At 43.5% G+C, this 59,642-nt stretch overlaps 2 protein-coding genes across 2 annotated transcripts; one reads left to right on the top strand and one right to left on the bottom strand.

The window, feature by feature from the left end:
- Positions 1–21,012: 21,012 nt before the first annotated feature.
- Positions 21,013–22,089, top strand: LOC308073362 (kelch domain-containing protein 3-like; the record flags this gene model as incomplete). Its single annotated transcript, XM_080412232.1, has 1 exon — positions 21,013–22,089. One exon carries the CDS (start codon positions 21,013–21,015, stop codon positions 22,087–22,089), a length of 1,077 nt encoding a protein of 358 aa, XP_080268358.1.
- Positions 22,090–30,774: 8,685 nt separating this feature from the next.
- Positions 30,775–58,543, bottom strand: asmt (acetylserotonin O-methyltransferase; the record flags this gene model as incomplete). The annotated part of the gene is made up of 8 exons (XM_080412231.1): positions 30,775–30,998; positions 32,390–32,512; positions 43,105–43,245; positions 50,769–50,887; positions 55,247–55,315; positions 56,196–56,325; positions 57,432–57,609; positions 58,439–58,543. 8 exons carry the CDS (start codon positions 58,541–58,543, stop codon positions 30,775–30,777), a joined length of 1,089 nt encoding a protein of 362 aa, XP_080268357.1.
- Between the last annotated feature and the right edge of the window lie 1,099 nt (positions 58,544–59,642).

Genomic DNA, 59,642 nt, shown 5'->3' with positions numbered 1-59,642 from the left:
CGCCGGTGTGTAATGACCTTCACACATTCGAAATAGTGTCAAATATACATGACCAATAAGATGTAAGGAAGGACAGGTTCAAAACATATGAGAAAGGTTAGCTGGAGCTGGTGGCATCTATTGGGTCATCCTGGCTAACCTGAACTTGGCCCAGTACACCCGGTGAAAACATTTACATTGCAACACCCCATATTGATGAAGTATGAACACGACCCATAATGGTTTGCTTCAGAAATATCCTCCTCCAGATCCTGGGCCCAAAGAGTTTTATAGGCAGTTGTTGATGGTAAATGAAGATCAAATAGTGCGGTATAAAGCAAGGATATCTTTCCCTTAAGGGTAACAGGAGCTGATGCTGAAGTGTGTCTACGGGTGAATTAGGTGGAATAGTCGGGAAGCTAGTAAATGTTCTATACGAACAAAATCACAGGCTTGCAAATAACGGAAAAAACAGACTCTGGGCAGATTATATTGTGACACTAGATTAACTGGAACCCCCTGGTATCCCCCCCCCAAGGACGTCCCTGGACCCCACGAGAACCAATGTGCTATATATATAGCTAAAATCGTAAATGACACAGATGCATTCCTGGATTGAATGCGTTAAAGGTCAGTAGTTGTGAGTAGGTATGTGTGTGCCATAGTGCAAATGGTGTGTTTTGTCCAGTGTGTGTTGTGCGTTTGCATATGCATGTGCCTGTCTTCTTTGCACGCCAGTTAGCGTTTTCATTTGTGTAGTCATGTCACGTGGGCCTGTGTGTGCACGTGCACGCACGTGTGTGTGTGTGTGTCAGCACCCCCACAGCGCAGTAATGAGGCATATAGTGGCTAGACGTTACTTGGGGAAGGGCATGCTAAATTGAGTAGTCCGGGGACAGGGGAAGGAGTGTTCCCTGCGACCGCAGGCTGCTAACGACGCATTGAAATACCTCTGCCGACTCACATCATCTTCTTAATGAGCAAATGCGATGAGACATGAGACATGAGAGAGAGAGATGGAGAGATGGACCCTATAGGGGGAAGGGGAGGAGAGTTGGTGAGGATAGCGTTAAAGTGTAACTAGACACAGCAAAAGATAGCGCAATTAAAACTGTCATCCGGCGGCCCGTCATAAAGGCCTGGGAGGTCTGCTGTTTGGGGGAGCCGCCAGCTGCGAAGACCAACAATATTGTCTAAGGATTTAATCAGAAGACACTCATCTCATCCGACACATAGGGCTATGGCTATTGGCTAATAGCTGGCTAGAATTTTCCTTTTCTTTTTGTCCTAATATCTAACAGAAGTCCTTATTTTGCAATTAACAAAGCTAAAAACATTGGGCCATAACAGGAGTTATTAAATAGACCCACGTCAGCATTAAAAACATACATTATAAAGCATGTACGAGCTCGGCCAATCAGAGGCAGTAACTTAGGACGCACAGCTAGCCAATCACAACGCGGGGAGGCGGGACATGGCAAGTGGGGAAGAGAGACGCTAAAGTTTTTTAAAATGATTAAAAACGTTTAACGGCAACGCCGATCAGCGCCGATTAACGCATGTTTCTGCGGGAGCCTACTGCATTTGGGGGTATCTTTGAAAAATATCTGCAACACTTAAGCAACGTTATATTTGTCCGGGACCAGACAGTGGTACCAGCGGGTACATGGGAGAGTGGATTGACTGTCAAGGGACCCTGGATACCACCTTCCCAAATACCAAAAAGGTAAACAGGGTCCCGAAAGGGGCTAATATATCACCATTACCTTAGTAAGACTCATGGTCACCACCAAACATTTTAAATGCTACAACGTGTGTATTCAGGGAGAAGGTTTCACATCTTGACCCAATTAGCATAGTACATATTAAATTTCATATTCATTTAATTTCCTTCAGGTTACAAATGACACATAGGCAATAGTAATGACTCCAGTGCTCCTTCTATAGGGAGGGAAGGTAATTGGAATGTACCACTTGGCAGGGGAGTTTGCATGGTGAATGAAACTGGATATTGTCCATACAAGGAGTTGTGTTGCTAAAAACAGGAAGAATACTTACCTTGTGTATGAAGATAAATGTAGGCTACTCTGTGGTTTTGAAACGTTTTTCTTAGTTTATTGTCACTTGAAGTGTAAAAAAAATCTAAAATGACACATATGCTTTCCCGGTTTTAAAGGGCGAATGGTAGGCGAGTTTCTGAAGTGTCCACAGCCCTCCTCTGAGAGTCAGAGACACAGACGGAGTAGAAAAAAATGGTACCATATTATCATGAGCATTAGTGAATTAGAATTATATGAAGATAGGTTGGAAATGGGTGACGTCGTCCTTTAACCACTTGAGCTAGTACAGGGCTTTTTACAGCAAGTTATAGAGGACTTTGATTTAAATGCATAGCAAGCAGCACACCCAGCAAGGCGAGAGAATGTTGCGTCACGCTTTAATCTCGCCGCAAAGCGGGATGTTGCCGAGCTCCTGTAGTTCCAAACATTGAAACATTCAGATAGAAATAGAACTTCTGCATTCCATTCTTACAATGGGAGTCAATGCTAGTGACGTCAATCTCTCTCTCTATGGATCTGGCGCAGTGGTGTAAAGTACATTTACTCAAGTAATGTACTTAAGTAATTTTTTTTGGTATTTTTACTTTCTTTAGTATTTCCAATGTTCAATACTTTTACTTCTACTCCACTACATCTCAGAGACAAATATTGTACTTTTACTCCACTACAATTATTTGACAACTTTAGTTACTAATTACTTTGTAGATTTGTATTATTATTACAAAACATACATTACCCACTTCAGCCCTATACATTTCAGCCATTTGAAAATAGCCGATCTACAAGCTCACAATGCGTCGCATCGCGACGCATTGTGAGCTTGCTATGTGAGCTTGCTATGTGGGTGTGTGTGGGTATTAATTACACAAAGAAGCTTAATTACAAAATGGCTGTTATCATGCAATTTCTTCTCAGTAGGCCTTAAGTTAAGTGGTCAGATCAGTGGGCCCTGGTCCAGTGGGCTGTTCCATGAAAAGGCCAGCCTTCTGGTATATTTATCTGAAATAGATTTAAGTGGATTTTTTTACCTTCCACAAATTGCATTTAAGTTTAGTTTGTTAGTATTCACGGGCTATGGTAGCTGTAGCCTTAGTTGCAGTCCCAAGTCTCAAGCCTGCACATAGTTTGGGTGTGTGCATCCCTGGGTACGGACTATATACGTAGAATAAAATACATCCCTGGGTATGGACTATGGACTACATACAGTACGTAGAATAAAGGCCAGACCACACCAACCAGTTTTACAGTCCTCATCAATGCAACTCCCTGCCATTGGGGATAATGGTTGCAAGTAGTTGCATGTTTCAAAGAGTTGCAAGGAGTTGCATTGGCGTGGACAGGCCTTTAAATACAAAGTGGGGTAGACTACCTGCTCAATATGTAGAAGAACATCTCCTTCTTCTGGGAACGAAAGTGTGAGTATTTCGATCAAGCTCACCACATACCAAACAGTATGAGCTGCCTATACTTGTTCCCAAGACTTCAACCACTCGCCTTACTTCTGCAGAATTTAAAACGATCACAGACTTGATTTCTAGTCGTATAGCCGTTTATAGTGAGTGTATTTATGGCTCGTAAAAAGCACAGAAGTGGTGTTTGTCACATCATGGCCTTGGGTTTGACGCTGTCCAGCAACAAACAAGTCCATCTGGCTGACAGGCTCAACTCGATCCATCGTTTAGTTGATCCATCTGATACATTGATCTTATATCATCTTTAGTCGGAGAATGACGCGAGGCTTACGAGCCGTGGACATTTCTCATCTTCCCTGCTGTTTGCACGCTCCCCCCCCCCGCCGGGCAGTTGGAGAGCTTGTGTGGGTTTTAATGAAAATACTGGGCGAGATTTCATTAATGGTTTATGATGAGTTTATCCTGGTATTCTGATGAAATGATTGGCAACTGGCACAGCAAAGCATTAGCATTCTCCCCTCGGCAGCAGATAGCATGGCTTCTATCCATAATAGAGCCGCCTGCCGGTTCAATAATCCCCCATGAAGCATCTGGGCGAACAGCCACAATGCGCCCCAAGTCACACCCTGAAATCTGTGTGATGGAAACAAATGACTCCGCTTGGTTCCGATGACATCTGTCCAGCATGGCACCTTTCACTGGAAGGTATAGGCATCCATACTAATGGTACGAAGGAATCAGGGGCCAACATCATGGTTTATGATAGATTTTTGGGCCCCTCCAGTTTCTTAACCCCCCAGATGACCTAGAAAGACGTCACACACACACACACACACACACACACACACACACACACACACGCACGCATGCACACACCCACACACACGCGCGCGCGAACATACACACACACACGCGCGTACACACTTTTAAAATGGAATGCCACGGAGACAGAGTTGTGTGTAAGTGTGTGTAGAAACTGTTGCCATGCACGTGAAGGAACAATGGCGGTGACATGACCCTGTCCAGACCTCTATCAGGCTTTTCTTTTCTTCTTTTAATGACATTTCATCCAAACCGAAGATGTCACGCCCCTGTCTCTGCTGAAAGTTGACTGTAAATGGAAACAAAATTAACTGTGAACAAGAGAGAGAGTGGGGGAGAGGGGGGGGGGGAGAGAAAGAGAGAGAGAGAGAGGAAGCACTTTAAATCGTCGCTGTCGGGCAGAAACCTTGTATGTCCAAACCCATTACTTTTCAGGAAATGGAAAAAGAACCTGTGTTCCAATGTATCCAATGTAGTTATTTTGGTCAGAAGCTCTTGTTAATACTTTCATTGGTTAAATATGTATGAAATCCACAGACAGACTTTAACCACTTTCAATCTGGCCTCCCTATTTTGGGCATGTCATTACAGGTAAAACTTTTCAAAATCTTAGCAGTGAAAATAGCCGATCAGCTTGTAGATCGTATATTTTTGATTCTTTCGTACAACGCTGTCATAACGGTGAAGCATAAATAAAGCATTTGCACCTTTTTGCTACGTGTCAATGCATATTTTCCTTGATGTTTCTCTTTTGTTTTGATGCTTTGAACTGCTTTTGTTGAATTGTTTTGATGTTTTTCTTTTGCTTTGATACTTTGAATTGCTTTTGTTTTAACCATATACAGCACTTTGGTCAGCTCGGCTGGAATGAATGAATATCCATATAATCCATATGGCCAGAAGAAGTGCTAGGCTAGGAGAAATGAAAATGAAAGAGGTGAAATGATAGAGGCAGAGAGATTCACCTGTCAGTCTGCTTGCAGATCTAAGACACATAGAAACTACAACTATCCATTATTGTTTTATCGATTATACTTTTTAGCAATTACTTTTCCGATTACTCAATCAATCAACGTGAAACTTTTTTTTAAAGAATGACTAAATCAATTTGCCTGACTATAATACTTTATCGTACAAGTGTCGCACAAAAAAATCAACAATAGCCGATCTGGGTTTGAATCTACTGTGGTGCATCTGGCTTTGTCGAGCGTCTACTCTATACGAACACAATTGGCCCATGTTCGGGGGAGGGAAGCCAGGGAGTGTTGGGTGGGAGGAGTAGGACGAAGACTCTACGTCCTCCCGGCATAATGACCAAATTGGGGAGGAAAAGGGTTTAAAAGCAAAACAAAAAAACATCCTTCTTTCTCTCTCTCTCTCTCTCTGTCGGTGGAGAGACTTCATGGTTTGCCAGAGTGCATTCCTCTGTTCAAACTTCAAACTCTCTGCCGCAGTCATGAAAATAGAACCACATGTAAAGGCATGTAAAGAGAGTAGCCCGACAGCATGCCAGAGGATAAACAACAGAAACAAAAGAGCACGACATATTATGTATGTGTGCAACAAGATGCAGCAAAAATGTACAGTTCTCAGCATACACTTGTGTACACACACACTGTCCATCTATCTCTCTCGCTCTCTCGCTCTCTCTCTCTCTCGCTCTCTCTGTGTAGTTAGTATGCCAGCCATGGCAGGCTCTTCCTCTGTGCGGTGGAGTGTCAATTATTATGGTAATGACTGAAACAGATATCAGATGGGCTTCCCTGGAAGAAGCTTTTCACATTCCACTCGTATTATTCACCGTGTCTGTTTACGGTATTTCAGTCAGACACTTTCTTCAAGATGAAAGCCATTTATTGCAATGATATTGCATTGTATGTTTTGGTGTGACTCTGCTCCCATGATGCTAAAGAACTGTCTGACCAAGCGTGACAGCATAAGCAAACCCAGCAGAGCCTATAGATACACACACACACACACACACACACACACACACACACACGCGCACGCGCACGCGCACGCGCACGCGCACGCACACGCACACGCACACGCACACGCACACACACACATATATATTTTATGTATGTATCGAGACCCAAAAGAGACATTTGATGTCTCCCTGGGACCCAAACAAGTGAAAATAGCCGATCTACAAGCTCACAAAAATTCACTTTTGTGAGGTCCACAAAGTAGCGTTACAACAAGCAAAAGCAGATCAGATCCCACAGACGAAATTCAGTTGTCATGGCATTACAGCAGTTATGAAACACAGACAGCTACAATAAAAAAAGAGTAAGCAGGTAGCAACGCTGTACCTTCTTAACCATAGGGGCGCCCAGAAGAACCGGTTACACAGTGGCAGCAGCAACAAACTCGCTTTATTCATCTGAATCTGATTCAGAATGAGCTTTTTTGGTCACATCACAGGTTTACACGTGTACAGACGTGGGAGAGGATGGAGGTAGAGTGAGAGCAGAGATAGAAACAGGTTAACACAAACAAATAGATCAAAATAAAACAATAAGATAAATAAAACAAAAGATGTTCTACAGCAAAAGTTATAGCAGGTATACATTAGCCTACAGTACGTGATGTTTAGACCATTAGCATCATATGCTGTACATGTTCTTTAGACACATTAGCATCACATGCAGGTGTGTACAGTACATGGTGTCATCTTGACAATAAATCATTACATTAATCATACAGTACTTAGTTGTCTTGATGTCCCATGAAAGGGCCAGCATTCCTGTTGCAAACTAGCAGTTCAGTTCTGAAAATGAGATTTTCGGTGGTGAAAATTCGTTTTTGGTGGTGTTGAGAGTTGACGACGTTATCAAGTTCCCACCTGTCTCTCTTCACTTTCCACGAAGCCCGCTGTGATCCTGAGTCTCTCGTAAGTTAGACTAAAGAGTGCAAGTGCCCAGGCAGTACGTGGGCCACTTCTGGTAAGCATGGAACTGGGCGCTGCGGGATGAAAAGTGACAGGTGTGATTCATTCTGCCACTCACACCCAGTATAAAGAGGTGCATGACAGTATCTAGTGTTATGTATTCATCACCATGCTGCCCTTCACACAGCCGACAGTATTTTCCACTTAGCTATTTAGACACCAGACACACGTGCTTTGTGTCTATTCAGATAGGGTGGGTAGCTGGAAATTTTATGTGCATGTATGCCTATTACACTTTTAGGGGGGTTTTAAGTCCTCCTTATATATTGATATACTCTATATACTGTATACTGTAACTGTATATGTCATTGTGAATTCTGAAAAATTGGGATGTTGCAAATTCAATGGTGGGTTTGAAAATTCCCCATTTTCCCTAACACACCGTAACATAATTGTGACTGTTGGATAGAAACCTCATACAGTAAGTCCAAAACTGTTACTTTTCAGGAATCAAAAAAATATATAGCAACAATAGCAGATCTACAAGCTCACAACGCACTGTGGGCTTGTAGATCGGCTATTCTTGCTACTTTTGTGTGACACTGTTACGCATGACGAAGTAGGGCATTCGTTTACAAAAACATTTTAAAAAAGCAAAAAAACAGCAACAGTATGCAGTACAGTAACAGACATCATATTTTCATTTCATTTGTGAGAGAGAGAGAGAGACAGAAAGAGACAGAGAGAGAGAGAGAGACACTCATCCTTCCCAAGGTCATCAGAGAGCCATCATAGTCGTCATCCCTCCATACTTGCTCTCTTCCAGGAGACCTATGCTATACAGTACTCCCTGGCTGCATGACTCGCTCATCTTGCTCGGTGCGTTCAAGTGTTGTCCTCCTGCCATCGGTTCTGCATAATGTAGTGTGTATTGGGGGCATTCCGGGTCAGTTACCATGGCTCTGCCTGGCATTTTGTTGTGTTCCTCTGAGGGCCATATATATATGGACAAATATATACAACAGCCTGGACAGCAAGTTCAGCAACAAGGTACATTACACTTTATTCTACCTCAGCGATTCCCAACCTGTGAGCTGTTTTATTGATAATATGACATTTAAAATCTGACATTAAGAAAAGTCTGTAAAAACATGTCATGTTATGTTTTCCTTAAAGGCAGGGTAAGTGATATTCTTTTTTTTCCTGCCTTTAAACTTTTTTGAAAACGGCAAAACAAAGGGTATTTATTAAATATAGTATATCATATAATTAAATATAAAATTTAAAAAAATGTTTAATGGTCATGATTCACCAGGACCCTGGATGGCTTGATTCTAGGCTTAAATTAATTGATATAAATATTTTTGGAAATGTCAATGGGAAAAATGCATTGACTATTTTGAAGTGGAACCAGAAAATGGCCGCCACTGCTATGCCCTATAGGTGCCCGGGCCAATAGCTCTATATTCTGACACATTGCTATAGTGTTTGTTCAGTAACAGGAGTCTCACCGCCTCTCATGCTCTTATATGATAAACAGAACATTCATTTTGAGGTTCGGGATACCTACAGTATATTATTCAATCAGGAGAGTGAACTTGCACAGAATACAGATTAAAGATTTAAATTGGAAGTGATGGCACTAAGAAATGAGCAAACAAAATGTGAACCTTATCTCCTTTGATCAGGAAAACTGAAGTTCCTCAACACCACCAGAACTCTAAATTATTTAGTTCCACTTATTCAAGAAAATCAGAGACATTGGACAAACTTCACTCTCCTTCTCTTCTTCCACACTTTTATGTTTCCATCTCTCAACTATCTTATCTGTGTACCATTTGTACCATTTGTTACATACTCTTTTATTTATTTACAGGGTGCAGGCAAACAGAGTGACAACGTTTCGATGTCAATACATCAGCAGGTCAGGTCATAGCATGAAGAGGCAACAAATGGCTTAAATACAAGTGAGGAACAGAGGTAGTCAAATAAATAGCAAATAATAAATTTATGTAAGTACTTTTAAAATATATATATATAAAAAGAACATGTATATTATATATTTTATAAAAAAATATGTATACAAAATATTTTAAAAGTAATTTTTTTTAAATGAATTGTTATTTTTTGGCTCCAGTGCCCTCCTTCTACATACTGTATACCAGTCCCGCTCCTGCGAGATGCGCCGGACAAGCCTAAATTTGGCTTGTGGCGTGGTGGATACTCTTTGTGCTATACCAATTGTCTATTTGTCTGTCTGTCTGTCTGTGAACAGAACACAATGGAGCATGACTGTAGCATGGGGTGTCTGATGTATTGGAACATGTAATCTGCCACTCGAGGCCACTCCAGTTCAGTGTTGGTCTGGGCTCTGAGTGCCGCTTGACAAGCGCTGTACCATGTCAAGAACCCACATTCAGAGGCCAAGTTCATTTACCCCCAGAACCTTCAACCCACGCTCGACAGTGCCTTTGGGAGCTGGCAGTGGTGGAAAAAGTGCAATTCTTTTTTTGTGGAGTAAAAGTACAATATTTGCCTTTGAGATGTAGTGGAGTAGAATATATTGAAAATTGGAAATGCTCAAGCAAAGTAAAAGTACCGCAAAATTGTAGTACAGTACTTGAGTAAATTGAGCAAATTAGTTACTTTCCACCACTGGGACCTGGCCCGTTCTGGCATGTTCGAAGACCAAATACTTTGGTCCATGTCCGTCTTGTTCCACTGCATGGGGTAAGCTGTAAGAGCAACGCTCCTCAAATGAGTGTCTGTGTGTACCCTAGGGGTACATTGCTGTGCTACTGGGGTATGTGAGAGAAAGTTTAAAATGGAAGAGTTTATTTTACTGAAATAATTTGTGTGAACCTGCTGATCTGTAAAGAAACCAAATAAAAAATAAAAACATGGCTAGCACAACTGCCATTGAATAGAAAGCAATATTTATCATTTGCACATTCTTTGAATGTATTGACATAAAAATTGGACTTGTTGTACTGAAATCTAATGACCAGAGTCTAAAATAAATCTGCTCAGAGTCAGGAGGCAGTAGCACTAATTACTACGCTTTCACATTATTCATATTATTTGTAATGTTATATTCTTCACATTCAGTCATGTAGTAGAATCACATGTCAGCTATGGTTTTCTCTTGCAGTTTTCTAAGTAAAATTGTTAGTTGGGTAAAGGTAGTACTTGGATTCAGAAATCAGGGGTAGAGTGGCTGGGTAGAGTGAACTGGAAAACCGCAAGGTTCCCAGTTCGATCCCGGGCTGGGGCGCTCCCCTAGAGTTAGTGTCGAAGTGTCCTTGAGCAAGACGCTGAACCCCTAATTGCTCCCGATGAGCAGGTTGGTGCCTTGCATGGTTTCCTCCGCCATCGGTGTATGAATGTGTGTGTGAATGGGTTAATGGCACAATCAATGTAAAGCGCTTCGGATAGAAGCGCTATATAAATGCACCATTTACCATTTTACCATTTACTGAAGCCCAAAAAAAGGAGTTAAAAAAAAAGAGTACGATAAGCCTGTTCAAGATTGGCCAACAGGCAAGCACATCACAACTTTTTGTGACGCTCGTGACGCCATGAATTTCCACATTTCACGAAAGCCTCAGACTGAGTTACTGGAGAGATTAAACACAAACAGCAAAACCTCAACTGAGGAAAAAGTCAAAAAAAGACATGATAGCAAAATGTTTCTGTACACCCCTGATAAAGAAGAAAAGACCACACTGAACAGCGTGGAGTTAGGTAAAGTGAGATGACAATGACAGACACAGCGGGTAAGCTCCTTGGGAAAACGGTAACATGATTAGAATATCTGTTGGAGCTGATTTGCCTCGGGCTTAATGCAATGTTTTCATTCTGAAAGGCCTAGAGCAGTGATTCAACAACCCACGTGTACAAATAAATGTCATGGCATTTCTTCGGTAAACAAAAAGTTTTGCCTGATGAAGACCTACTTGGTCGAAATTAATACAATTGTTTGGGAGCTTTAACCCAGTGTGCAGATATTTTTACCTTTTTGTTTGATTCCTGCCTTGTTATCTAGCACAGTGGTTCTCAACCTTTTCAGGCCGTGACCCCCCCCCAAATAATCAAATTTGAACCGGGGACCCCCTCACCCTGACAAGCACTTGGAATTGTAGGAGATGAGGCATTACATTGTGTTTGACTCGGTTCCACAGATGACAGATAAATATTGTGAAAATAGCTGATCTACAAGCTCACAACGCCTCGCGTTGCGAGGCGTTGTGAGCTTGTAGATCAGCTATTTTTTTGCCTCTTTCTTAATGTTTCTTAATGTTCAATGTTTGACCAGTTTTAATGGTAGTTTGCTGATTATGTTTATACAGTAATGGTCTTTTTTCACTTCATTTCTTTTAGGTATTAAAAAGGTCTTAAAAGTACTTAAATTGTCATTTCACTGTCATCGGGACCCCCCCAAAATCATGTGGGGACCCCCCTCTGGGTCCCGACCCACAGGTTGAGAACCACTGATCTAGCACCTGCATGGCCTAAATACATGTACTCAATGTGCACACAATCTCCTCATTGAAGATTTCTTCTGTAAAACCCTTGAAAATTTACATTTCATTGTGACACCGGAAATAGGAACTTAACTATCTATGCGAGATGATTCCTTGATCCCTGTAGTGAGAATATTAGAAGTTGTTTTGCATATTTTAAGGGCTGTGTTCAATTCCCAATTGAGCAATATATTGACTAACGCCTACAGTATGTGTTAATTAAAGCCGTTGGCACTGTGCTACGCCCTCACTGCAACTTAACAAATTACTGAGTTTAGCCTAATTAAAATTTGGAGCAGTTGCACTCCGCTCAATTGTTCCTCCATCTGCAATCTAATGTCCCTGTGTGTCCTGCTGTTCACCTTCTTCTCAAGGTGACTTTGTGTTTTAAAAAGAACCAGAAAGGCATGTTGTTCAGCAGAGCTCAAATGTCCACCCGGAGGCATGCCCTATAATACCTCTCCCCCCCATCTTTCAGGTGGACTTGCCGATTTGCAACCTAAATCCAAATTTTCTGATGTGAAGAGATCATTAATGTAGTGAAGCAAAATATGAATATGAATGGCATTTTTAACGTGCGTGGACATTAACTCTTTGACTGCCAGATAATAAAACATTGTTTGCCAAGCCACTGCCAGCGTTTTCCTTAACTTTTCAACTAGTCACAGAATATTTATCTCCAGTATGATCGATCCCCCGCTTCTGCGAAAAAGAAAAAAAAACATTGCGACCCCCCCCCCCCGTTCGCTTGTTATAGGCCGTTGAATATAGCATGTCTCGTCAAAAATGCAGGGAAACTTTGATATGTAGGGGTGGAAACCTGTTTCCATGGAGAGATAGATCTCTTTCACACACACGCACACACGCACGCACACAAACACACACAAACACACACAGAGAGGGATGAACACATGACCTGGCAGAGATAACGATGTGTTTCGGTGACACATACCTTACCGCCTCTCCGCTCCACACGCGTCTCTTTTTGAAGTTTCGAGGAAGAAGACATTTACAGGGACTGATGTGGGAGAATAATGACTTAACACTTGTCATTGGATAAGAGACACTTCGTGTTTCCCTATGTGTGTGTGTGTGTGTGTGTGTGTGTGTGTGTGTGTGTGTGTGAGTGTGTGTGTGTGTGTGTGTGTGTGTGTGTGTGTGTGTGTGTGTGTGTGTGTGTGTGTGTGTGTGTGTGTGTGTGTGTGTGTGTGTGTGTGTGTGTGTGTGTGTGTGTGTGTGTGTGTGTGCGCGTGTGCGCGTGTGCGCGTGAGTGTGTGTCTGCGTGTGAGTGTGTGTCTGCGTGTGATAGAGAGACAGAGAGAGAGAGACATAGAGAACTCTGTGGCATGCTTTTTATACAACAGTGTGTCTTTCCTCGGGAAGTAATATGAACTATTAGTGCTGGGTGTGCGTGCGTGCGTGCGTGCGTGCGTGCGTGTGTGCGTGCGCGCTTTGTTCTCTGGGAGCGCAAATGCATATTCCACGGGGAGTTTCATTTCCTGATTGTTGCCGATTAATCAGATCATTAATGCTGGTCGAGCTGTTCCCTTTAGAACACTTTAACCTTGAAACCGGAGTTTGTGTGTGCGAGACAGAGAGAGAGAAAGAGAGGGATGGAGAGATGGAGAGTGTGTGAGTGTGTATACAGGTGTGTGCTGAGCTTTGTCTATACTTTGTTGCACACGTACATATCATCTCTGTCGGGTGGAGACCTCATATGTCCAAAACTGTTACTTTTCAGATTTCAAATCCAAAAATAGCAAAGATAGCACATCGAACAACTACAGCGTCACACAGTTTGATTAAGTAGGGCGTTCATTTACGAAAAAACAAAAAAACACAAAAAGATAAAATATGGAGATAAGAGGTTTCTGTCCAACAGCGACTCTTTTGTTTATCCTCTACAGCAGGGGCTCACAACTGCTATTTTCGGCTAATGTTCCCCTCAAAATAGGGATGCTAGGGTTGAAGTGGTTAATGTAAAAAAAAAAATAAGTTCCTATCACACAAAGATTTGTCGACCCCCTTGTAGTTACTCTGAGGACCCCCTAGGCGTCCTGGACCCCCTGTTGAAGACCCCTGCTGGACAGCATGCTGTTGGGCTACTCTCTTTACATGTGGTCCTATTTTCATTCGTTTTGTTTAGCTCTCTCTCTGAACGGAGGAATGCACTCTGTTGGCAAAACCACCACGTCTCTCCTGCGCTATGGCAGCACATCGGGTCTCTCTGCTTTCATAAGCACCATGCGACGTATGACTCATATGATGTGAGGGGGAAAAAAAGCAATTTACAGTAGATGATTATACATGTGCACGGGAGAACGAGAAATTGTGTGTGTGTGTGTGTGTGCGTGCGTGCGTGCGCGCGTGTGTGTGTGTGTGTGTGTGTGTGTGTGTGTGTGTGTGTGTGTGTGTGTGTGTGTGTGTGTGTGTGTGTGTGTGTGAGAGAGAGAGAGAGAGAGAGAGAGAGAGAGAGAGAGAGGGAGTGAGGGAGTGAGAGAGTAAGTGAACAAAGACAGAGAGGGGAGAAAGATATGGAGAAGCAAATGTACAGTACCGGAGAGAGACAGAGAGAGAGAGAGAGAGAGAGAGAGAGAGAGAGAGAGAGAGAGAGAAAGAGAGAGAGAGACAGATGGAGAGAGACCCTCTCCATCTCGCTGGGAGTTTTCTTTGCCAGAACTGACACATCCACGCTCTCGTACTGAACGTACTGTAGGGTATAGTTTTACATAATCTGTCTTATAACTGTTTTAGTACTCAGTGACTGTGTAGGGATGAGTCAGAGAAGAGACCAGGGTTTAGACGTCAATGCCGGGGGCGTTGGGCTTAAGGGAGCGTTCCTTGCTTTCTCTCCCTGATGCGCTCTCTTCCTCACGGTTCACGGGACACGCAGATAGGGCTAAAGAAGGTTAAAGTGAAGGTCACGGACCCGCTTCCCGTGGAAAAAATCTGTCTTCCCATGATAGCACAGCTCCGGTTTACAGACTATATAGTATGTTCATCACGATAATGCTGATAACCAATCTTGATCTGTACAGCATATTTTTATGAATACAGTGCAACCACTTACAGCCTCTAGAGATAGTAAACTGGACCTGAGTTGGCTCTGCACTTGGACAGCTTTCTTCTAGGGATGGGACAATAATCGTTATTATCGTTTATTGTGATAAAAAAAAAACGCTTACAATAATTGTATCGCAGAGATTTTTATTTATCCTGAAATTTTCCTCTGTCATACACGATGAATTCACTTTTGTTGAGCAGCAAATTCAGTACCACTTAAACCCTCTATACTTGATAAAACCGACCTGGAAAGAGCGCACAAAGCGATTTGATTCGACACAAATCGATTCTCCAAAAATAGCCGATCTACAAGCTCACAATGCGTTGCAATGCAACATCCCTATACCCCTGGGAATAGGGATGTTGGGGGCTCGAGTGGTTAACAAAAGCGCCATTTTAAGTTGTAAGCATACGATTATCGCGATTATATCGTTAATCGCAATAATTTTTGCCACATTAACCGTGACATGTAATTTTCTTATCGCGTACATCAAATCTCTTAATCTCGCCAAAAATAAGTTGATATACAAGCTCACTATTTTTGGCCAATGAATATTCCCAGTTCCCACCGGAATATGGATGCATGGGGTTCAAGTGGTTAAAAGCAATGCAAGGAAAAGATCTAAAGAAAACAGTAAGAGGAGAAGAAAGGAGAAACAATATTGAGAAAAGGTATTGTCAAGAGAGACTATGAAATGACTAAAGAGGAGAAATGAAGTACTGTAGCAAAACCTGAAAAAGCTCAACAGCAACTTCATTATCAGCAATTAACAGACCACAAGGGCAAATATGTCATGACATGACATGTGTGGGTACAGTTCATAAATTCTTTATAACTCTGCTAATGAGAATATGTGTGTCGAATTTCTTCGTATATCACTGTGTGTGCACACCATAATATACATTGTACTTGTAATTCATGGAAGCACTGTGGCTGTCATACAACCACGCATGCACACACGCACGCATGCACGCACGCACGCACGCACGCACGCACGCACGCACGCACGCGCACACACACACACACACACACACACACACACACACACACACACACACACACACACACACTCACACACACATTGAAATCTTCTTTTTCTTAATGATTACATTCATGCTAGAGGCTCAAATGGGGATAATGCTATCTGATTGAAGCTAACCAATAGGGGCTGTCTAAACTACAGTAGCTAGCTCTGCACAAACGTGGACCAGCAGAATGAAGATTTATTTCACTAAGTGCGTTATCACTGCAAGCAATATCTGAAGTCATCTCCCTGTCTTTCTACCATTTCTCTTTCCTCCCCAGCCCCGAGTCCCCCATCCCTCATCTCCTTTCCCTTATTTGTCTTGCCTTCGCTCCTCTCTCTCTCTTGCTCTCTCTCTCTTTTTTCTCATCTGTTTTCCATGATTCCCTCGTCTTCTCTGATCTGGTTCCACCCACGCGTTATATATCCTCCTTCACTCTCATACCTTCGTTTCTCTCTCCTCTCCTGTGCACGCCATGTGTTTTCCCCCTATCTTCTCTTTCCCATCCCTCCCCTCGCCCCCTCGCCGCCTCCCCCCGTTTTCCCCCTTTTACTCTACACCCCCTCCCTCCACCCTATCTCCTTCCTCCTTCCTCCCTTCCCCTCCTCTCTTCCGCCTTCCCTCCCTCATTCCGACATACTGAGCTGGTGAAGGTCACTTGTGGGAGAGGGGGTGGGGCTTAATGCCGCCACCGCCTTTGCTGCTATCTCCCGCTGCTCAAGAGTACAGACGGGTGGACGGGGAGAGAGAGAGAGAGAGAGAGAGAGAGGACGTGGGTGGTGGGCGTATTAAGGGGGAAATGGTGAGAGGGAGAGGAGGCAGGGGTAGAGCGGGGACGAAAGAAGTGGTCAAAGGCAGGAAGAGAGTTTGACAGAGAGACAACTGCGACCTTTTCTATAGCCTGATGAGATCATTCTATGTGTGTGTGTGCGTGTGCGTGGGTTTAGATATTATCTTTTGACCTGTGCATGTGTGCACGCATGCCAGCGCACGCCACCGTAATTTGTCGTCATTAGCGATCCATCACGTTTCCTCCCCCCCTTTCAATTTACCATAGCAGCAGCATCAATGACACTAGAGGTGGATGTAACTAGACTGCGGAGCTCTCGGCTCCATGCATCCGCACTGTACAGCAGGAGTACGCTGCTCACACTGGAGGGCTGAGACCAATGACCTCCACGCAACCTTGCCTTTCCTGACATTATGAATCAAACATGATGCACATACTGTACCAGGGCAGCTTTTTGGGGGTAAAGAATACACTCAAATGTACTGGAAACATGGATTTTCCTGAAGGTATGTAAGAGCAAAAGCACCACTACAACAAACAAGGAACAATGGATTTCCCCAGTGTTTACCACTCAAGTTAACAACTACTGTACAACAACAACAACCACAAATATGAAAGTTACAGGTAAGAAACCACGTAAGCCAAATATCGGTCAAACATGGGTAATTGGTGGTGTAGGACTCTCCAAAATTGGGATCTGCTTCGGACGCAAAAATCTGACCAGGCTCTAATAGATCAAGCTGATCTACAACTATTTGTGGGGAAGGGGTGAAAAAAACACAAAGTCTAAAAAAGATAATAAAATATGCCAAATGATGTCCTACAAAATAGATCTTCACACCACCAGTAATGATATGGTAAACAGCATGGACTTATGTAAAGTGAGATGAAAATTACAAAGCAGCAGGTAAACTCTCATTTGCGCCTTGGGAATACAGTACATGATGAGAATATCTGCTGGAGCATATTTGCCTCAGGCTAAAGTGAATCTTAATGCACGGTTTTCATTTTGAACACGATAGGCCTATCTTTTACCATTTCTGACAGGCCAAGGGGTTTGCCGTTTCCATCAATAATTCCTACATAATTGCTGGGATTTTTTTGACGCGGTCAAACTAATTATTCTAGGTCAAAGCACTGTGATTGATACATTGACGCTGTCAACGTTCCCAGGTTCTGAAGGTGACACTTGGTCTTGCATGGCTATCACCGCATAAACAACTCTATGAATACATTATCTTTATCAGTGCTCAGCGGGAAACATTTGCAGGATCGTATGTGAGAGAGAGAGAGAGAAAATAAATTTCCCCAGCGGTTGTTTGTATTTCGGTCGACAAATCAATTTTGCGTCCGTCTCAGACATTTCCACGTTTAGCCAGCTATATCTCCTTTGCCACGGCCTGTTAGGGCTCGGCTGAACGGACCCCCAATTTCGCCTGGATCAAAGCATGCCTCCAGAGAGCGGTGCACAAGAGCTGGTTGGAGTTAACAAGAGGGCTACAACAGTGACGCACAGCCCGGTGTCTGTTGCTCTCTCAGCCTGTGTCGATGTGCAGATTCGACATGGAGTAGAGTTAGCTGATAATCAGTGTTTTTAAATGAATGGGAGATGTTTCCTTTCCCCCAATATATTTGCACGGCATAATAGTGACTCTTAACCCATTCCTTAGGCCAATTCTACAACTGTCAGTGGTTCTCAAACTTTTTCATGTCAACTACCCTCAAAATGATATGTATTCGGCCGTGGACCCCCCCATCTCAAAATATTTTGTTCCAGGGACCCCCAGAAGCAAAGATTTGAGTTAAAAATGTTCACTTAAAAAAAATATATATTCAAAGATTTGCACAAATGTCAACATTTTAAAAAAAAATAGCAGATCTACAAGCTCATAGCGCGGCACGAAGTGACTCGCTATGAGCTTGTAGATCTGCTATTTTTTTAATAGCCAAAGTATAAAATAATTCAAGTTAAAGTGGCTCTCTCTGTACAGGAAAGTTCAGTTCAGTTCTGTTTATTTTCAGCACTTTTTGAATAAATAAATAAATGTCTGTGTAATGTACAACAGGGCAATCTAGAACAAGGCACAATCTCAGAAGTCCATGGTACAATGCCCATCTGGCATAATAAAGTGTCCAAGATGCCGAAAAGGGGGCCAGGGAGAAGCACAAGGCTTATTAGGCTTTACCCCTGGCTCAGTTAAGATTTATCTTCTTGCTGCTCCTTTTCATTTGTGGAATATGTAAAAAGTAAAAAGAGGGGGGGAAAAGTAAAAGAATGTAATCAAGTAAACCATGAATGAAATAAATTAAGATAATATAAAGACAAAGTTTGCATAAATAAAATTAAATCATCACAGTGTTTACAGCACACTTCAATAATACATGAATTCACATGGTGTTTTGCACATTCATACAGCACCCTCCCACACATGTGACCCTCGCCCTCTCTCACACACACACACACTCACACAACTCTCTCTCTCATGTGAGAGTCAAGATGGCAAAGAGCTATACGGAGCACGAGTGTCACTCGAAAGCATACGGAGGAAGAGGTTGGCAAAGAGGAAATAGCCAGAGATGAATAAAGTAGGCAGGTGGGGGCGGACCTCATAGCTCCGCCCGTGATTAGAGTGACAAGGAGGGACAAGATCAGAAATGACTGTCTACATTAGAAGGTCATCCCCTGTTAGAAGGTTTGGGCATACAGCAAGAGAGGCAAGGTTGAGATGGTTTGGACATGTGTGGGTGTGGGATGAGGGGTACATTGGGACAAGGATGGTGAAGATGGAGCTGCCAGGCAAGAGGAGAAGAAGAAGGCCAAAGAGGAGGTTTATAGATGCGGTGAGAGATGACATGCAGGTGGCTGGAGTGACAGAGGAAGATGCAGAAAACAGAAACATATGAAAACAAAACATAACCGCTATGGCGACCCCTGATGGGAATTAGCTAAAAGAAGAAGGGGTCTTGCTCTCTCTGTCCATCCCTCCCAAGGTCTCTCTCTCTCTCTCTCTCTCTCTCTCTCTCTCTCTCTCTCTCTCTCTCTCTCTCTCTCTCTCTCTCTCTCTCTCTCTCTCTCTCTCTCTCTGCCACTATAGGCAGCCAGGCAGCAACACAGCATTTATGTTTTGATTCCCTCAGAGACAGGGACTCTGGTGACCCTGGCATTTACAAGCTAATGAAAACAATCATGAGGAATATGCTAATGCCCTCATCTGCGGTTTTGCAGAAACAAACCGTGCTCTTTCAAAAAGGCCAGCCCCTCCTGCGTGTAATCACCTGCGGCAAGTGAATCCACTTAACCTTACACATTATTGCTCGCTGTTTGGTCCTTGCATTTGAAGGCTATCTCAGGCTGAAGATAGATTAATTGTGGCCTTTTGTTTTCCGTGAGTCCTTCAGTCAATCTGGCAGCATCTCACAGTGTGAGACAGTACAATTAAAGTGTAGGCTACATTAGCCACTTAAACCCTATATAATTAATTGCCCGGGTTTGCCCAGGGCTCTATACTAAGTTCTCTCCTTTTTCCCAATACAACATGTCTCTTAACTCAATGAGTGCCAGAATTAATTAGTTAATTAAGTCAGCCAGTGCCAGCGCTCTAACCTTTCAAGAGCCACAGAATATTGCGTTCCAGGACGATCGACACAGCGTCGCAAAAGACGTAAGATTGTCTCTGCTTCCATTGGGGGGGAAAAGCGTGTCACCACGACCCTCCGTTCTTTAGTTGTTGGCTGTTGAATATAGCTTGTTCTTGCCAAAAATGAAAAAGAAACAAGAAAGCAGAGAAAAATGTATTTTTCTAAATCCTTTAACATTAGATCGAACGGGCTGGGATTGTTGTGATCACATTAATTCCGGATCTACTCTTCTCCAGAAGTCGTATTATCACGAACAGCGCCATCTAGCGTAAACACTGAAAACACGGTTTTGACGCGTTACACGTCATTGGCACTCTGGGCTTTGGGAAAAAAATACGTTTGACACATTGGCACTGAATTAGTTAATTGAAAATAGATATAAAAATAGATATTCATATATTTAGTAAATACTTTACCCAACAAATGAATAATGGTAGATTAGATACATATATACAGTACAGACCATATTCCAATACAATAACAAATAATACTGACTGATGCTATTCAGTAGGACTAAGAATGCCTTTCTTACACAGTGGCCATTTGAACACACTGCTGTGTGGCACAGCTTTCCAGAGCCTGTCTGGGCTGGGGTTGGTACGGCATTCGATTTTCCATATGGAGATCAACAGGCATCAGATTCCCTGGTTGGCCAACCCAACCCAACGGCTTAGCAGATTGGCCAAGCTTGGCGTGACATTTGTGCCGCTATACCAATATAAGTGATAGGGGCAGGCAACAGAACTCCATTTACAGAGCAACACTCGACAAATGAACTACAGCAAAGTCGTTGCTTTTGTGAGGAATGTTGCACTGGACACTGCACCTGGAACGAGGACCACCTAGAGATGGCCATGCTGCTGTGGCAGTGGGTCACAGGCTGTACTCCTTTGGCGGGTACGGTAACATCACTTACTTGACTCAGATTGACGTGTACATCTTCAACACAGTGTCTCTGCGCTGGATGAAGTTGCCGCCAGTGACAACAGGAAGAGGGGACTGGAAGCCCCCTGAGGTTCCCTCCATGCGCTACGGCCACACTGCTGTGCTGATGGAAAATATCATCTACATCTGGGGAGGGGTTGCAAAGAACTCAAACTTGCTTTACATATTTGATGTCAACACCCACAGATGGTTCAAGCCCAGGCCCAAGATTTCCGGGACTGTTCCAAGGACGAGGTACAACCACTCCGCCTGTGTCTTGGGGAAGGCTATGTATATCTATGGAGGATACGCCAATCAGCATGGACGCACTAATGACATCCACAAGTTGGACACCACTACAATGGTTTGGACTTTGATTAACACCAAAGGCACTTCGGCACTTGCTTCAGAATGTCACTCTGCCACCATCTTTGGGAAAAGGATGTTTGTAGTTGGGGGCCGAATGGACTGGACCGAGAAAGAGTATGACTGCATCAGAGTGTTTGATACAGAGACCAACTGCTGGCTGAGCGCGCCTTCTGCAAAGCTCCTTCCAGAAGTACGCGTGGGTCATTCAGCCTTTGTCTACAATGGAGAGTTGTACATATTTGGTGGCCACCACTTCAACCAGTTCTTCAATACTCTGTGGAAATTAAATCCAGAGACCTTCTCCTGGAAGAAGATTGAGCCCAAGGGGGAAGGTCCATGTTCATGGAAGTCTAAGATGTGCTGTTGCATGGTGGGAGATCGTATCATCCTCTTTGGAGGAGGAGGATACACAGCCAATGATCTGTACATCTTAGACTTAGATCCTAGTCTGAAGACGTTATGCAAGCTAGTCGTTATTCAGCACGGTCTGGAGCAGTCTGGACTCCCGTACGACATCAGGTGGGAACTGGGAGCCATGACTGACAGAAGAAAAAAGCGTAGCCCACCCTCAAAGAGACCTTGGCGCTGATCGGTTCAGCAGATGACAACGGTTGAGAAACAAGTTCCAGGAATTGGAACAAAGGAAGAAGGCTCCCTTCATTCAGAAGCAGAGCACAGGAATGTGCTCAGTGATACCCACCAGAACCTAAGCTGCATCATACAGGAGAATAGAGAAATGTACCAACTGAACTACACCAGGGAAGACATGATCAGTGATCCCCACCAGGAACTAAGCTGCATCATTTAGGAGAATATAGAACTATGCTACCAACTGAACAGCATCAGGGAAGACACGGCTGCAAAAGGAGATCTAAGAATAGAACCTTCCGCGCCCATTGATCTCCATCAGGAATGAATGTAGAAATAGAGATGCTTTGGGCAAAGAACGGACAGTTACGGAAGTGGGAAGAGGACTTACAGAAGCAGATGGCTGTAAAGAGGAGAACAGGGAGTGGGAGAGGAAAATGATTTTTTTTTTTTTAATTAACATGGTGTGTATATAATGTATCCACCCAATGCATTCTCAACGGATCATGAGTTGGGACAGGATTTGACCATGTGGCACAGCTTTGATTGTTGTGGGTGATCGTGGACAACAAGTAACTTGTTCTGGGAGTGCACCTGAACAAGTTACTGGACAGGCTGTTCTTTCTAAGGATGCTCGGGTTCTTCGGTGTGTAACAGATGTTGCAGATGTTCTATCAGCCTGCCTGTAATGGCTAATGCCTTCTTTGCGATTGCCTGCTGGGGGGGTCACATCAGTGCCAGGGACACAATCAATCTGGACAGGCTGGTTAGGAAGGCTGGCTCCGTTGTAGGGGTCACACTGGATGGAGTGGAGGAGGTGGTGAAAGTGAGTACAGCGAGGAAACTGGATGCTATCATGGCCAATCACTCCCACCCCCTACACATGGAGATGTGGGGCAATTGAGCAGGAGGGGGAATGATAGATTCATCCACTCCAAGAGGAATCACAATAGAGTCTGTCCTTTGTGCCGGGCCGGTAGCCATGACTCTGTCATCATCAGAATCAGAATCAGCTTTATTGTCACATCACAGATTTACAAAAGTAAAAAGTGGGTGAAGTTTGTTTTTGTGCAAGTTCTAGCGTTGTTATTTCCATAGAAAAAAAGAAAGGGAAGAAGAAGAGGGGGGTCGGCAAGGGGCAAGAGAGATCAATCAAAGAAAACAAACAAATTACCTACATATTTACACATAGTACCTGAGATAAGATATAAAGGTGCGTGAGCATAGCAGCAGATGTATACTGTGCATGATATATGGACGTTATTTAAGGAGCGATAAAAACACAAATAAAGACAAAAGTCAGTGCGTTGTACATGGGATTAAGGTGCAAAATGTCAGCGTGTGTCGACCGCATAATCCACATAAAGTAAACTGACACAGGTATAATCCGCAAGTAGGTCCATGAGGAAGAGCACTCCATATACTCTGGTTGCACAGTAATGATGTAATGATATTCCCCTTCCCCAATTGCCCCATGCGTTTTCATATCTGCGCACAACCCAAAAACATTGTTATCACATGCCCCCCAGACACACAGAAAGATGGAGGACATGCCTTCGTTGTTCCCTTTGGTCAACTTTGTTTTGTGTGACTATATGCTTTGGAAGAATGGTCTGCAGTATTGTGTAGCAGTCAATAGACTAAACATGCCAGACCACACCAGCATGGGCCTTTAAGGTTAGCAGTTAAGGAGGTGTTGTCAGTAGAAATCAGTCGAACGTCCTCGGAATTAAGTAGCAACACAGACCCGCGCGTGGCTTGTTTTGTGTCTGTGTCCGAGACTAACTGCCTTTAGTCACGCTGAGGGGCAGGATGAACATCCTGAAACAGAAAGACAACTGCAAGTGACAAGGGGACAGGAGGGGAGGCAAGGAGAGGATTAGTCACTATCAAGTGGAGATACATAATATGCCCGCACACACACCAGCGCTGCATAGTGCATAGCAAATGTGCCCACCCACAAGTGCTCACACACACACACACACACACACACACACGCACACGCACACGCACACGCACACGCACACGCACACGCACACGCACACACACACACACACACACACACACACACACATTCTCTACCCAATTTAGTTGCCAATTGTTGTAGTCCCAGTCGCTGCCGGCCACCATTGTTGGGCAGGGTGTAGACAACCACATACTTCCTCCAATACAAATGGATTCACCAGCCACTTCCTCCGACCCGACAGTGTGCAGGTTCACCAGGGGAGTGTGTACACAGGTTGATGCTATCTCCTCCAGATCCCCTCCACCCTGCTGAACAAGCACCCCGACCACCCAGGAGGAGCTGCTATAGTGCCATGCATCGCATCGCGACACATTGTGAGCTTGTAGATCGGCTATTTTCAAATGGCCGAAATGTGTTGTAGTGTTTATGTATATTTTGTAATAACAATCAAAATATGTAAAGTTACTAGTAACTAAAGTTTTAAATAATTGTAGCAGAGTAAAAGTATAATATTTGCTTCTGAGATATAGTGGAATAGAAGTAAAAGTACTGAAAATTGGAAATACTCCAGTAAAGTAAAAGAAATACCTCAACATTGTACTTAAGTACAGTACTTGAGTAAATGGACTTACTTTACACCACTTCTCTCCACAGCTAGCTCATGGCCCAAGGTCTCAGCTAGCATATATTGACTCTCCCTGTATGTATATATAACTCATGAAAATCTACTACAACAATATGTTTGTGTGTACGTGCGTGTGTGTGTGTGTGTGTGTGTGTGTGTGTGTGTGTGTGTGTGTGTGTGTGTGTGTGTGTGTGTGTGTGTGTGTGTGTGTGTGTGTGTGTGTGTGTGTGTGTGTGTGTGTGTGTGTGTGTGTGTAGCCTACAGGGCAGACAGTCTTTGTCCTCAGCTCAATACTGCTGTCACAAGCCCATGAATTATGGAACTGTTTCTCGCAGTGACAAAGCACAGCTTACAGCCGAGACATTTTTATTGAATTGTGAGAAAAGGTGTGTGTGTGCGTGCGTGCGTGTGCGCGTGAGTGTGCGTGCGTGCGTGCGTGCGTGCGTGCGTGCGTGCGTGCGTGCGTGCGTGCGTGTGCATTTATTTGTGAGTGTTAGATCTCTGACATGGTTTTGATAAATGGACACATCAGTTTTCGCCCTCTCTCTTTCTCTCCTTCCATATTCTCAGACCTCCTTAGTCCCTCTCCATTTCTTTCCCTCCTTGTATCTTTTCATCTCTGCTCCCTCCCTTCCTGTTGCGGCAATATTGCTACCATCACCAATGCTCGTCTATCGGTGTTGCCAGATTTTGCAAGAGAAACAAGCGGCCAGTTCTAAGGCAAAACAAGCCCAAAAGAAGTGACTTATGTCACATGATCACACACACAGGAGGTCCCCAGCAAAATGACTTAATATATAGTATCAAAATCTGTTTCACCACCTGAACCCTATATATATTGACTATTTTTGCAAAACTTTCAATAGTTTTTGAAAACAGATCTAAAGGCTCACAGCATGTCACGATGTGACGCATTTTGAGCTATTTTTGTGGGACACTGTCATACAGCAAATATAACTAAAAAAGTATAGCAAAGAATTAATTTATTAATAGAGTCTCTTCCGAAACTTCAAGAAATGTACTGAGACAAGTTGGGGAATAGTAGAAGAACTTCACACAGAAAGCCTAGGGCATTAGAGAGTGGAACACACACACACACACACACACGCGCGCGCACACACACACACACACACACACACACACACACACACACACACACACACACACACACACACACACACACACACATTTAAGCCTGGACCTGTGTGTGCTCCCTGAAACAGCCTGCGGTTGTTATGTTGAAGTGGCATCACCCATCCTGTGGGCACACAACAGTGACATCACCAGTGATGTGACTTGTGTTGCAGATTTGTGAGTGTTCCCAATTAATGTACGTTGCTCACATACGGATGTATGAACAGCAGCACACATGTCCACACACAATCCAAACCCAAAACACCCACCTGTAGACAAACGCACAAATATAACATCCCCTACTATTTTTACGGGGTGGCTCGTGTGCAAGAGGTTGGCCGTCTATGAGAGGGTGCATGTGCGTGAGTGCGTGCATGCGTGTGCCCGGAGCTAATCTCACAAAACACTGGACCAAGCTTTGTATACACGCTGCCAGTAGGCCACAGAAGTATCTCCACTAAACCCAAACTCATATACAGTATGTGATTGTTCTAGAGCTCGATGGAGCTGACTGATCTGTTTGCGCTTGATGCCATGAAGACATATTGAGGTTAGACTCCATATTTGGGCGTAGCTGGGAACTCCTTATAATATAAGGAGTTATATGGCTTATATGGTTATGACTGGACCTCCCTTAAGCCAATTTTAATATAGGATAGGATCAAAGGGGCTCTGATGGGGTTGAAACCTTGCCCACATTTGGAGTCATATATCATAGATTATGTCATAGGTGATCGACGTTATTGATGACTGATGTCACAGACTGGTCACAATAAAGTCTGAGATCTTGTTTTTTGGTTGTTTTCCCATAAAGGCCCAGGCAGTTTTACACATAATGCCAATAGACAGAAAGATGACTACTGTACCTAAAGCCACAATCCTTGTGTTTTATGTCCTCTCCCGGTGGAGAGAAGTAACTGTAACACCCAGGATTTGAACCCAGGTGTCCCTCATGGCAAACCAAACATCTGCTCAGACAAAAGGGAATTCAGCCTTGGACAGGGGAATTATTGGGCTTATTTAGCTTCAGGCAGGGAGTGGTGAAAAGTAACTAAGTACAGTAAATTGTGTATACTTTTGCTTCTACTCCACTACATCTCAGATGCAAATATTGTACTTTTACTCCACTACAATTATTTGAAAACTTCAGTTACTAGTTACTTGGTACATTTAGATTATTATTTAAAAAAAACATACATTAACCACTTCAGCCCTATATATACTTTGGCTATTTGAAAATAGCCGACCTACAAGCTCACAAAGTGTCACAAAGCGACTCCTAAGTCAATAATTTGATGATAATGATAAAGACCCTAATGTATCCGGTAGGAGACGCAAAGAGTCTCTCTCCTTTGTGTCTCCTACCGGATACATTAGCATCTTTATTATTATCATCAAATTATTGGCTCAAAAATTAATTAATGAAAATTCAAAAATGAAGGAATTAAATGCTTCATGGGGTGTGTAATTGATAGAAAATAAGTAATTTTTGGGGTGAAATACTCCTTTAACTCACCTATCTATCCTCTCCATCACAGCTCCCTCTTTTTTATTATAGTTCTAACTTTCTACATTCATCCATAAAACCCACTCAGGTTGAACCTCAGGCTTCATGAGGTGTGTGTGTGTGTGTGTGTGTGTGTGTGTGTGTGTGTGTGTGTGTGTGTGTGTGTGTGTGTGTGTGTGTGTGTGTGTGTGTGTGTGTGTGTGGGGGGGGGGGGGGGGGGGGGGGGGGGGACATGAAGGGAGAGAAATGCATGTGACGACCTCCTCCCTCCGCTGGAGTGGAAAGCATTAGAGTCTGCAGTAAATCACTGATGACTCAGTCATCATGACTGTCTGTCGGAGACAACAAGAAAAGTACTTTTAAAGAGATAAAAATGTGGTGAGATGTCCTTGCGGAATTGCGATAGGATATCACCGAGTTGACCCCCAAATCATTGGACTTTGTTTTTAGAATGAGGGCTGCAATGAGTTCTCCTGCCGGTCAGATAGGGGAGATTGCATTTTGACAGTACATTTTGGAACAACCGTCTACTATAGCAGTGGTTCTCAACCTTTTCAGGCTGTGACCCCAAAAATTTGAACTTGGAATTGTAGGAGTTTAGGCATTCAATTATTGTCAAAATTCTATTTAAAACATTTTTTGCCTTAAATTGTCACTTTACTGTCATTTGGGGACCCCCCAAAAATCATGTGGGGACCCCCCTGGGGGTCCCGGCCCACAGGTTGAGAACCACTGTACTATAGTACTGTGAATTGATTAGAATTAACACAGTCAGCGTTTGTAAGCATTGTTTCTTTTTGCATGTAATGCATTTTTCACAGCTAATGCATTTTAGGGATGCCAGAAACTGATACAAATCTAAATCGAATATTCTACTGCCGACTGCTCGAAACACATTTTGAACTTGTGAAATGGGACATCCTGCACAATGAGTACTTTTACTTTTGGTACTTTAACTCATTCACTGCTAAATCATCCACTGCCAGCAAGTTTTTGATTTTCTTACCTTTTCAAGTAGGCCTAGTCACAGAATATTTATCTCCAGTATGATCGATCCCCTGATCGTTGCGAATCACGGGGGGTTTCACTGTGCTTCCGCGGGAAAAACATTATTGGGATTGGACTGTGACATCAAAGTCCATGGGCCAATCACAGCACTTTTCTGAGCCTAATTATTCAGAAAAGCAGACCACAGAAAATCCACTGAATGTTCAACGTTCAGTTTTTTGGGGTGTAATTGAGGTCAGAAAACCAAACAAAATAAATAAGAAATAAATAAATTGAAATTTGATGTCATGAAAGTGAAACCTTTAAGTAAGTAAGTATGTCGGAGAGGCTTATTGTCGGTAGCAGCCGAGAACGCAGGAGGCCGTCTCCGCTACAATGTGCTAGACCCCTGGGAGATGGGTTGCTGAGGTGGAAGGCCACACCTACCATCAGCTCACAGTACTTACCGCACGACTTGCCGTGCTACTCATACACTGAGTTGGGAGGTGCCCGGGATCGAACCCATGACCTTTGTGGTCCATAGGCGAGAACTCTACCGACTGAGCTACAACATTCCCCTTCATTACGCCCACCGCTATCTGTAAAGCCGCCCACGAGGATTTGACATCAATCCTAACTCTGTGCCCTTTGAAGTCTGCTTCATTCAAAATGACTGAGAGAGGGGGAGATGGAAGAGGAGACCAGGGAATAGAGAAATGCAGGGAGAGAGACAAGAGGGGAAGAGAAATGGGAAGAAGAGAGACAGACAGACAGAAATAATTAAGTGTATGGTGTCTGAATGCCAAAGATTTGGTGTGTGTGATTTTGTGCATTTATAAAAGGATAATATCGTATTGTGATGATATATCAATTGTCTTTTCTCACACCTAAGTTGCACCGCTGATCCGACCAAAGCATTCTCCTTTTGTGCCAATGTATGGAGCTGACTGATTTGTTTGTGCCTGATGCCATGACGACACATTGAGGTCAAAACAATATTGATAAATCCACAAATTTGGCCTGGACTCCATATTTGGGCATGAATCACGGAAAGCTATATATGGGCATAAAAGGGACCAAGACAGACAGACGGATAACGGGGGTATCGCCTAACCGGATGGGGATGCATACTCAACTTGCATCGTTAAGACCTAGGCCTACATTGTTCCCGAGTAGATGCCCGGTGCCCGGTCATAACGTTTTCCATATCAAGGTATTTGGTGAAAAATATTGTGAGATTTGTTTTGTCCGTATTGCCCATGCCCTAGTGTGTGTGGTTGCGTGCATGCATGCGTGCATGTATGTATGTGTGTGTGTGCATGGATGGGTGGGGGGCAGAAGTGAAAGCCATGGCTAGGGCCATTGGAGAGCTTTATTGAGTTATGTGTGTCCACCATGATAAAGAACATGGTACAAAGGCGGCTTCACCAGGCTAATAAGAACAGAGAGAGGCGAGGGGTGCTCAGACACGGGGCTTAGCAGGGACCGATAAGAGGGAGTGATAGAGGGGAGTGAGCTTTTTAAGCCCAATCCATACTGCGTCACACAATGGTCTTGCACGGTGAAAATAGCAGACCTACAAGCTCACAACGGGTCGCGTTCGCGATCCGTTGTGAGCTTGTAGGTCTGCTATCTTCGCCGCGCAACACTGTCGCGTGACGGAACATACGCTAGGCTTTAGCAATAAGCCGTGACTGCGAGCTCCCAGTGCGTACATGCCACCAACCACAGACTGCTGTGGATTCAGCTTTTTCATCATTTAATAGCTCAGGTTTTGGGTCAGGCATGGGTTTTAATATACCTTCGGTGACGGGTGGAAACCTTGTATGTCCAAAACTTTTCAGGATATGGGCGAAAAAAAGAATTTGTGTAGTTATCATTTAGTCACAAACTCTTGTTGATACCTTCCATTGGTTAAATATGCATAAAAACACACAGATACACTTAACCACTTTCACTTTCAAACTATATCGATAATAGCCTAGCGAAAATAGCGTATGACAAAGTAGGCCATTGATTCAGGCCTACCAAAAAATACATACAAATGGAGATACAAGCTTTCTGCCCGACTGCAACGAAATGCTGAAGAAAAATAATTCTGTCCAAAAAAAAATGCCAGCTTTGTGCTTTAGGTGGGTTTAGGTTCAGACAGGATTTATTTTCTTCTATTATTTTATTTATTTATTCTTCTGCATGTCTCTGCACCGCCCAACCCCCCCCCCCCCACACAAAAAAAGAAACAAGCACATAGCACTCCGTTCACACACATTTACACAGTTTTGAGTTTTATCCTTTTGACACATACGTACAAATATATATTCATGTATGCATTTGTCATTAAAAACATGGCACATGACCAGAATAGTGACCCTAGGGTTTTAAGTGGTTAAATTAACACATGATTTTTACTAAGTGTGTGTACACACACACACAGACACAAACACACATGCATTTTGGGTGTCATCCCTCATCCCTCCTTGCGTCCCAGGACAGCGTCGTAGGTCTTGCCCGTGTGGCGGACCTGGACCTGGGCCTGAAAGAACCCGGCAGCGGAGAGCAGGGCGGTGTACTGGCTGGCCGTCCTCTCCCGGCCCTCGGTCTGCACCAGCATGTTCAGGGAGTACAGCTGAGCCGTCAGCGGGCCAGAGCCGTCCTCACGCAGCAGAGCCTCCACCACCAGCACACCGCCTCCTGCAGGTGAGACCGGGAGAAACAGGCAGGTTTTAACCTAGTCTCGCGAGCCAGACTGCTGCCTCCCGCAATTTTCAAATGCTTCCGTCATATAGCATTTGGAGATTGTGGAATAGTTGTCTGGCTACGCGAGACTAGTTTTAACCCATTAAGGCTCGAGGCCGATTCTACAAAATGCCTTCTAAATCAGTAGTTCTCACACTTTTAAGACTTTTCAAACATGTTCAAAAATAGCAAATGTACAAGCTCGCTGTGAGCTTGGGTCCCTGGGAGACACCACATCTTTGGTTCTCGAGAAAAAAAGCTGTACATGACTTTATATTTTGTGGTTAGTGCGAGCTTCTTCCCCTGCTAGGTGTATGTATTGATTTGGACTGAAGGTCTTTTCAGACAGGGAGCGAGTGGCGTGCTTAATAATTCATTTTCAATGTGAGGCGAGCAGGCAGCTGACAGGCACAACGGAAGGCAGTCCTGTGAAACTGCCACGGCCTGATGCCAAATGTAATTGTCTTCAACTTTTTTGTTATTTTTTACGTGCCGCGTAGTTCATCAATGGGTGGACCTGACCGAATTGTAGAAACTCTCACTATCACTGTACGGACGGACGGACGGACAGACGGACGGACGGATGGACCAACCGAACGACCGAAATTGCCATCATTAGAGCCTCACCACTAGCAGGGATAAGGGAATGTGTGTGTGTGTGTGTGTGTGTGTGTGTGTGTGTGTGTGTGTGTGTGTGTGTGTGTGTGTGTGTGTGTGTGTGTGTGTGTGTGTGTGTGTGTGTGCTGTGTGGACGTCTTTGATCAAAGTCAGGCAGCAGTGTTTTCTGGGACCAGCTGCATTCTGGGTTTACAATCTGCCATCTCATTTCATGGCAGGGAAACAAACACAGGCATGAACGTGTGTGCACACACACACACACACACACACACACACACACACACACACACACACACACACACACACACACACACACACACACACACACACACACACACACACACACACACACTTGTATTCTATACTTGTGAGAACATTTTGTACAACTTGTAAATCGTCTATCTTCAGGGTGCAACACCAATGTGAAACTAAGTATAAATCAAGCATAATTCGAACCCCAAATCCGACACGTAATCTCAAAATGCATAATCCTAATCTGAATATTTTCCTAATTATAAGCCTATATATGAAAATGTTTATCATGTGAGAACCAGGCACATTTTCCTCACAATGTCTATTTCTCTATATTTCTCAAATTCTACTATACATGTGGGGACATTTGGTCCACGCACACGTACGCGCACACGCACACACGCACACACGCACACGCACACACACACACACACACACACACACACACACACACACACACACACACACACACACACCTGGCTTGCAGGACTGATAGACTCTGGTGAGCAGTTCTATGCAGCGCTCATCTGTCCAGTCGTGGAGAATTCTGGCAAGGATGTAGAGGTCAGCCTGAGGCAGGGGGTCTTTGAAGAAATCCCCTATACACACACACACACACACACACACACACACACACACACATACACATACACACACATACACACACACACACACACACACACACACACACACACACACACACACACACACACACACACACACACACACACACACACACACACACACACACAGTCTGTCTTACTATCTTTGTGGGGACGTCAAAAGCAACCTGTCAATGAAGTGACACTGATTCATATGCAATTAACAGAATGGAGTGACATTTTCAAACAACTGCAACATCATCAACAGACAGTATGAGCAAGACCGAAATATTGGATTGGCTGATATAAATGGAAGTTAACAAGTAAGACGCGCAAACGCGGGAAGCGAACGCAGCCCTATTATTATTATTATTATTTTTTTTTTTGTTATGTTGTGTATTTACGGACTTGTAATCCGTGTTATTTCACCGTGATGGGGAGAGCGTAGAGAGAAAGTCACGTGACTGCCTTCGCCTCGTATTGAAGTTAATGGGGGGGATATGGTTCTCCTATGCACGGAGTTTCGAGTCACATGGGGGCGCGAGCCAATGAGAGCGTGAGTCACATGGGGGCGCGGCTGCACACAGGCAGTGCACCACAGAGACACACACACACGGACAGAGACACACACAAGCCGAGCAGGGTTTAATAGTCCATATTCACACGGTGGCCATTTTGGAATTTAACATCGCGTTGCTGTGGCAACTGGGGTGGCAACTGGGGTGGCATTTCATTGACTTAATGGCAATATGGCCGGCGTGTGAATATGGTCTATAGTAAGCTGCACTTGGGCGGAGGCGCGGCTGCGCCTCCTTCCGCGTTCGCAATTAACGGAGATTCAGCTGGGAGACTGAACAAACTGTCCTCCCTAAACATTCCTCTCCAATCAACTCAGTCGGCCCGTTACAATCAGATTGGCCTAGCTCGTGACAGCGCTCCTTTAAAAGGACTCCTCCTCCTGCCTTATCTCACTTGTGCTAGCCCGGATCCGTTCAGGTCACCCGCCACCTCCCGACACCGCCCAGCAGCAGGCACCACCAGGAGCGGCCCTATCTACGGGGGCGGGCTCCGAAGCCCCCTGCCTTCCATCAGGCAGGATTCGATCCGAGGCTGCAGATCAGATTCCTCCGATGGAGCCCGCGCCAAAGCAACATCATTTTATGTCCTATTTAATGCATAACCATTCACTTAAAGCAACATCATCATTGTTCCATTAATGCATAACACATCATTATTGTTCCATTATGCATAAATCCATTCATGCAAAGCAATTTCATTATATGTTCCATCTATGCAGAAATCCATTATTGTAAACACTTCTTAATAAATATCATCACATTCATTTTGTGTAGTGAAGTCTTCCTTAAAGCTGAACGGTAATCATTCTTTATTCATTTTTTACAATATCGGTATCTGCAATTACGCCGTTCTACAAGCTCACAGCGCATCGCAACGCAATGAGTTGCGTTGTAACTCTGCAATCTTTGAAAAAAAATTAATGGGCAAATAAAGTTCAGTTTATGCATACTTTATATTTACTTGTTCATTGTTTAGTTAAATGTCATTTTTATATATTGAAGTTTAATTTTGTTTCGCCTAACGGCCCTATTTTCGCCGGTGCCTTACCCATTATTCCTAAACTTCTTTGACATTTCTTTACTATTTTTAAAAACATTTTCAAATAGTTCAAATAGCCAATCTACAAGCTCACAACGTGTCGATGTTGGACTATTTGAAAATGTTTTTTTTTTTAATTGCAAATAAGTTTAGGGATAATGGGTAAGGCACCGGCGAAAATAGGGCCCTTAATGTCTTACTGTACAACGTGCTGTTTACATTTCTGACTAATAAAGTGTTATTTCACAACACAAACAACAAAACTGCAGCAGCAGTAGCCATCACAGCAGGGAAAGAGCACATGCACCGTCGAAGCTCACAGCATGTTAGTGATCCGGCATGTCAGGGCTTTGAGAAATGAGCAGCACCTTTTCCTTCTCACTCCAGTGAACAACATCTCGTAGTGTGAGAACATATACCTGCTCACTGACAGTGGAGGTGATGGATCCACGCTTGTGGAGTGTGGAATGCCCTGACACCATCCATTAAAAGGGTGTGTAACACTGGTTTCTTTCCAAATTGGCCTGAAAAAATCAGGACACCACAAGGGGAGATATGTAAAATTTCCCATCTCTTTAGTACAGCGTTTGTATTTGTTGATGACATAAGTATTATTGTGTAAATTTGTTATGCTATGTTGATACATTGAATACACAGGACCACAATGGAAATCCCTTTAGCCTTATAATGTCTAACTGTAACCACGTGCTGTTTACATTTCTGACTACGGTAATAAAGTATTCAATTAATTTTAAAAAAAGCGCTTTCTGGTTAAAATTGTATGTACAGTCTTGTTGTCTCTGAGGCTGCCATTCTTTTTTTTATAAATCTCCATTTCTCTCGACTGCATTTGGCACAGTGAGTGGCTTTCCCACTGAGCTCCATCCAGACGAGCTTAAATTCCAATTGTATTCTGATGACAACTGAGAGATCGCACCAGCCGTGACAAGCAAATGCACGGTTATGTTTGTGGTTATGCGCGTGTGCCTGTTGTGCCATTATGTACGGTGTGTGTGTGAGAGCATGCAAGACATGTAAACATGAGCATGTATGACTCACTTTATAATGGCATGATATATCATATACAGTAACATGACAGCAACAATATATTATGATATAACATAGGAAGCTCTATATAGTATATGCTAATGTACTTCTTCGTATGAAAAATTACAAAACTTTTACAAGATCAATTTTGACACATTATCAACAAATGTCCCCAAAATAGACACCTGGGTTAATGTGTTTAACATACATTTGTATTAAATTGTTTAAGGTACTGTAAGAGATTTTTGTTTAAATAAGTTCAATAGCTCTATGTTCCCATGGTAATCTTTGCTATAGAGTGTTTGTTCAGTAACATGGGTCTCCCCATCTCTCCAGGTCTTTCTTAAACAGCTAATAAATAATACATTTTCAGGCAGGCAATTTCCTCCAATACAGGATGAACAAGTGAAACTGGCAGTGATGAAACTCCAAAAATAAAAATGGAAGCTGATCCAGTGGGTGCTTTCTCCTGACTGGATGAAACCAGTGGTGGACATGTACTCAAGTACTTTACTTAAGTACAATTTTGAGGTATCTTTTACTTTACTGGAATATTTCCAATTTTCAATACTTTTACTTCTACTCCCTTACATCTCAGAGGCAAATAGCACTTTTACTCCACTACAATTATTGGACAACTTTAGTTACTAGTTACTTTGTAGATTTTGATTGTTATTACAAAACCTACGTTAACCACTTCATCCCCATATACTTATATACTTGCTATGTGAAAATAGACGATGTACAAGCTCACACCGCGTCGCGATGCGAAACATGAATAATTACTTGCAACCTATAATTATGGGTCCGCGACCCATGAATGGGTCTCGAGTCTCTACCCACGGTTTGGGAAACACTGGCCTAAATCCCATCCTGCTGTAGGTGATTGAGGTGATTGAGTGATGAGATATCCAGCAGCCAGGACAGGACACACATATGAAGTATCATTTCAAACATAAGTACGTCATTCCATATAAGATTTGATTTAATATTGTGTCACAGGACTAGGTGATTCTGAATTCTGCAGTTAGCAGTGGTTGAAGTTGAAAACCACTGGTGTCCTCCCCCATCCGTTGGGATGGGATCATCAATTTGCATTTCCACAGTGTCCCAAGAGTTGAGCCCAGGTGGGGTGAGAAATGGAATACATAAGTGGGGGTCTGTGAAAGTTCAGAGACAACACCCCTTGATTTGATTAACTAAAGAAACTTGCTACAAGAGAAGTTTTTGTTCTATTGTAGGCATACTGTTTGAGGCTTGCCCTCCTGCTGGAGTCCGGTGATGCTACCCCTGTCTTGAACTAATTATAATCCCTTTGTTCCTTCCTGGGTGTTGGCCGTAGACAGTGAATGCATATTGACAGAGGACAGAATGTCTACAGAACTTTAAGTTTGGCTTTAACTCTGTCAAAGTTGAGTAAGACTATGTTCACAATACTAAAAGCCTTTTAAATGAGTAGTTGAAATGATTAAAGTCTTGATAACTATGACCTGTGTTGTTAACAAAGAGAAATGTCATTTAGGGAAAATATTCAGTCTGAAGTAACTGTTGTCTTATGTTGACTCATTGGATTTCTAACTACTGTTTGCAAACATGGAAGTATAAAGTGTGTGGTCTTATTCTAAAGCTTAAGAGATGTTGAACAAGAATGACTAAACCAGCCTTTGTGTAATAGTAAAGTTTGATAATTGGAAATAAGACAAGTTGGCACACTGTAAAGACAATGCTAATGTGTTTAACAGGATGTTTGTGGGGGTCCGGCCACGACTCCTCAATATTCATGTATTCGATGTGTGATAGGCCCACTGGGATTAGGGGCTGGGCTTAGACACCTAGCCTCCTCCTCTTGTGGCCAAAGGTATACAGTATAAAATAATGTGTTTCACTTGTGATGCGGCGCTCTGCTAATCTGACCTAACCTGGCAGCTTGCCTGTTGGGTGGAATAAAATGAAACCTAACTGAAATACCTTGGACCGGATCCTCCATTATTGAACCCTTCTCCAGGAGACTGAATACAGCCACTCTCTCGACCACAAATATACATCAGAATGGCGGTTGTCGGCAGTCGTTTTACTATTTTTTCCTTCTTTATGGAGGGAAGAATATACGAAAAGGACCTAGTTTGTTTGTTTTTGGTTTTGGGAGTGATTGACTGGTTTCCTGGAGGTTTTTTGGGGGGGGATCTGGGCAAGGTAAGTGCTTTGTGGCACGAAATAACTTCGGCAGTCCGTTAAAAGCCTGGGGAGTTATTAATGTTCTATTCATACCTATTGTAAACAATATAATAGGCCTTCGTGTTCCAGCACCATTTGACTTGTGAGCTAAAAGACAAGAAGTCAAAAAGGAGCTTATTTCAAATTGGTTTTGGAACCAATAATAATAGTGTTAGAGAATTTTGCGCCTCTTGAAATGTTCCAGAGTCGATTACGTAAGGGGCAAAAAGCAGGAGCAAAAAAAGCTCACTTTACTCGCCTTTGGAAACCTTTCACAGGAGTGTTAAATTGTTTGCATATTTTTTAATGTAAGTCGTCTATCCCTATGATAATTAACTATACTCCAGGGCAGCCGAGCACAAAAAGTACAGTTTGCGCTAGGGTAAATGTTTATGTAATTGTACAATTTGAACGCCTCTTCTGGTTCCTCCACACTCGTTTGGACTGGGAGCCAAAAGACAAAGGAAGTCAAAAAATGGCTTGTTTCAAATCGGGTTTGGAGCAAATGGAGGGGGTGTTTGAATTTATAACAATGTAATAGGACTTCATATTACCAAACGTTTGATTTAGGAACTCTTATTTCGAATCGGTTTGGTGACCAACAATAATAAGTAACATTGTGATACACATTTAGAACAATATAGTATAAATTCACCTTCCAAGATCGATAGACAGTAGGCTGCAAGACAAGGGGGTCCAAAAAAGCTTGCTGTGGTCGGTTTTGGAAGTTGAATTGAATGTAAATACATTTGAATGCCACTGCGGTTGGTTTAAGACTAGCCCAGTATCCGATTATCAACTGGAGTACGTGTACAAGTGCTTTCAGATATCGGCACGCGAAGGACCCAGAGCGCCTTAGCCTGTATAAAATTCCTGGGGTTAGTTTTATTAATGATGGAGTAAGATGAGTTAGCCTTGTATGTATCTTGGGAACAATAGAAAATATTTTCAATTAGGAGGGTTACTCTTGTCATAAGTGTCAGACTCAGATGAGCGATCATTGATGGCTGTTACCAGAATAGGGTTGAGATTTTAGGAGGACATATTTTCTAGGGTTCTAGTTAGGGAAAAGAAAGGTACATGGAATTTCAAGGCATTGTGTGAACTGTTGGTTTTTCCCTAGCACTTGGATATCTTGTGGTCGTACGGGAGGTGATTTTTTTAGACCCTTTCTTGTGTTGTGTGTGAAGTGAGTGTGTGGGTTTTAATGGGTCTTTGTTGTGAGTGATGTGGTGTGTTTGTAAGTCTGGATATGAGTCTTGTGTGCATGTGTTCAGTGAGTGTGTTTTGATGAGTCTTTGTTGTGAGTGAGGGGATGTTTGTGTGACACGATGGGAGTCTTGTATGGAGGTTGACGATGCAGTGAGGTGTTGAATGACTGGAGGCTGTGAGTGGTGGACGCTACTGGTGGCTTGAAATCGTTCTTAATTTTTGTATGAGTGGACTATGTTTTGCAGGGTTCATGCAGGCGTTTGGTCTGGTATAAATTTTTACATAGGCTATATTTGTGGTGTTGCCACGAATGGATTATTGGCGGGTTGGAAGATGATTTCGACGCATTTCGATTGTTGATGTGTCTTGGGGAAATGTTAATTTTTGATTTTAAGGGGAGGTGTTAATTTTTTGACTTTAAGTTGGGATACTGGGTGCCTGTGGGTGCTTGAAGTGGCTTGATTTTTATAGTCTATTGAGGATGATTTGGATTTTTTTCCAACTCTGGTCTGTTGACCACAGTTGAGAGGGGGAGTGAATGCTGATTAGCTAAATAATGTGAAAATGATTATCTAAGGACTTGTGTTGAATAAATAGGTGATATTTAGGCCGTAAAACAACGACAATGATCTGCATGGATTGTTAAATGTGGTTGAAAGAGGACGAAAATAGTGAACTAATGTAAAAGATACAAGTAGGAGTTTTCGATTGTTTATTTTAATCTGTGCTAAAGTAAGGCACTGAGTGCTTTTAAAACAAGGAAAAGGTTTTGTTATAATTTAAATTAGACCCATTTTGTGCTTTATCCGCGACGGTGTTAACTATTTAACTGGTCTAATATGTTGTTATGAGTGTGTTGTCCTTTTTGTGTTAGATCATGGCTGTTTTTGGAGAGACTACAACCTGGGAATGCATGCCTTTGGAGATCCTGTTATCTGGCCAGAAACAGGGTTGTTTGTGTTCTTTTCGAATACCAGGGTTTGATCACTGATTGGAAAAGCATAACATGACCACATTAGGATCTGTTGGTGTTACTTTAAATATTGGGGGACATGTGATAAGCTAGCATGTGTGCTTCAACTAAAAAGATACACTTTATTTAGTTGACTCAGCCGTGAATGGGTACATAGACAGTGTGGATTTAGAAACGAATGATTTGGTTATAATTGAAGGTTATGTAGAAGTTTCACAGGCTTTCTGGATGCACGGGTTCAGAGGCTTATTCTAAAAAGCCTTTGGGCCATGTGCTCCAGGGAGACTTTTGTGATCCATATTTTGTTGAAATTAATTCTATTTCGGTTTATTTTTAGGAGATCTTAGGACAGAACCATTGATTACCTCTGATGGTTAAGTGAGGGTATTACACCCTTTCTTTCATGTTTTTCTTAAGAACACAGTCTTTTCTCTTTTGTGCTAAAATGAAACTGTAAACTTTGCCTCAATTGAGGGACAGCTTGTAAATAGTTCCTGGTCTGAATCACTATTCTTTTAACTCTCACGGATCGTTTCGATAGTGGACTAAAATACCTAATTCAGTGGTTCACCACTGGGGCTAAACATAGGCTGTACCTCTCTTTTGTTTGAGGAACAGATAACATTTATAAACCAAAGCACCAAATAAGAGATGTTCTGTGTCCTCCTTGTAAATTACCATGCGTTCTGTGTTCTTGTGTCTGTTAGGAGTCAAAAGCTGAGAGAAAGAGCACATTGGACCACAGAGTACAGATTTCGGGTGAGTGCGGGCTGATGATTGGTTACAGGGGTGAAATGACAAATTACTGAGGCAGACCTAAGTAATTAGTATAGTTTTTAGTAAAAGGCCAGACCTTGAGGGTCGCACTAAGCGACTGGGGAGGATTTATCCTCGTGCTCAAGAGGCCAACGATAGGTTAAAGATAGTAAGATTAGTTATTACCTGATAGTCAGATAGGGAGGTCTATGTTCTATTTGTTTAAACGGATATACACCCTTGTGCCGATACTTCGCCAGCACTGATCTTTGTAACATCTGTACTTAAGTAGAATAGATTTGAGTAGGCCATAAGCCGTGTAAACATTTTGAAAATATTGAGAGTAAAAATTCTGGTATTACTAAACGTAGAACCCAGAGGGGTGACGCTTATACAGAGATTATCATAACACATTTTGAAGTATTGGTAGGAAAATAGAGTTAAAAAGTTGCTAAAAATGTGGGAAAATTGTACTATTAGGAAAATGCTAAAACGTTCTGGTCCATGAGTAACAAATGAGAATCATGGTTTTGTAAAATATAACAAAAAGAGATTGAGCCAGAGTAATTTATGTAGGAAGAAATTGACTAAAACATAGCTAAAATGTGATATTTGTAGAAGGATGTCTAATTTCCTAGGGAAAGTGTAGGGAAAGTTGTTTCCAAATATGTTCATGTCAGGAACTGATGGCGTTGGAGAAAGATGGAGAAAGTTGAAGACACTGATGGTGTGGGAGGAATTTGGCTGACATTCCAGAGGGGACATCAGGCTGAGTGGACAGCAGAGTTCTACAACGGCACGCCCCAGACCATGCCACGCCAGGTCCCTCAAAAAGTCCCACTCTAGACCTCTAGACCGCGGCAGGAAACCAGCAGATGCAGCTCAACGGACCAGGAGCCGGGGTGAACCGTCAACAACTCATCCCTCTTCAGAGAGGAGGGTCCATGGAAGGCTGTCTGTCTACTCATCTCTACAGGGGTCAGGAGGTCTACTGGTCCCGGATAACAGCCGACGAGTGGGTGTCCCAGGTCGAGCGGCATCGAGCAGATGAGGAGCGGTGAACGACACCACTACAGGACGGGAAACCATGGAGCCCCTACATCAAGCAGATGGTTGGATGGTGTGGTATCACAGATATACTGCCATGGTCCAGGCCTTCCAGATTCAACAAAGTTGCAATACACTCTCTCAGTGGAGAGAAATGCCCTGTAGGTGTCATCGAAAATGACATCATGCCCCCACCCTTCACTGATCCCCCATCACACTTTCCTCTGTCTCATGCCCCGAGCTGTGAACAGCTTCAGATTCAAGGACTGAATATTCCCCAGTAGGACTTGGACACTCAAGACGAAGACAGACCAGCGTTTTTTAGCTCAGGCGAAAAATGAAAGAACAGAGAACATTCTGTGCGCGTGGACACTAAAGGACACTCGTTGTCAAAGTATGTTATATGATGTGTTTTGAACAGTAACCAAATGATGATTGTTTTCCGGTTTCAGTTGGCTACGTAAATAGGCTACTAATGGTGAGTCTTTTCAGGTTCGACAGATGGCTGGCGGAGAATTTAACCCAGAGTGTTTTTAACAGTATTTTATTATTTCCAATGTTTGAAAATTCCTTTATGGTAGACGTTATTAAGTCTACCAAGAGGGGACTGAAGTATCATTTCAAACATAAGTACGTCATTCCATATAAGATTTGATTTAATATTGTGTCACAGGACTAGGTGATTCTGAATTCTGCAGTTAGCAGTGGTTGAAGTTGAAAACCACTGGTGTCCTCCCCCATCCGTTGGGATGGGATCATCAATTTGCATTTCCACAGTGTCCCAAGAGTTGAGCCCAGGTGGGGTGAGAAATGGAATACATAAGTGGGGGTCTGTGAAAGTTCAGAGACAACACCCCTTGATTTGATTAACTAAAGAAACTTGCTACAAGAGAAGTTTTTGTTCTATTGTAGGCATACTGTTTGAGGCTTGCCCTCCTGCTGGAGTCCGGTGATGCTACCCCTGTCTTGAACTAATTATAATCCCTTTGTTCCTTCCTGGGTGTTGGCCGTAGACAGTGAATGCATATTGACAGAGGACAGAATGTCTACAGAACTTTAAGTTTGGCTTTAACTCTGTCAAAGTTGAGTAAGACTATGTTCACAATACTAAAAGCCTTTTAAATGAGTAGTTGAAATGATTAAAGTCTTGATAACTATGACCTGTGTTGTTAACAAAGAGAAATGTCATTTAGGGAAAATATTCAGTCTGAAGTAACTGTTGTCTTATGTTGACTCATTGGATTTCTAACTACTGTTTGCAAACATGGAAGTATAAAGTGTGTGGTCTTATTCTAAAGCTTAAGAGATGTTGAACAAGAATGACTAAACCAGCCTTTGTGTAATAGTAAAGTTTGATAATTGGAAATAAGACAAGTTGGCACACTGTAAAGACAATGCTAATGTGTTTAACAGGATGTTTGTGGGGGTCCGGCCACGACTCCTCAATATTCATGTATTCGATGTGTGATAGGCCCACTGGGATTAGGGGCTGGGCTTAGACACCTAGCCTCCTCCTCTTGTGGCCAAAGGTATACAGTATAAAATAATGTGTTTCACTTGTGATGCGGCGCTCTGCTAATCTGACCTAACCTGGCAGCTTGCCTGTTGGGTGGAATAAAATGAAACCTAACTGAAATACCTTGGACCGGATCCTCCATTATTGAACCCTTCTCCAGGAGACTGAATACAGCCACTCTCTCGACCACAAATATACATCACATACCTTCATGGAAGCCTATCCTCCGGTCGCCAACGGTGACAAAGTGTTCCCTGGCAGTGTGTACCACCTTGGGCAGGTCAAAGATCGTCACAGTGCATTCTGGGTATGCCGACGTGCACTGCTTGGCCAATGCGCCGCTACAGCCTGCAGAGAGAGAGAGAGAGAGAGAGAGAGAGAGAGAGAGAGACAGAGAGACAGAGAGACAGAGAGACAGAGAGACAGAGAGACAGAGAGAGAGAGCGAGAGAGCGAGACAGAGAGACAAACACAGACAGAGACAGAGACAGAGACAGAGACAGAGACAGAGACAGCGAGAGACAGAGACAGAGACAGAGACAGAGACAGAGACAGAGACAGAGACAGAGACAGAGACAGAGACAGAGAGAGATGGAGAGAGAAGAAGAAACAAGGGGAAGAGATTTAAGATTCAGACTGGATTCATGGAAGGGGGGAAAAGTGTTACACTATAAAGAGAGAGAGAGACGGTCATGAGAGACAGGAAAAGGTGATAGGAAATCCAAATTAGGGTGTATATGAGAGAGAGAGGGTGTGTGCGTGTGCGTGTGTGTGTCACTGTGCGTGTGTGTGTGTGTGTGTGTGTGTGTGTGTGTGTGTGTGTGTGTGTGTGAGAGAGAGAGAAAAAGTGAGAGAGAAGAAGGGGTGTGTGAAAGCATCCATGTGGAATACATGCAGCATCAAGAGAGGAGAGAGAGAACACTGGCATGCTTTTTATACAATAGTGTGTCTTTCCTCAAGAAGTAATATGAACTAGTGCTGGGTATTTGTGTGTGCATGCGTGGGTACGTGTGTGTGTGAGAGAGAGAGAGAGAGAGAGAGAGAGAGAGAGAGAGAGAGAGAGAGAGAGAGAGAGAGAGAGAGAGAGAGAGAGAGAGAGAGAAAGTGAGAGAGAAGAAGGGGTGAAAGTGTGTGAAAGCATCCATGTGGAATACATGCAGCATCAAAGGATTCCAAGAGGCTGGTGTGTAGAGCACATACTGCCACCAGAGAGTGAACTCATGGAAACTTTCCTTTAATAAGGTGTACTGCTACCAAAGGCATCAGTATTCTGAACTCTTTCTCTCTCTCTCTCTTTCCATCATGCTCACAGTATTTCTCACTCTCAGTATCACACACGCACGCGCGCACGCACACACACACACGCACACGCATATATCCTTCTCCTCCGACTACATCAAACACTCATTGAGTTCTGCACAGAAAAGGTCCACAGGTCAAGAGAAGATGAAAAGCAGCGGAGATGAAGTGACGCATTACCACAGGACAGGACAAGTGCCCAACCGATGCCAGATTTTTGGGTCCAATGCCGAGTCCTAGCCCCACCGATTACTGATGTTTTGACTGATATTTTGTCAAAAGGAAAATCAGGGTGCTCGGGTGGCGCAGTGGCAAAGTATCTGCCCACCACCGCCGAGGTTGTGGGTTCGATTCCACCGTGGTGCATCCAGCTTTGTCGAGCGTCTACACACGAACACGATTGGCCCGTGTTCGGGGGAGAGAAGCCAGCCAGGCAGGGGAGGGTGATAATTTTCACAGCACGTAATCCTACGGGTTGTGGCGGCTGGGTCAGCGGGAGGAGTAGGGGTGGGGGCTCCTCACTGGCAGGTCAGTCAGTAAGTTACAACAGCAGTGAGTGGGGAGGAATCATCTGGCACGAAGACTAAATTGGGGAGAAAAAGGTAAAAAGCACAAAATAAAAATCACACCCTGTGTGAAGTGGGCGGTGTCTTGCTAGCTAATCACAATACTGAATGGAGTCAACCAATCATGTACAAAAAATAAATACATTTATTGAAACACTCTTTATGATGGAAGAAACCATAACTTGAAAAAAACAAACTTATGTTTTTTTTCAAGTTATGGTTTCTTATATAGGGCTATGCACATGTGTCATGTGACACTGGCCAATCACAATCCTGAATAGACTGTGATTGGCCAATCACGGTGCAGGGTTAGGCGGGGTACATTTTTGTACATTTTTGGCCAATGCACATTCCTGCATATTGTACAAATATCCAAACCTCACTTATAGGGGCGGTTTCACCGCCCACTTCACACTGGGTGTGATTTTTGGGTCACAGTGGTCATCACAGTGATGGAAGAAGTGATGGAAGAAAAGTAATATTGTGGACCAACCATTCTACACCCCTAACTTTAAAAAAAACATGAATGTTTTTTTTTAAGTGCATAGTCCTATTTATAGGGCTATGCACATGTGTCATGTTTCACTAGCCAATCACAGTCCTGAATAGACTCATGGATTAAAGTTCTCAGTCGCCAAGACTGATTTCAGTCATTTGGATTCCATGGAAGCCAGCATGTCTTCTATGGAAGCATGTTGCGCAGCAGACGCATTGAGAGCTTGTAGAAAGGCTATTTTCGGTTATTTTAAGATTAGAGCATTTGAAGTGGTCAAACTAGCAATATGTTCAGAAGCATCTTCCATAATATCTTAATCGTCTCGGATATTTCATATAAAGCAAAGGTTTAAAGCCTGAATCTGTGATTTCTGCACATGGTTAGCAGTATGTAGAACAGCAGGAACAATATTACTAAAGCATCCTAATTGTACATATTGTATTCATTGTTTAGGAATCGGCGCTAGTGTGCGTGTGGGGGATCCTTTCACACGGTTTCACAAATCGCACATTAGGACATTTTCAGTCGTGAGATTTAAACTAGCTTTAATCCATGAGACTGTGATTGGCCAATCACGGTGCAGGGTTAGGGGGGTACAATGGTGGCCAATCACAGCGCAGGGTTGGGGGGGTGCAATGGGTGGGGGGGGGTACAATGGTGGCCAATCACAGTGCAGCGAATGTCGATGTCCAAACCTCACATATAGGGGCGGTTTCACCGCCCAAAAATCACACCCAGTGTGAAGTGAGCGGTGCTATTTATGTGAGTTATTAATTTCATCATGCATCTCGGTAGCCAATCACAGCACGTCCTGCGAAGTGACGTGCTTACATTTTTTACATTATTATTAATTTCATCATGCGTCTCGCTAGCCAATCACAGCGCGTCTGCGAAGTTTGAAGTTAATTTCATCATGTGTCTCGCTAGCCAATCACGGCACGTCCTGCAGAGCTTAGCCTATGGGCGTGTTTTCCACAGCATGGCGTCACAGCGAAAGACACATTTTCGTGACGGAAAGAAAAACTTTCACCACGGATGGGTCCTAAACCCTCTTATAGGAGCGGTTACACCGCTCAAAAAGGTCCAATAATGGCGATATATCGGCCAGACGTATATATGGGTCTGGCTCCAGTCCAGACAGGACAGGACAGGACAGAGTCGTACCGAGGCACTGACGCACACCAGGATGACTCAGTTTGTTAATGCTAAAATCTATCGATGGGCCCATTAAACCCGTTAGTAGCTCTATCACTCATCCTGAATGCACAAGTGCATTCCAGAGTTTGTCAAACAGACACACTTCCAGACAGGCCAACAGAGAAAGCGTCTGACAGACAGACAGTTGATTGACAAACAGGTAGGCTGTATGACAAACAGTCAGAGAGTCAGGTATAAACAAAATGATGCAGGTAAGTAGGTGATGACTGGTAAACACAGTATGGTTTTCAGTGTTCATTGAATTCTGAGTCTAAACATGGACATATGGGATCCAGAGTTAAATTGTAACACTGAAGATTTTACAACGTAGGTAGAAATACAGTGAGAAGCTTGAAGGTTGACAGGGACAGACAGAAAGATAGACATCATATTTTATTTATATCACGAAAGATCTATACTCACAAAGTAACACCAAGGACAAGCATTACAGAAACTTACAACAAAAGTTAGATAGACAGACAGACAGACAGGTTGGCTGAAAGGTCAAAAGACATAAAGAAGCGTTGATTCGCACACACAGGGCAGCAGAGACATCAGACAGACGTAAGGACTGACCGACAGACTTAAGAGGGAGACAGACAGTCAGGCAGTCAGACAGACAGGCTGATGAACAGACAGACAGACAGACAGACAGAGAGACAGAGACAAAGCCACTAAAAGTAGCGTTTAAATTTTTTGTACTGAGCAGATGCCCAGTGAGAAACAGAGTGGGCACACTGCAGGGAGTGTGCCCTTCACTCTTCCTGCTGTCATGCACACACACACAAACACCCACACAGCACACACGCACGCAAATGGATCTTCACCGTGGCACCTTTGCCCCCTCCCCACTGTCCACTTTGTCCTGCAAGCGAGCACGCGGCTTGCTGTGTGTGTGTGTGTGTGTGTGTGTGTGTGCGCGCGCGCGTGCGCGTGTGTGTGTGCGTGTGTTTATGTATGCAGACATGGGTGCACCTGTGATCATGAAAAACTCGGGGGAGAGAGAGAGAGGCAGAGTCCTTCTTATTCTTAGGTGGTGGCTGCACAGCTCCCCCTTGTGGTCAAATGAGGTGTCACACTGCAGGATAAGCTGGCTGTACAGTAAGTGTAAATGGTGCATTTATCCAAAGTGCTTTACATAGATTGTGCATTACATTCACCCATTCACACACACATTCATCCATCAATGGCGGAGGAAACCATGCAAGGCACCCCCTTGCTCAAGGACACTTCGACACTAACTCTGGGGAAGCCCGGGATCGAACTGGAAACCTCACGGCTTCCATCCGGCTTCCATCCGGCCACTCTACCGGCCACTCAACCCATGAGCCACTGCCGCTCCTGTGTTCTTATAGGATAGTTATTCTCAACCTTTTGCATTTAAAAGACCCCCGGTTTGATATGCATTAGTCCACGGACCCCCCTTATTTCTATCTCTGGGACCCCAGTCGACAGTGTACAATCTTGAGTGGTCATTTAACTCTGAGCGTGTACAAATGGAACCAAATGGACCCGTAAGGGTCCATTTGGTTCCATTTGTACAATCTCAGAGTTATAGACCTGTAACGCCTTATATTAAGGATCCCCTGGGGGTGGGGGGTCCCTGGACCCCCACATTGAGAACAAGTGGTTCAAGAAGTCCATCACAGGCACGGTGACCCCTGTTTTGAGTCGTCCCGTAGCGTAGTGCAGAGTCTTACAGAAAACCCGAAGGCAGCCGATGAAAATGCCATGCATGCTGTTTGAAGTTTTGACCAGACGGGTCAGGTACGTGTGAGGGAATTCTCACCCAGAATAGCGGCCTTCAAAGCCCCGGCCCCTTTTTGATAGAATGTTGCAAGGAGATAAAGGGGGTTAGTCTATTTTCCACAAAAGAGACTATGAAGTGTACGAGTCCACCTCGTGAATCCACTGATGTTGTGTGAATAAGGAGGAGTTGTGTGAATAACAAGGTAGGTTGGACTTCTAAGACTTGGCACATCTGAGAGAACACCTCAACTGCCCTTCTCATAATGCCGCCGTGCCTCGACCTTATAGGAAACAGCCAGAAACAACATTAAACAAAGGTTAACACGTGGATTTCGGGTGGATTAAGAGTAACTGTTTGAAACAAATTTCAAGCGTCTTTGGCATTTTCATTATTCAGACGCATCACTGGAAATGCAGACAGGGAGCAGGGGAGTGACATGCAACAAACGGTCCGGCTGGCCGGGAATCGAACCGGGGACCTGCTTGTCTGGCATTACAGCATGGCATGCACCCCAACCATCGCCAATCGCTATCGGGTGTTGACGTCAGAGTACCATCTCTTTTTTTTTTTACAGCGTGGGATCAAAGGGGTCAGCCATCCTGAATATGGAGATCCAAATGACTCCAGACTGACCTCCAACTAATTGCTGACTGCACAAGGAAACCTTGCTATTATTATTCTACCCTGTCTTGTTTGCACAGGGGATTGATTGATTGTGAGTGAGCGTGACAATCTGAAAGTCCTCTTACCCCTTATGTTTTTGACTTCCCCAAACTTTGTGCATGTGTCAGAATACTTTATGAGAAGACAAGAGGCTAGACACTTCAGAGAGCTTAAAGGGAAAGACCACTTTGGTAGAGGTTTGGGTTGTGTAGTTACCTTGCCATGATGTAACTCCAAAGGTGGACAAAGAATCAAAAATAATTGCTCCATTGATTAGAAATTGATAATTAAAAATGTGCTCCTCATTGACTTACATTGTACGGTAAAACAGCTCTCAAAGTCACTCTTTAAGCACGTAAACGAACACGAACAAAGCTGATTCAGACAATATAGAACATCACCAAACCCAGTACTGTTTTTTTTTTTAATAAAAATGTTAACTTCCTGCTGATTTTACTATTTGAAGATCCGGATCCGGATCCGCAAATCCAGTCCAGGTTTTCTTCTGAATAAAATAGCTAAATCAACAGGAAGTTAACATTTTTATAAAAAAAAAAAAAACAGTACTGGGTTTGGTGATGTTCTATATTGTCTGAATCAACTTTGTTTGTGTTCATTTATGTGCTAAAAGAGTGACTTTGAGAGCAGTTTTACCGCACAGTGTAAGTCAATGAGGAGCATATTTTGAATTATCAATTTCTAATCAATGGAGCGATTATTTTTGATTTCTTGTCCACCTTTGTAGTTACATCATGGCAAGGTAAATACACAACCCACACCTCTACCAAAGTGGTCTTGCCCTTTAATGCCAGTCACTGTTCCTCTTGTGTCTGTCTAAGGACTCAAAGACATTGAACACACTCTGCCTGCCTAAACGTCTAATCCAGTGATTCCCAACCTGTGAGCAGGGGCCCACTTGCCATACCATCGCAGCCCCCCCAAATAATTGGCAAAACACTACGATTTTGATGATAATATAGGCTAACATTAATATATAAAAACTATGAATGAGAAAATAACAAAGATAACATGGTATTTTTCCTTTAACGCGCTAAGACCTGAGGCCGATTCTACAAATGCCTTCTAGTTCTCAAACTTTTTCGTGCCAAGGACCCCCAAAATGATATTTGGCCGAGGACCCCCCCCCCCCCCCCATCTCAAAATCTTCTGTTCCAGGGACCCCCCAGAAGCAAAGATTTGAGTTACAAATGTATGCTTAAAAATACATATATATTCAAAGATTTGCAAAAAAAATAAAATAATAATAATCTTTTGCAGATATACAAGCTCATAGCTTGTAGATCTGCTATTTTTGAATAGCCGTACCCGGTCTTAATGGATTAACACAGCACTTTTAATTGACTCTCTCCGGACTTCAGTGAAGCTCCTGTGTGTTGTGTGACAATGTGTCCCTGCCTTGACAACATAAGGACAACACTCAGAGGGGCGGCGGCTACATAACCGTATAATCTGTGCTGAGTGTGTGAGCAGGTGATTGAAAAGGTTGATCGGTTTAGTCATGCATTAACTGAAAGTGAGGCTATAGGGGGCTTCTGATAAAGGTCACTCTGTGTGTGCGTGCGTGCGTGCGTGCGTGCGTGCGTGCGTGCGTGCGTGCGTGCGTGCGTGCGTGCGTGCGTGCGTGCGTGCGTGCGTGCGTGCGTGCGTGCGTGCGTGCGTGTGTGTGTGGGAGACAGGGAGGAGCAACTGTAGCAGTCCTTCAGTTAGCATATAACCCTAACAACTCTAAATGTTAATGATTTTGATCCCACAACCTTATGCAAATGAGAAATTATGTATATCTTTCTCCTTCACACACACACACGTGCGCACACACGTACGCACGCACACACACACACACACACACACACACACACACACACACACACACACACACTTACCCCCAAGGTCGTAGATGACCCTGAAAGGTGAGAGGTCAAAGGCGGTGACCACGTCTCTGCCGCAGATGTTCCAAATGGAGTTCATTAACTGCATGAACTTCACCATCTCCTCATCAGACCTACACACACACACACACACACACACACACACACACACACACACACACACACACACACACACGCACACACACACACACACACACACACACAAGCACGCGTACACATGCACATACAAACACATAAAATATTGAGCCAAGTACACAACTTCCTCTCCACTTTTTAATTCTATAGAGACAATCCCATTGTTTACTGAACAGTTTCCCCAGGCTGTTACCTAGCAGCCAAGCTTGTTCTACCGTGCATTCACCACACACACACACACACACACACACACACACACACACACACACACACACACACACACACACACACACACACACACACACACACACACACACACACACACACACACACACACACACACACACCTAGAGAAAACACAAAATCTCTCCCACTGATACTTTGTTCATCCCCATGGCAGCAATGTGTGTGTGCGTGTGTGCGTGTGTGTGCGTGTGTGTGTGTGTGTGTGTGTGTGTGTGTGTGTGTGTGTGTGTGTGTGTGTGTGTGTGAGTTGTGTTTCACGGTTCACTGGAGTGTGTTTTTGCCTGAGGTGTCTGAGGCAGTTCTGAGGATTCTCCAACTCCTCGCCCTGCACTCACACACACACACACACACACTACACCCTTTCATGCACACACTTAGACGTCTGTCCTTCAGCCCTTCCTAAAACACTCTGGCCAATGCTCCAAGCGTCCTACACTCTCCTCCATACTGCAGCTCCCATACCGCGGACCCCATTTTCCACAGCAGTCTTAAAACTCACTTCTTCAGACTCCACCTCACCTCAGCCCATATATAGCACTCCTCTTTCCTTGTATCTCTACTTGTTGCCTAATTCGATACATGCTTAATTAGATCAGTGGATTTTCAAGGATCCCCAGTTTGGTTTGCATATTGGGCCACGGACCCCCCCCCCCATAACTCTGACAGTGTGCAAATGAAACCTTTGGTTCCATTTGTACACTGTCAGAGTTACAGTCCTGTAAGGTTCCATTTTGTCCCTAATACTATCAATCATTTTGCTGGGGACCGCCCTAGAACCCTCTCAAGGACCCCAGACCGCATTTTGAGAACCGCTGACTTAATGTTTCTTGGTATAAACGATAATGTGTTTCTTTTTAGATCGACAAATGCAGTTTGCTTGTCCACTGAAAGTATATTATTGAGATAGATGCTAGCTTTGATGTTGGTTGACGGGTGCAGGCCATTTATGCTGATCTTGCACTTTGTAAGTTGTTGTTTGTAAGTTGTTTGTAAGTTGTTCTGGTGTCTGCTGCATGCCTAAATAGCAAACAGGAAATTGCCTATTTTTCACATCTGTCCTCATCTCCTCCAATTCTACACTTCACTGGTCAAAACCCCACACCAACAAACTGACTACAGCTGCAGCGATCCATTAATTGCTTAGCGATTACTCTATCGATTACTTTTTCAATTAATCAAATAATAGATTTTTTGGGGGCAATTTATTTTTACTTTTATATCAACAAATCGACGCAAACAATTCAAATAGATATTTTTTTACTAAATCGATTTGTTTGATGAACCCTATAAGCTATATTTTATACGTACAGTACAATGGTGTCATGCAAAAACAGAAAATAGCCGATCTAAGATCACAACGTGTCACGATGTGACAGGTTGTGAGCTTGTAGATCATATCTTTTTGCTATTCGTACAAGTATATAGGGTTTACGACCTTTTCCCACAAGAAAGGGTCTTCTTGTTGTTTTTGCCCTGATTTTGTTATTTTTGTGCCTTTTAATTTAAACCCTGAAGCTTTGCGATTTCCAAAAATGTAAAGTGTGTTAATAAATAAAATGTATTATTATTATTGTTATTTACTTTCCTGCAGCTCCAGATAATGATAATAAACATGGTTACTTTAGATTCCTACTGTGTATGCTGAGCAGTGACCTCTGGAAGATGGCAGAGCAAAGACACAGGGGCAGACTTTTCTATTTCACAGTGCCAGGTTGTCTCTCCAAGCGTTTTAGAGTAGGAAGAATTGGGCTGTGGAATAAACACTTTGCCGCAATATGGCAAAGAAGTGAACAATAGTCTGAGTCATCAATGCTCTCCATGAATCACCTCATCATCCTGCAAAAAGAGATTCAAGGACTGCATGATTTGATGCTCCATAGAGCTCAGCTCACTATGGAAGAATCGATTAAGACCAACAACACCTTGTATTAGAGCAGTGTTTCTCAACCTGTGGGTCGGGATCCCCCGGGGGGTCCCCACATGATTTTTGGGGGGTCCCCAGATGACAGTAAAGTGAAAATGTAAGGACTTTTAAGACCTTTTTAATACAAATACAAAAAAAAGACATGAAAAAGACCATGCAGTCAAATGTAATCAACAAACTATACTATAAAAACTGGTCAAACATTGTCAAATAATATAAGTAAGAGGCGAAAAGAAATTGCCGATCTACAAGCTCACAACGCCTCGCGTTGTGAGCGAACGTTCCCCCCAGAATAGGGATGCTGGGGTTCCCTATTTAAAAACTTTCAAAAATAGATGGTCTTCAAGCTCACCCAGGCATTGCGACGCGACATATTGTGAGCTTGTAGATCTGGTATTTGGTGAAGTTTCCTTGCTGACAGATGCACTCAAATGAACGTACATTTTTAAGTTCCTGTGAGCGGCGTAGGATTACAAATTATGGATAATGCATGGTTGCTATTTTGAGATTTGTTTTAGCTGGTTACCTCTGAAATGTATTCCAGCCCCTACATAATGTATATCACTGATTCAAATGTCCTCCATACTTTTTCTGAGGCTTTGGGGGGGATTAGCCGTCCTCTGCTGTCCACACATCCCTGCAGACAGACAGACAGGCAGGCAGGCAGCAGGCAGACAGACAGAGAGGCAGGCAGGCAGGCAGGCAGGCAGGCAGCAGGCAGACAGACAGACAGACAGACAGGCAGGCAGGCAGGCAGGCAGACAGACAGGCAGGCAGACAGACAGGCAGGCAGGCAGACAGACAGACAGACAGACAGACAGACAGACAGACAGGCAGGTAGCAGGCAGGCAGGCAGGCAGGCAGGCAGTCAACAAAGGTTGGACCTGTGAGCCACTGACCCCTTAAATCGGTTGACTAGCAGATCAGCGAAGCGATAAAAGCAAAGGCTTTACGTGCGGTAAACATTCTGGACCTCAAGGGCAGACACGGAACCCCTTGAGCAAGACGCTGAACCCCTAACTGCTTCTGACTAGCAGGATGCATGGTTTCCTCCGCCGTTGGTGTGTGACTGGCTGAATATAATTAGGGGTGCAATAGCAAGTAATCGATTTGAATCAAATAGTATACTAAAAGTAAATAACATAAATACCAGATCTATAAGCTTATAGAGCTTGTAGCTATTTTCGAAATGTTTGCGTGGCGGCATCGTACAACAGACAATCTATCTAATGTACAAACAAACTAAATACATTTTAGTTTATTTTGCACTGATTCGTTGATATATACAAAGGTTTAACATCACCCCCCCCCCAAAAAAAAAAACACGCTTCTCGATTATTTGATTAATTGAAAAATTAATCAATAGGACAATCGCCAAGAAGATAAAGGATAGTAGCAGACCTACAGTACATGTAATGAACATTGCATCATGTCCCATTTACCAGTGGCAAATGGGTTCTCTCTTTCTTTCACTCTCTCTGTGTCTGTGTTCTCCACCATCCAGCCATTTCCCTCTCTCCCTGACCCCCTCTCTCTCTCTCTCTCTCTCTCTCTCTCTCTCTCTCTCTCTCTCTCTCTCTCTCTCTCTCTCTCTCTCTCTCTCTCTCTCTCTCTCTCTCTCTCTCTCTCTCTCTCTCTCTCTCTCTCTCTCTCTCTCTCTGACCCTCTCTTCTCTCTACCTCCAAGTATGCTCAACTTATTCCCCTCATCCTGCCAACTATTCCCCCCATTCCCCCCAGAGACGGGGCTAAGACTGAGAGAGAGGCTGCGGACAAAGATGGAATGTAAATGATACACACACACACACACACACACACACACACACACACACAGTCACACACACACACACACACCGCAGAACCGAGAGGAACTGAGGTGCAACAGTGGGGGAATGTGTGTGTTTGGTGTCTGTGTATTCTGTGCGTGTGTGCGTGTGTGTGTGCGCGTGCATGCGTGTGTATTATACTTTATGAGAGAGAGCAAGAGAGAGGGAGAAAACAGAGAGAGATGGAGGGGTTGTGTGCATGTGCATTTCATTTCATTTCAAACCTTTATTTATTCTCGAAAGACATTGAGGTTGCCCTCATTTGCAGTGTCGTCGAGATACATGCGTGCGTGTGTGTGTGTGAGACTGTGCGCGTGCACGTGCATCAAAAAAACATCTTACCTGTACACCGCTTCAAACAGGTCCTTGGAGCTGACACCAAAAGCCTTGTGGTACTGGGTGCACCCCTCTCTGGGAGCAAAACATCACAATATATTATTATATCAGTCACATTCACCATGACCTTGAATTTCCTGCTATCTCTATGTCTCCTCCCAGAATCATGCTGCTGTTCAGAACTCAGTGGTGGAAGAACGAAGAAGTTCTCACTTCCCTGTAACTTTCCTGTTCTATCCCGGATTTGAACCCTGGTCTCCAGCACAAGTGCTGAAATTTCGTGTCAAACCAGTGTCAAAGTTTCTGTCAAACCTAAACACAGGATCTAAATGTCTCAATAGAAGAGCAGGGTAACCACCCCACTTGTATAAGTTATATTGTATTAACATACTCTTACCATAGGCCTACAGATTTGACAAAATAACATGAGCAATTCCACAATATAAAAATACATAATCTATTACAAGTATAACACATTTCCCATGAGTAAGAGTACAAAAGTAGTGGCATCAAAATATACCTACAGTACCAAAGTAAAAGTACTGTAAGTAAAATAACACTTCCTCTGCATTCTCGTCTCCCTAGATTAGTTTTTTGATACACTTTGATACACTTGCCCCCATTTTTTTCACGAACCGCTTGCCCCCAGCGGTTCTTGTATTCTTGTATTCGTTTTACTGAGGTTAAGATTAGGAATACGTTTATGGTTAGGCATAGTTTTACTGATGTTAAGTTTAGGAATAAGGCTTGGTTTAGGCATAGTTTTACAGAAGTTAAGTTTAGGAATAAGGTTAGTTTTATGCATAGTTTTACTGAGGTTACGTTTAGCAATACCTGGTGGCGTCCTTTCCAAGGTTGCCGGATTAGACCAGGGGCGAGCGTGTTTTGGGGCAAGCGTTCTTGTGTTGTTATTATTACTACACACTGTGGAGGGGTGTGCCAGGATCGTACTGACCTGACAGCGTCGGTCAGGTAATGCCAGCAGAGGTATATGGTCCTGGAGTTGTACTGGATGGAGTGGTAGAGAGAGAGAGGGCTGCCGCGTGTCAGGTACACACTAGCCTGCTCCGTATTACTGTATAACACTGAGAGAGAGAGAGAGAGAGAGAGAGAGAGAGAGAGAGAGAGAGAGAGAGAGAGAGAGAGAGAGAGAGAGAGAGAGAGAGAAAATGAAGGAGAGATGTGGAGAGAGAGAGAGAGAGGGAAGGAGAGATGGAGAGATGGATAGAGTGTGAATGAGTGATGGCTGAGGCAGAGGTTAGACAGACATGCTGCATGCATACGTAAAAGCAGGAGAGCAACAGGACAGGGATATGATGAACATGCAGCGTATGCATGCGAGTTCTTTCTACACTTAACCACATGAACCCTATAGTGTCCATATTCTGGGGCAAAGATTCTGCAAAAATAGCCAATCTACAAGCTCACAGTGTATCACAGAGTAACACATTGTTGTTGTGAGGTTGTATATCGTCTATTTTCGGCGAAGATATTTGATGTACATGGAAATGTGATCTAGGATAGAGCCCTGGGGGACCCCAGTCATAGGATTTAAGTGGTTACAATTATGGATAAAATGTTGACAGATAAGGGAAATAGATGAGAGTACATTTTACTGGTCCTTTATTTATTATTTTTCTCCCCAATTTGGTCGTTATGCCAACTCTACCCATATTTGTAAAGTCCCTGTCACTACTGATCCCTACAATTGGTTTTGGAGAGGGTGTGGACCAGTGGTTCTGAAACTGGGGGTCAGGGGGGGTCCCCAGATAACATTGTTTTCTCATGCACTCAACAGTAAACAAACCAACATACAGTATAAGTGTATACAGGGTATCTGCACATTTCGAAAGTTACAATTTAATGACTTTAAAGACCTTTTTAATACGAAATTGGCCAAATTGTCAAATATTCGTCAATCTACAAGCTCACAACTCCTCGCAGTGCGAGGAGTTGTGAGCTTGTAGTTTGGCTTTTTTCACAATATTTGTCTGTGGAACCGTGTGAAACTAAATACAATTCCAACAATTCAAAGTGATTGTCAGGGTCCCCAATTTGAATATGATTATTTTGGGGGGTCTGATTAGTTTGGGAACCCTTGGTGTAGACAACCACCAGTCAGTGCTAACCAATTGATGATCAGAACTACAAAACTATCAGTGTTTCTGTGTGGGTCATTTTATGTACTGACCTTGTCCATCGTCCTGGCAGTGTGCATTGAGCAGCTCTAACCCGGCACAGGCAGCCAGCAGTCTTTGTGTGCCGTCCAGACTGGCTCCTACCATCTGGGATATCTCCACCGCAGACAGGGGGCGCTGTGAGCCTAGCAGCAGGTCAAACACCCCTAGCTCACATGCTGTGAACAGTGTCTGCAAAAGAGAACAGAGTAAGACCAAAGTTAGAATGGAAAACACCTTCCCTACTGCACAGTGTGCAGTCAGAATAACATGTCATCAAGTTAACAAGGAGCATAAAGTCAAATTATGTAATTTAATAGAATAAAAATTCCCCTTTAAGGCACAAGACCCATGAAACCTGTATCAAAAAGTGTATGGCACATCTGGGCGGCCATAACTGAGTGGGTAGAGAGGCCATCTGGTAATTGGGAAATGGACAGGGGGTCCTATTGGTCCTAACAGCTAGCCAGTTCGAACCCCGGCTCATCCAGTATACTATAAATTTCGAAGTGTCCCCCCGTGTGATCATCATGACCATCTGAGCTGAGCACCCATCAGCAGGATGAAGCTGTAAAAGCAATTTCCCCTCCTCTGGGTACCAGAAAATATTCAGTACAGTACATGAGTACCAGAGCAACCAAAATTATTCCTAACAGGGGGTTGGGAACTAGTTTTGCAATCGTTACAGAAACAGTATTTCCAAACATTCCTTTGTCCAGCACTGGGCATGTCTTTAAATATATAGGCAAAAACTTTCAGTAGTAGCAGATCTACAAGCTCATAACGCTCACAAGGTCGTCACAATGCAACGTATTGTGAGCTTGCTGTTTTCTACTTTTGAAAAACTTTAATCAAATCTAAGTTATTCCAAAATGATTAGAATTATTTTTCATTTTTAGACACAACACGTGTCAAAACATCTGTAATCTGTGGGCTAGGATTCGCCAAGAACCGGGATCAGCATCAGACCCAAAGATCTGGCACCTGTCGTGGGCTCTACAAGACATGTGTAGTGCTATACCTTTGAGACGAGGAATCCCTCCATATAATCCAGTATCTTCCTGGGGTACCCAGGCACAGCTGCCGCCGTCCGCTCTGACAAATCAATTCCAGGAGAGTCAGCCATCATAAGCACAGAGGAGGGAAGAGTCAGTGACCCTCTACGAATGAGTTAGTGTCTCCAAAGTAGCTCTACTTGTCCACTGAACCTCTCTGCCTGTCTGTCTGAGTCAGTCTATGACGAGACAGTAAGACCTCTTTATGTGTACGTGTCCCGCGGGAGACACTTTTTTACAGACCAGACGAGAGGACTTGAACTACAGTACTACAGTGAGAGTAGTAGTGGGCTAAAGCCGATTACAGCCAGATAACCCAGATTATAGCTCAAGGCTCAAGTCTGCATCATGCAAAGAAACAACTCTTATGGCGACACACTGTCGCTTTGTTCGTTAACTTAAAACCTCTATACTTAGTTGACCGGAGTCCTCCAGGGCTCAAAACTAGGCCCCCCTCCTGTTTCTGCTCAACACTAAATATCTGACCTGAAAATAGATCTACACGCTCGCAACATTTTCACCGAATGTTAGCCTCCCATAATAGGGATGCTATGGTTCACACCATGTGGTTCTCAAACTTTTTCATGCCAAGGACCCCCAAATGTATGTGTATTTGGCCATGGACCCCCATCTGAAAATGTTTTGTGCCAGGGGCCCCCAGAAGAGAAGATTTGTGTTAAAATCATTCAAACCTTTCCAAACATTTGATATTTTTCAGACAATTTAAAAAAATAGCAGATGTATGAGCTTGTAGATCTGCTATTTTTGAATAGCCAACGTATAAATGGATTAAGTGGTTAAACTAATTATGTTAACTACTTTTGCTGGGGACCCCTGGAACCCTGAGAATCACTGGTTCTCACACACACACACACACGGTTAGACACTCCATTCCCAAACACAGACTGCTTTCCATAGTGGCAATGTTGTTTTAATCAGACTGTGCGACCCCAGGCAGTGATTGAGGCCAGCACTATTGGGGTTCCAAATGTTGGAGCGCGGAGATGAGCGAGACGAGCTTGTTGAACACGTACGTGATGAAAAATGAACCGCCTTCCTCTGTGCCATATGGTGCGATAACACTTAGGCTGGGAGACTGATGGTAATATCAAGCTAATGACACCGTCGACTATCACAGCACACACTGCCTTGATGAAATAACAAAGGCTC

This window comes from Gymnoscopelus braueri, assembly GCF_963280865.1.
Source record: "Gymnoscopelus braueri genome assembly, chromosome: 18".
In the NCBI taxonomy this organism is placed as follows: domain Eukaryota; kingdom Metazoa; phylum Chordata; class Actinopteri; order Myctophiformes; family Myctophidae; genus Gymnoscopelus; species Gymnoscopelus braueri.
This window is presented reverse-complemented; position numbering and strand designations above follow the sequence as displayed.